Source organism: Hippoglossus hippoglossus, chromosome 10 (genome assembly GCF_009819705.1).
Source record: "Hippoglossus hippoglossus isolate fHipHip1 chromosome 10, fHipHip1.pri, whole genome shotgun sequence".
NCBI classification, from domain to species: domain Eukaryota; kingdom Metazoa; phylum Chordata; class Actinopteri; order Pleuronectiformes; family Pleuronectidae; genus Hippoglossus; species Hippoglossus hippoglossus.
Window position 1 is genome coordinate 4,286,301 of NC_047160.1, and position 72,089 is coordinate 4,358,389.

The following is a 72,089-nucleotide window of genomic DNA, read 5'->3' on the forward strand; positions in this document are numbered from 1 at the left end:
CCAACCTCTGCATTGCCCTAAAACTCCCAGGTTAAGTAAAGCTGTTGTTAGCTTGACTGCCCAAGTGTAAAAGATAACCTGCAGGCCCCCTATTTATTCACCTCCTCATCCTCAGGCCTGTTGCTTGCTGGCTGCGCAAACACATGCAACTATGGATTTGAGGCTGGAGTGAGACCCAGCATGTGCTTCTCACGTTTTGAATCATTGCTCTCTGTAGGCCTGCTGGCTGCACGTGGCTCCTAAGTGGCGATTGGTTGGTCAGTGAGAACCCTGAATCAAATCTCTCTCTTTATCGTTCCTGCCTCAGCTTGCAGCCTGCCTGCTGGTTACCCAACAGGCGGCAAGCAAGACACATTCACTGATAAACTCATCTTAAAAACACACCTGATCAGTTTATTATTAAAGACAAATAGAAAATAATTATAAGAGGAACACAGCAGTGTTCCCATGCGCTGGCAGGAGATGAGTTCAAAGCATGCACCACTGCCAGAAAGCAATGGAAGCTCCTGTATGGATGTACTGTGTGTGCACATTAATTATTGCTGACATCACATGCTGCTGAGAGCTTTAACCTCTGCTGCTTTGAGCAGTGAAACCAACCACCACCAGTTTGATGGAATGCCACCTGCTGCAAGTTTGCTTTGCTCAGTTTCTTTGAGGTAACCTGATGAAATATGCACCATATCAGCATGACATCAACCTAAATATTGAAACTATTGAAGGTTGGTTTTGAAACAACACAGGGTGTCAGGATTGGGTAGAAACCCAAGAGCAACCTGAAGACCTTCACCAAATCTGTTTTGCTATTGATATTTGGAGGTGCAAAGAAAAACAAACAATTTAACGATCAAAAAACACACAGTGAACCTTTTGCTCAACTTCTTCTTTTTCCACTTTTTCTTCTTTGTCTTGTGACTTACTTCCTGTTGACAGCAATCATATCTACTGAGGAAAACCCTATTGTGCACACATTTAGGAGTTCATGTGTAATAATGTCTTCCGTGTGCTAACATGCTTGATTTGAGCATCTCTAGCTCAGAGGTTGTTTTGGTTGTGTGATTGAAAAGAACAGGGTGCTTTTTTATAGCAGGTTTGCTCATGTCCTTCAGATCCAGAGTCTATAATGAAATTGAACAACAAAATCCACCAGAGACTAGGAGGACATTGTTGGCCATGCAGTGATGGACTCCCACAAACTTAACAGTGGTGTTATATCCCAGGTTATAAATGTAGGAATAGTGCAACTTCATCAGACTTGATTACCTTCACAATAATTGCATATTTGTATAATTGGTATAGCAAAACCTCAGGTCAAGATGAGAAACGTACAGTACGGACAACATGGTGCGAACTGTAACACAATTCACAGATCATGGACTACCCTCCACTGCTGAACTTTAGACTACTGGACAACAGACAAGGGACATACGACTTTTATACTTTTCAAAGCATCACAATGGTAATTTATTCCTTTAGTGTTGTCATACAATGTGCTGATGTTTCTTTAACCGTCCACAGCAAAGTTCCACTAATTATAATAATATGGAAACAAAGTGCTGAATCTTTAATCTTGAACTAATCAACTAAATCTTAAGCCATGATAACACAATAAAACACTGAGCCTCTAATAGCTCTAAAGTAAGTACGTATAGCAAAAATAAAGGTGTTTGCCAACTAACTAATAGCTTCTGTCAACTCTCTAACTTCGTACTCTCTTGTTTTAATTTGTCTTGTATTTTGGCACACAACACCATCTCTTTACCTTCAAACAATCCTTTACTTCAACTACAGCGACTGTTTGTGCTGCAGAGGACTGAGTGGATCTCTGCACACACACACACACACAAACACAGATTTTGAAAGAAAAATGTAGCCTGTTACTAAACAGGGTTTTATATAGGTTACATTGTGCTGTTGTGGTGCGGGGGTGGACCCAAAACCTGCGAGTCATTCAAGTGAGAGTCCGTTTTATCGAAAATATTGCAGTTTGTGGAAAAAACTACATTTAAACTATGTAATAAATAAGAAATACTGCATGCAATAGGTTTTTGTGTTTTAGTTTGCACTGCATGCAGCACTCCACACACACACCCTTCTGTTTCTCTCTCTCTCTCTCTCTCTCTCTCTGAATAACCTGCCTACATATAAAGTAACCTAACCTGTCATTTATCACATAATTCTTTGCACACAAAGTGATAGCCTGGCCTGTCCCAGCATATCAGCAGATTTATGATAAATATGCAACTGTGTTTTTTGCCCATGCATGTGTCAGAGTATAGTATTTTACCCTAAGTGATATCCATTGTCCATCCATCCATTATCTATAGCGCGTATCCTCTTGTGAGTCGTGGGAGGAGCTGAAGCCGATTCCAGCTGATGGGCAAGAGGCAGGGTTCACCCTGGAGAGGTCACCAGCCCATCACAGGGCCACATACAGAGACAAACAACAATTCACATTCTCATCCACACCTACAGACAATTTAGAGTCTCCAGTTAACCTAACCCCCCAATCTGTGGGAGGAAGCTGGAGTGTGAATAAATGTTTGACCATCCTCACACATTACATCTGTACACCATTAGAAGAACAGAGCCTGTCTCATTCCACACATACTCTCTTCTCTCAGAAAATCCAAGCAGACACTGAAAGAACATGCAAACTCTACACAGAGAGACCCCAGTCAATAACCTGCCTACATATGGAGTAACTGCACCTACATTGATCACATCTGCCTGGCTCATCCTAGCCAATAAACAGCTTTATCCTGAGTGTGCAACTGTGGCTTTGGCCCATGCCTGTGTCAGTACATGTGTTTATGAGAGTTTATGATACAGAAATGTATTTTGAAGTACAAGTACCTCAAAAATATATTTAAATATATCTGTTTATTCCACGACTGCACAGATTGTAAACAACAGCTCCAACACGGCAACAAATGGAATTGAACAGATGATCAGACAGGTTGTGACCAAGGCAACATTTCATGAATTCATTGTGTTTGTATTAATCCCTCTCCACACAGAAAGCCAACTGTGGCATGTAAGGCAGGTCAGAGTTCAACCAGGAAGTCAGAGTGTGAACTGTAGGGACATATTTGACCATCTGCCTTAGTTTTCTCCTCCTGTTAAGTTTGATTTGTTTGATTGTCTGTCGGCTCGGCATTGTTGTACATTGGAGCTTTTAGCTACAGTCTGTTGTCACATTGAAAGATGGCAGCAGCTGCTGTGGTACACACAATGGTAATATAACTACTGCTACTAACAAAGATGAAGTCCAAGTTATAATCAATTGTTCTTTCCTTCAAAACTTGATCTCTCCATGACCAAACAATTAAGTCATTAAAAGTGAATATGACCGTATACACTACTAGGTTAAGTAAAAAGTTGGAAAAATCTATTTAATTCCAAACTTCTTTAATGTAAAGTCGTGATGAGAATGTGTCCCATGTGTCTCTCTCCCTCCTTCTGTTTCTTCGTTTTGATTCAGTCAGATTTTATGGTCAAGAAATCTCCTACTGGGATTTTAAGTAGGAGCAAAAAGTTAATGGCCAGAGGCGTCTGGTGTGATTTAAGACTGTAACGTAATCATCAGCATTTACATTTAGAGTGGAAACAAAGCTGACCCCAGTCACTTCAGCTGACATTCTCAAACTTTTAATAGCTCTGCCACACTGTAACAACTGTTCACTAATCAGCACCAACAATCACTGAGCTGCGTTGACTTGCTCCCGGTGTCTGCTACATGGACCTGTCTCAATCATGACGAAGCATTTTAACTCCAAACAAAACTGAACACGTCCAACTATGTCTCCGCAATCTTTACAAACATGCGGGTGTCCTGCCGTGGACTTTAAACAGCGCATTGATTTAGCTGTCTTTTTCAATCAGAGCAATCTAAACTCTCTTTGCTAAAGAAAGCGATGAAGACAAACGAGATTGCAATTAAGACAATTACGACTAGCGATTAATACTAATGATTGCTAAGAGAGGGTATTCAGAGCAGTGGTGGCACTGCAGCAGCTGCAGAGGAGGAGTGCTGGGGATGAAATACCACCAGAAAGACAGGAAGCCATTAGAATGTGGGGAGGTGACACAAGACATAAAAACATGATATACATGCTGACACCCTCTCTAACTGACAAAATGACTTCTACCACATGTATTGCTATTTGCTGTTTGTTTGTTCACTGTGTCCTGAATTCTAGCACAGTATTTCATGTGAAACATCAATTTCCCAAATGATCAAAACTTTAAATCTCCCATTTATCGGTTCAGTGAGTAGGATTTTGTTTTATTTCCCAACCAACTGAATACCCCTCATTCTTCCTTTCCAACCATGTAGGTAACTAACAGAGTGTAAATAAAGATGGAGGATGCGTCTCCACCTAAATAAAGCCAAAATATCCCAGATACGGGTGCTGCCAACTTACGATTGTGAAGTGATTTGGAGCAAGAGTCTGCACAGTAGAGATCATGGTATTGAGGTCAGGTCCATGCACACGCTCAGCCAATCACAAGTCAGTCTCAGCTGTCAATCGTGACATTTCACTCTGTTTTATAGCATCAAATAACAAATCATTAGTAACTTCAGGCAACATCATAATGGGCCCTCTCTAGAGCCAGAGTAATTGTCCATACAAGTGGAACACCCTCTCCTGATGCAGATATATAGACTCATTGTAAGCTCATGAAAACACAACAATTTTCAGTTGCAGGGGACTTTTTTAAGATCACCTTAACCCTTGTGTTGTTCCTGGGTCGGTGTGTGTGTGTGTGTGTGTGTGTGTGTGTGTGTGTGTGTGTGTGTGTGTGTGTGTGTGTGTGTGTGTGTGTGTGTGTGTGTGAGAGAGAGTGTGAGTGAGAGAGTGTGAGTGAGTGAGTGAGTGACCATGGCATGATGTCACGTCAGGAGCGTTTCACAAATAACATGGTCCTCGAGGGCGTACGGCCGAGAGGAGGGTCACTGCTCCTCCTCCTCCTCTTCCTCCTCCTTTGCTGCGGCTCAAAGCGGGGTCCCCCGGGGCCCCACGATCCACGCGACGTCCCGCACCGGTGACCTAGCCTCGACGTTCCGCCTGTTCATCACGCCGATGGTAGAGAACATCATCCTGGAGATGACGAATCGGGAGGGTCATCGAAAATACGGCGACGAATGGAAAGGGATGGATGAGACCGACCTGCGCGCCTACGTAGGGCTGCTGATCTTAGCGGGCGTGTACAGGTCCCGGGGCGAGGCCGCCGCCAGCCTGTGGGACGCCGAGAGCGGCCGGGCGCTATTTCGTGCCACGATGCCCCTAAAACTCTTCCACACGTACTCCAGACTGCTGCGCTTCGACGACCGCGAGACGAGACGCACGAGACGAGCCACGGACAAATTGGCGGCCGTGCGAGAGGTCTGGGACGTGTGGGTGCCGCGGCTACCGCACCTCTACAACCCGAAGTGACCATGGACGAGCAACTGGTTCCGTTCAGAGGTTAGTCTTTTTTTCCGTTTTTTTTTATGTTATGTAGATAGCAGCTGCTAGTCCTCGTCCTCATCTCATCTCATCTCCTCCTGTTTTTCTCCCTAGGCCGGTGTCCTTTCCAACAGTACATGCCCAGCAAGCCGGCGAAATACGGGATCAAGTCGTGGGTGGCCTGCGATGCGAAATCAAGCTACGCTTGGAAGATGCAAGTGTACACCGGAAAGCCGAGCGGCGGACGCCCAGAACGGAACCAGGGGTTGCGGGTAGTGCTCGATGTAACGGAGGGACTGCACGGTCGTAACATCACGTGCGACAATTACTTCACCTCCTACGAACTCGCGCGGCAGCTCCTGGAGAGGAAGCTCACCGTGGTCGGCACGGTTCGGAAGAACAAGCCCGAGCTCCCGACTGGGCTGCTTGCGGTCAATCAGCGACCGCGAGGACGGGAAACCGGTCATCGTCCTGGACTACAACCGCAACAAAGGTGGCGTGGACAACCTAGACAAGGTGATCAGAACATACAGCTGCAGGAGGATGACCGCGCGCTGGCCCCTGGTCGTCTTTCACAACATTCTCGACGTCTCTTCCTACAACAACAAGCGGAGGGTGTTCCTAGAGCAGCTGGGAAAGGCTCTCGTGACTCCGTTCATCGCACGAAGGGAGCGCATCCCCCGCACGGAAGCGTCCGCCACGGTTGTGAAGGCTGTAAAAGCCGCCGCCGCCGCCGCACAGAGAGCTCTTGACTACGACGCTCGACCCGAGTGTCCGGCCTCCTCCATAGCGCTAGCAGCAGCCCCGCTCGGGGCGAGTAAGAGGAAGAGGTGTCAGATATGCCCCAGGAAAAATGACTGTAAAACTCACACCGTGTGCCGCGGGTGTAACAAATACATCTGCAAGGGCTGCTCACTTGTCTATTGCCCTACGTGTGCGTCCTAATATGGGGTGGGCTATGTGAGGGGGCCAACAGCGGGGGGAAGTAGGGACAACACAAGGGTTAAAGGTACAGTGTGTAAGATTTAGGTGAAAGGGATCTATTGGCAAAAATTGAATAGAAAATAATCCTAGTGATGTTGTCACTAGTGTGCTTCATCTAAATTGTACTAATTCTTTACCCTAGAATGGGCCCTTTATGTTCCAATACTTTATAATTACATTTGGAGTCCTCTTTATGGAGGCCGCCATGTTTTTTACAGTAGCCAAGACTGGACAAACTAAACAGCCTTTGAGTTTTTATGAAAATTGAAGGTTACCACAGGTTCTCTTTCATGTTTGGAAAGAGAGGGTGAGGTGAGGGATTCAGCTGCAACATGCAACTTCACCACTAGATGTCTCTTAATTCTACACACTGAACCTTTAAGTTATAATATATAGTTATAACCTTCTTGACCTCCTGTGTGATGTGGAAGCTAGACAGATGTCTGAGATGACTTACAATCATCAGCTCTGGTGCAGCTTCAGGGTTCTGCAGACTGAGTCCAGCAGCCGGTTTTCACTTGCCGTGGCTCAATTACTGCAGGTCACTTTTACAGTTTGAGATAGAAAGCAGAAACCAGCATTACCACAGGTCAAGCAAACAACACATTCCAAACAGGCAGGTTTACAACGGACACTGCACTAGTTCAGTAAATGTCAGTAACACAAGTATGCCTATTCAAGCAAACAAAAAGTCCAGTTTTGAATTAACTCCAGAAGAGTTGATTCCAGCACATTTTCATGCTTTACATAGCTCCACACCCCCAGAGTTGAATTGACAACCTCACAATAATGCCAACAATGCCAGAGTTGCTTCTTAAACTCACAAAACATCTGGAAAGTAAGTACTTGATCAGACATATAACACTGCTCTGAGTCACATTTTTTTCTATTAATGGGCAGTGTTAGTTTCACTCCCTACAGTGTTAAGCCAATAACAAGGAGGAATTCCATTAACAAAATCATTTAAAAAGATTGTGAGTAATGAACAGATTTTCATCTGAAACTGTATGAAGTTTGAATATCAATCACTTTATGGAATTTAAGATCAGACATTTTTATTATACATCTTTCCTCACTTTGTAACACTCTGAATGCATGTTGATGGTCATAAAAATTCTCTCTGAATAGCTTGTTTTTCAAGAAAAAAATTTTGATTTTCGGCGGGAATTTGGGTGGAAGTGTGTTATTCGTTTCTTTATTACACCGAAGCAGAAAGCACGTTTTGCTGGAGGGGAGCCCACATGTTGGAGACCATGTGGGTCTCGGGAAGCAAATCACTGGCATATATTCTGGGATTGTCCAGTGATAAAACCTTTCTGGGCAGAGTTTCATAAAGCATTAAAAAGCATTCTTAATACTGACCTGCCCCTGCAATTTAAAACATTATTTTTAGGAAATGTTGATTCCCAAACAAGGCGCCCAGATAAATATATGATTGGCATACTAATAACCGCTTGTAAAAAAGCGCTCACAAGGTGCTGGCTGCTTCCTGGGCCCCCCACGATACAGGAGTGGATAGATATAGTAAATTACATTTATGTTATGGAAAGGATTACTTTTTCCCTTCGTCTTCGGAAAACTGTGTTCATTCAATTATGGAACAAATGGGTGAGATATGTAAAACCTTAAGGCCAGATTTTGTGGAGGTATTGAATGAATGACCCTGTAATGTTGCCTTAATTTAGCAAGCCTCATCGACCTCTATCCCATTCTCTCTCAAGTCACCCCCTAGCATGTTGTTGTTGTTTTGTTTTTTTGTTGTTGTATTTAAAAAAATTTTGTGTGGTTTTTATTCACTTATTTGTTTTTTTCTCTTTTGATCTGTGCTTATTGTCTACATGTACACACTATACCTCTCCCAAAATGTACAAAGTTACCCAATTTTGAAAAAGATTGACAGCAGAAGAAAGAAAATTGCCCATTTGATTTTCAACAGAAAAAAAGACTGGCATGTCTTTGTCCATTGCACTGCAAATAACAAGTTCAGCTTTATATTCTACACCATCAATTTTAACCCAACTAGTTGAGAAAACATCTTAAGACGAGATAATTTCAAGCAATGTATTGTTGACTACATACTCATCTCTAAGGGAAAATGATTTTAATTGCCCTCATTCTGTTTAAAGGAGGTTTCCCAGTGATAGGCATGGCCAGCTGATACTTCATAGCAAGTGACTTTTTTTATAATTTTTTTTTATTTTAAAATAATCTTTAAACAGCTTGAGTTTGGCTTGAAAACTCATAGACCACATATATAATAATGGGCCAATTTACGTATTGAAGATTGGAAATTAATTATTAAATGATGCTTAGGTATTGCATTTCTATGTGAAAAAAATTCCATTATTAAAAGCAACATTAGTAATACAGGAATAATGTCATCAAACAAAAACATGATATTAGATCATCTTTGTGGGGCGTTTATTTGTTCTAAAAGTACATAATCAACACGTAAATCCAGAAAAACAAGTCTTGTTCTGACCAAGCCTTGTGTGAGGTATCCACAAAGCAATTTGATCTCGTACTGAGCCACACCCTTAAGAAGATCATGCGTTATATCATGATTAATAATATTAATAATGACAAGTTATTACAGGTTTGAAAATACCACAATGAATTAGCTGTACAATTTTTTTTACAAACCATGTTGGGACTTTTCTTTTCACCTTATGAACATCCTGACTGGACACTGCTGGAAAATCATTCCTCTTCATCCTCTACTTATTAAAACCAAGAATTGTGTGCACTCCTACATTATCACCAGATCTGTGAGACTGTACCATATACACCTTCTCATTAGAAAATGGATGACTTGGCCCTTGGCTTTCCATTTTTTCACATCACATCAAAACCAAACTTGTACAGATCTTGAATCTGAATATTCATCAAAACACATAATACATTTTTTCTTAAGTTTCTTACAACAAAATAAAGACAACCAATATTGCTGTTTTTGTTGTTGTAAATAAAGGGTGAGTTTTAAAATAACTTCCACCAAAAAAGTCAGTGTAAGTGTCCGGCTCTGATCTACACTTGTTCCTCAGGAAAACACAAATGTCTGGAATTCTGCACATGAACTTTAATGTTTGTAAAATTGACACAGTATCCTTCAAAGGTGCTTGATCATAATACCAGATGTTTGCTTTTGCCTGTTGTCATATCTCACTCCCAGCTTTATTTCTATTTGCTTGGCAACTCCCCTTTTCTTGGTTGGGCAGCATATTTTTCAATTGTTCATATTAATCTCAAAAATAAGATAATCTCCCAGACAAACACAGAATAAACAAATTAAATCTAGTTAAAAACTGTCCCACTGGTGCTTCTTGTTTTCCAATTGTAATCATATAGTATGCATCACTGTAATTGCAGTTACAGCAAATGCTTTCAAACAAACAAAACAACTCCACTTGTTGCCTCATCCGGATCACTTTCTGCTGACTGCACCAAGCCACACAGCTCTGGTGTTGAAGTGAGCCACTTAGCCTCTTTAACGACTTTTAGCTTGAAGAACACATCCCATGTCTGGAGCCGCCTGGAGGACGTCTCCATATCAAATAAGAGAGTTAAGTCTTGTGCCACCCTTGAAATAAAACGCTGCAAATAGCGCTGCATACACCAAGTTAGAGATCTCTTATGTTATATATACAGTCTAATTAATAATTAATGAGCAACCATCAGCCGTTGTCTCAAAGATTTAAGTAGTAAACATATATATAGGCTTGCATGTGAAGTGTTTGTCCACCATAGACTGATACCTAGATAACCTGGACACATTTACTGTTCAATCCTGTATAAGTATATATTCTCCATATATGTTCTATTGTACATTCTGCAGGTAACATCACTTCATAATTGTTTCAGTGAGTTTGACTAAGCTAGTTGCTCTATTGTGTCATCTATTATGTTTCCAACTTAAGAAGTGAAATGCACGGGCAGAGCTTAATTACAGAAAACCTACCATTACATGACAGCAGCTGATGGGAGGGATATGAAAGTGACATATGCACCAGCAGCTTGGCAGTCGAATCATTGTTCTGCTGCTAAAGGTGACACAGCGAACAAGGATTCACACAGTGAGATGGAGTCAGTGTCTCTGAGCAGTCAGAGAGTGACGGACCGCTAGTTACTTTATGATATAAGGTGTTTTCAAGGTTTGAAGGAGCAGGTCTGCAAATGTTACTTGTTTGAGTTCCTCGCAGTGCCACAAAAAATACTGTCACAGTGCCCCTGAGCAAGAAACTCAATCTCCAACTGCCACACTGGAGAGGTGAGAGGTGAATGTGCTATAAAAGCCCATAGAAAGGCTTAGTAACAGCCCAATTCCAACTATAGATCTAACCAGAGCAATAAAAAGGATACAACTAGACATTCTTTCCGCCACAAACTGCAAAGTACAGCTCTAACTAACTTCATAAAGCTCCCTTGAGATAAAAGTTTCTTTCTGTTGTTGTGAAGATGCGTTTGATCTGCCTGAGCAGTACTTTCAGGTTTTTTTACAACAAGAAGGAAGCAGGTAGAAAGCACACCAACCCTTTTGGACCCCACAAAGCAGTAAACACACATACATGTCTTTCCGTCAAACACGCAGACAAGACAAGGTCCTCTTTTCTGCACTTTGTTTCCTCTTCTGTGAAGTCAGTGGTGAACTTTTACCAAGTCATCGTTCTCTCTTTTAAACCACCTCAAGGCTTTCACTTTAATCAGCATCTTGAACTTGGATGAACCTGAAACTCACGTGAAAGTCCCGACTTCTACACAGCGAACAGTTTAGCAGGTCCACCAGATGGGGTAGATATAGAGCGCTGCTGTCAGACAGCTGTGAGTGCTGCTGGTGAGTATCATCTCAGTGGATTCCTCATTCTCTCTATAGAGGTGTAGCTGTCTCCACAAACATGCAATTTTTGTAGTCCATTAATTTTTGGCATTAATGGACTACAATTTGGGAGATAGACTATTTATTAATGGGTCTGTGACTGTAACTGTGCAACAAATTCTAAAAGCCAAAATAAAATGTTTGTCTCCTAAAATGATCATTCATGTTACAATAAGTATTTATATCTATATTCAGATGGTTCCAGCTCCCCTCAAAGAATAAGGGGTATGGATGGATGGATGAGATGTAACTAAGTATAACAATACTGTACTTAAGTAAATTTTTCACAACATATATCAGCAAAGTATTGTATCAGCAGTATTTTCTATTCCACGCCATTTTTACAATGAATTGCATGACATATTAACGTTATTTGTTTATATTTTATATAATAATCATCAATTATGAGAGGGGAACTGACCCAATCAGAGCAGTCAGGTAACATTAGGCCTCCTTCACTGCAAAGTGAACCTACTACTCCACTACTTCTACTATAGTGCACCACTACTTCCATGGCTGTATTTAAAAGAAATATTATATTGTGAAATAAAGGTTGCATGTAGAAACACAGTATGAATGTGTGAGTAAATTGGTGAATGTGTCTATAAAGGCTAGAAAATAGCTGTATAAATGCAGTCCATTTACAGTAATATTATCAAATAGCTGCCATTTGTAACACTATATGATCAGCCAAGTTACGACACAAAGAGCTTAGACCGCATGACCCTGAAAACAACATTATTGCCATAGTCTGTATGTAAATGTACCACATATGTGTAAATCTGTTATAGTTGGAAAGGATCTGTTTGCAGTGGCTGAATAACATTATAACTTAGCAAATGTGTAAATAGCTGTTCAAAATAGCTGTTGTGAATATTTTGACTATGAGCGTGATTTGGATGTTAGTGTGTGTGTGTGTGTCGGTGTGTGTGTGTGGTTGCATAACGATGTCTCTGCTTGTGCAATAGCCTGTGTAATGAGTCCCATCATCTCTTAGTAGAACGTGATTAGGCAGCGAGTGACCATTGGTAATGTGGAGGAAATAAGAGTGACATAAAGTAAAGGTTGAACAGGAGAAACAGCAATATATGCGATGATGACTTAGTGTGTGTGTGTGTGTGTGAGAGAGAGTGCGTGCGTGCGTGCGTGCGTGCGTCAGGGAGTCAGGGAGTCAATAGTGAGGAATCAATCTTGGAGACATGCAGTAAAAAATGTAAATTTTATAATGGTTATTTCTGAATAGCCATTGTCTCAGATTGCCATCACCTCACAGTTTGCATTTGTTGGTAATAGATAATGGATGTTGTTATCCCGCCACTTTTTCCCCCTCAGCCATTAGACCAATTACCACTGCACTTTACGCCACCATTACAGTCATTGTAATTATTACATAGTGGGCGCCAATGACAATTTTATAGTTAATTTTCTGTCCCATTACCATTAGAGTGTCAAGGGTAATTTCTGCAGCATCATCCCATCATGGATGTTTCCTGCATCTGTCTGCTTTGTATAGAGAAATCAAAAGGAAACAAAAGATATTTTGAACATCCGTCACTGTTCACAGACAAGAGCGTGTATCGCTGACACCAGTGGATGAACTTGAGGAGCACTGCGTATTGACTGGTTCATTGACAGTGGAGCAGGAAACTAGTGAAAAGCGGTTGAATGCAATATACAAGGCTCTTTGTTTGTGTGATATGTTTCATCAACAAAAACAAAGTTAGAAAGTGAATGAATAGATTTTTGCATGTATACTTTAATTGTATGAGTTCTTCCAAGGCTTTTGAAAATTAGGAATCTAATCAAATGGCACAACTTAATAATTTATCCGCTTAATTAAATTACTGTTGTTCTTCTGCGGAGTTACCACAGCAGCAGGGCCTGACGTTACAGGCTGTTATGTCTAAACCAGCCTAGATTAGGGAGGCATTCTCACTATATGATGTATATAAGGATAGACTACATTCCAGCACCCCAATAGTGAAGCCAAAACTTCTGTATTGCTCCCTGGTGGCTGGCTGCAGTATAAGTCATAAACCTCATCACTCTGTGTGAGCAGATGGGACATGGGCCAAAGTGATGCGTGTTCAAATGTTCACATTCAAATTAGCAGCTGAGATAATACAACACTAACATTGGTTGAGTGTGTATCAGCAAGACCTTAATATCGCTCCATCCCCCGATCAAACCTGAGCAGACACTGGCTCCAAACATCCAAGATGGCAGCAGTCACGTCGGGGATATTTTGCCTACATTTCTGGATAGTGGGAGAAAGTGACATGTCGTCCATCTTTATTAACAGTCTATGGTTCACAAAAGTGTTAGCAGCAGGCTAGCTCCTCTAAATACATACTAACCCTATACCAATATTACTGTATCGCATTCTGAATATTTATCCTTGTACTCTCCCCTCTCAATTTTGTTTTAATACAATGGTGATGCTACACTGTTTGAACAATACTATCAGGAGCCACACTAAGAGCACTGGCTGTCTTCATGTCGTGTATAATGGACAGATCATGGACAATCTAATCTGAGTCATTTGGGTTTAGTGATGTTTTGGTTTGAGACATAATTTGATGTACATAATGGATTTCTCCAATTATCACCTTCAAAAGTGGCAAACGTGGGGATGATTAACTATGTACACACGCAGCATTGGCATTCATTTGGAGCAGTGTTTCTAGTGGTGTGAAAATCTAAATGCAATATTTACTTTCTTTTCTTCCCCCTACAATCTACTGGGGGGGGGGGGGCATTTTGGTCTACCATGTTCACCAGCTAGTTGCTTAATGTGTGTTTCTGCTGTTTGTTGCTGACAAGGTTGTAGATAATGTTTTTTAACAGAGCTTTTGATTGCATGGAAACAGCTGCCAGTGGAAACAATTGTATTAAGTTGTGTCTAAAATTCATATAGTGAGGTGAAAGATGCTGAAACAGTGTGGAGAGCAGAAAGGGAGTGTTCTCTGTGAGGTTGTCTCCACACCCTCTAACACATCCAGTGAAGAGAATTAAATAGAAGATAAAAGAAAATTACTGCTACTTCTGGCTGGTGCTTACAATTTCAATAATGAATAAATAAAGTAAAAAGGAACATATTGCACACAATATATCACAGCTAAAAACATTAAAGATAAAAAAAACTATTAGACAGGTGGGAGAGCCTTTCCCTGGAAGGAAAAGTAGTTCAGTCTTATCAAGGTGTGCAGACATCCACTGAGAGATGCCAGTCAGACAGGCAGAGATTCGTGCTGCTACCTGTGTTTCAGATTGGAGAAAAGAGAGGATTAGTTGGGTGACAGAGCATCATTTGACATCATTTGAGCTATACTCACTTATTCTGAACAAACATACTCCAACACTGATGCATCCCTTCCCAATTTAGGGTTAACTCATATCCCTCTTTCACACTTTATATTCTCGAGATAAATATTTTTATCACACCAGTAAACATTTTCCTCAAAGATCAGTCAGATAGCTTTCCGATTACTGTCTGGCCAAGTGTCCAACCACAATCATGCACTTCTCTCTACTGCACAGAAATGTCCTTGAGCATGAAGATGCTGTAATCCTCAGGCATTAGAAGACTTTTCATTTAAAGTGAGTACAACTAATTCCCCGTGTAAAGGACTTGAGATAACACGTGCCAGCAATTTGTATTCTGGGTGTGCATGAGGATTATGAGTCATGCTATCATTTAAAATAGCTGAGGGGGCATACAGATCTGCACATCACACACACACACACACGGAGGAGAGATAACATGGTGTAGAACAAGTGTAATAGCGGGGATCGAGGCGTGCTTAAACTATTATTATTTTAGAAAAAGGCTCGTCACATTAAATGGCATCATAATGAGGGGAGAGGGAGAGAGGGGAGGGGTAACTGAATAACACTTTGACTGAAGGAGTAAGAAAATGGGACGAGGTGGAGGGAAACCAGGGTGAGGAAAAGGGAGACACGAGCAGAGTGTGAAAGGAAGAAATGAATAATCCATTTCACTTTGTTTCACAACAAGACAACAACGCAACAACACTGCGCTGTCAGACACAAAGAGAAAACTCCAGCTCAGACTGAATACTGACACATTTTGATCACAAGACATAATTGAAACTTTTCTTCTGGGAAATCATCTGTTTGGTTTATTGTGATAAACATTCTGCACTGTGTCGGTGTTGACCATCTTAAAGCTGAGGTAAACACAATTATCTTGAGGGAAATTCATCTATCTGCTGCAGCCTTCAAACAGCGATCCATCACCCAGCCTGAGTATGAAGCGCTGTCCCTGGTGCTGAGCTCAGCTGTGCTCTGTTTTTGCTCTGTTTTTTCTATCGGCCTCACTTGTGTTACTCTATAACGGCATTTGGGTTCATCCTAATGTGGCACACACTTATTCTGATTTCTATTCATTTTTTAACTTCATAGTGAGAGAGAAAGTCAATTACAAAGTAATTTCTAATGTTGCATTAGCAGACACCAGTTACAAGGTATACAATGGTGTAAGAGTATATTCCCTAGTAAAATAAAGGTATTCTCTGTTGTTGTTTCTTTAAACTTCTCCACACTAGAGCGGATATTTAGCAAAACAAACTTTATCCTCTTAGTTTGGTCCTCTTGTCTTCATGCAAATGCCGTTTTATGTCACCAAAACGGAAACGCTTTCCAGTGCTGATTTTTGGGGGAAGAGCAGGTCGTCCACTAACCAGAAAGTCGGGCGATTCGATGTTCGGTGTCCTTGAACTGAAGCCTAATTTGCCTCTGTGCCGGCAGTGTGTGAGTGATGTGTGATAGAGAAAATGCCACTAATACATGCACTGTACAAATGTTTGTGTGAATGGGTGAATGAAAAAAAAATCTTTGAGCAGTCTTTAAAACTAGAAAAATGTTTTATAAATACTGACCATTTACCGTTCATAATTTCCCTTATGTACAAAACAGATTTTGCTGATCTCTCACATGACAGGTGCTTTTTGTAATCCTGAAATATTAGATGTAGAAATATGCATGCAGTATATGAAATTTAATACAAGTTACAACAATCAAGTTAATTTGAGCAATTGAATCTCTGATTTACAATGATTCTACATAAATGGAACCCCGCTGTTGATGAGCAAAGTTGATTTCTGATTAAATCCCATCTAACCTAATTATCCCCTCTGAAGACAGCACAGCTTCCTGCCTCTTCTTTTCTTTTCTATTGTTAACTCATCATCCACTTTTCCCTTTTATTGCTGCTTTTCTCCTTGAGTTCCCTTTGTATTTTCCTGATTATTTTCCTTTCCCCTCTCCTTCTCTGTAGTTCCTCGCCACTCTCTGCATGAATGGGAGATCACATTAGGTGAGAACAATTTTCCAATCAGTGCGGCAGTTTGATTAATTAGCCAACACTCTCGGTGAGGAGGAAAAAAGGGAATGCTTCACGCCGAGAGATCATCATCCTCCCCTCATCAGTTCTGAGAGGGAGGAGATTTACACGATGCTTTAAAGGAAAGATTAAAGGTCCCACTGTGAACATGATGACAGACCTTTTGATGCATCCATGTCGGCTGCACTTAATCTTCAGCTAATCGCAGGAACGTACCTCATTGTGGATGTTTCTCTTTGTGCAGACACTGATATGAAACAAAAGAGCGTTTTGAGCCGATGTCATCGAGTGTAGCTGCTCTCCTCCCAGTGTGCGGGAACCGGCCGTGACTTTACATCAACCCATGACAACTTAAGTTCCACCCTTTGCCTCGCCAGAAATTTTAATTGACTTAACTCTGTGCCTCTGAGGTAACACTGTAGAGCTCTCCGGAGATTTGTTTCTTTCCCGCGGCCCAAGTTATTTATTATGACAGAGATGTCGCTGCCTGTCTGCCATCTAAGACAACACTGTAAATTACTGACTGATGTCGTTAACATGCCAGAGAAAGATGCAAGAGGTATTTTTTGGGGATTAAAAAAAATCACTGAACACTAAAGAATGGTTCTAAAGTTAGAAGTTCAGTGTGAGAGCAGGGGCATGCACAGTAAAGGATTATGTCTAAAAGGATTCTTGGTCTTACATCACATCTGATTCTTGATTGACTGAGTGAGTGATTGGATTTCAGGCTTCATGAACTAAATTCTTTGTCACATCCATCAAATTCAAAGTGCTGCACATGGCTGGTGAGTTAACTTTACTGGCACACTTGAGGTTTTAACTATTTACACATCTAAATTATTAAGGAGCCATTAAAGTGACATTTAAAAACACAGGAAAATAGTTTAGGACATGTCTACTTTACTGTTTCACAGACAGAAAGATGTAAAACAAGCTCATTTAAGCAACCAAGCAAACAAAGGAAGTGATCTTCAGATTGAGAAATACAAATAGAGAAGCTCTATTTTATTTATCATAACAGAAACTTGCCAACCTGATTGATAACGGACAAACTTCTTAAGGTCAGAGACTGTGTGTGAGTGATTGACAGCTGAGTGGTGCAGTGGACGGCGGAGGGGTGAAAAATATTGGCTCTGAGCTGTTTTGCAACATCACGGTGTCCTGCAAGTTTTAGAAACTCATTCCAGCTCCGTCAGGGACTATATCATCTCAGGTCCCACTCCTCTGACTCGGTGAGTTCCAGCCTGTATATCAACAGCATTGATATGTGGGTATGGTCACACTGGAGAGCCAGGCTCGCTGAGGTAAATCTCATGCTCACCTTGCTCACTGACAGAGTAACATGATTGTCAAATTCAGTGTGCGAGAGTAGGCGAACCTCAATAATTAAAATACAAAATTTTAACTTTAAAAAATATTTATCAGGTTTTCAGGCCAGTCGAGTTTTTCCACATTAACTTACATACAGACATAATCCGTTTCTAGACAAGACCTCCGGAAAGAGCACATTACATCCTCAGATTTACCCAAAAGCTCTCAAATCTTTCCAAATTGACATTATTACTTCTAGAAAAAAAAGAGAAGAAGTTCTTTTTAGTAAACAAACAGTATGGAGAATGCTGCAATTATCCCTTAAATTAAAATCTTGTATATGTTAATAGATAACCATTTTGTAAAATGGTTTCCTCTAAGTGTCAATAATTTCCTCACAAACTCAGTTTGGAATCAGTTAGGAAAAACTAGTTCTTAGTCGTTTCCCTTTCTTTTGTCTTCACTGTGTGTGAGTGTCCCAATTCAGGGGCGGCATCAGAGGTGCTACTAGACTGTCTCATTTCGAAGGCTCATTCATATGGGTCCTTTCATCCCTGAGCACTGAAGGCTCCAATGAGAGGATTGTCACGGGCCAACCTATCCCAGGATTCATTGTGCTTCGGTGACAAGAGTTAATGGTTACAGCGAGCGACAAAAACTGAGATTTTTCAGACCCACACTTCAAACCGAGGGACTACGAGAATTTCCAAGAATGCCTTGAAAAACACTGGCAAGCTGGGAGAGATACACCAACTTGTAGTATTTTCTCCATTGATAAGGATTTAAAAATTACGATTATAATAGTAATATCCTAGTTTAATAATGTTTCACTGTATTATGATCATGCTAGCTATTTTTTTTTTGCATGATAATTCCGTATTTTCACATAATTTCGTGTCGCACCCTTTGAAGATACACGATGCACTTAATCAAACCCGTGTAGCCTGAAGCTGTTTGCTTTTGATTCATACATGAAATAATGCAGAGCATCCAAGCTTTTCAATTTTAAATGTCTTTGATTCACCTGCATTAGCATAGATGTTATTTGGATATTATAGGTTTGTCACCAGCAAAACTTTTTGTCGGGTCTGTTTACATCGATGACTACTAATGACGTGTCAGGCTTTCACGATCACTACTGATGACAAAACAGCTTCTTGAAGTGCTGTCCCAATTTGTAGGGGAATATTTCAACTACTACCACTTGTGACTCTGTTTCCAGGTGCAAGATAACCCTTGGAAACAAGGGGTAGGGAAATGGGATAGGGCCTAAATCTCAATTGAGCCGCTAGTAGTAAACATGTTAAAAAACCAAAGGGCATTGAAACTTTCTTGTTGTGTCCAACTGCAGCTCTGTTGCTCGGTGACAGCAGTAAAATCGGGACAGATTATGGAAATCCCCCGTCGACCAGGTTTGGCCTTTGCAGTCTAGGTTGCACCTTTTAAGAGGACGCCGACTATGGGGCGCTGAATTGGGACAGAGCTACTGTGTGCCTTTGGGTGTTTCCAGGGCAACAGATCTGTTTACTTAATGTTCAGTCTGTGTGTGTGTTTGTGATTGTTTGAAGATTAGATGTAAAATGGTTCTGTTTGTTACCACTTGAGTTGCGCTCCTGCTGGCTCCAGCTCTCATGTGCCCAGTGGACGGCAAAGGCTTAACAAAATAGTGACTGTTCGCCACCCACACACTTTCACACATTCAGTATATACATAATCAAAAAGTTTCACTTCATCGGACAGACGTCTCACACACACACAACCATACTGATACTACTACACACAAACATACTGTTATTGTGATGGAGTTTGAAGTGAGTCTAAGTTATGAAAGTGCCTGAGGTAAAAATAAACACACAATTAAACTGATGGAGTGTCAGAAGCAGCGTTTATCAAACTGCCGAGCTACAGAGTCGTCTTTCCCCAATATGCATTTAATGGTGATGGGACAGCACTGCGAGAAAACTGCCACCAGCATTAGAGGACACTTTGTGACAAGGGACTGTCAGTTCAGTGCTCGTACTGCAGACATGTGATTTATTTATTTAACACTTTATGTAAGAAGAAGAAGATCAAAAACGATTTTGCATTAATGCTTGAGTGGAAGTCGAGGACGTGAGGACTTGCGGGGAGAAGATTCACTGCTGGGACCAAGTCCTTCATTTCAGAGCTGCACTTGGCACAATTTTCAATGTAAAACTTAACTGAGTGAAACAGCCTAAATCACAAACACCCCTCCTGTTGTTATTAAAATAACCGAGGAGAACTTTATTTTCTCACCCACAGGAAATGGAAGATAGAAGAAGAATTGTTCATTTCAACAGGGACCTAAGTGTGTGTTCCAGTTGCTTTTTGGGTGTGAGTGTGTGTGCTGTCCCTCATGATGGGAGATGGAGAACTGTGCTAACAGTAATGTGGAGCTGCGAGGGAAGATGATGATGATGGTTCGAGTTCCTTGCGGAGATCTGTGAATGTGGCAACATTGATCATAAAAAGTCAGATAGGGCAAGAAATAATGCGAAAGGTTCAACTCTGACATTTTATAACTTTTTAAACGGAAATAGGTAACTTGAAGTTCAACAGTTGCTTTTGTTCTGGTTCTGCTGAATTTTCATACCTCTAAGCTGGCAACAGCCGGAGCCGGAGGCTTAAAGATTACGTGTTCTGGGTTGTCTTTCTGTCCAATTATTATGAATATGATGTCTCACAAATACCATGAGGGAATTCCTTCATATTTGGAAAAAAAACTTTAGTTGTATGGGATGTACCAGGGAAGCCTGGAAATAATTTAATTAAATCTGGCACAAAACCTTCACTTAGGATCAAGGATGACCTGTTTAGAATTTAGTGATCGAAGGTCAAAGTCACGATGACCTCACAAGACATGATAGTGGCCTTGTGGACAAATATCTCAGGAACATATTGAGGGGCTCCCAAAAAATTTGGTGCAAACATTTGCTTGGACCAAAAATCGACACATTAATTGTGACAAAACTTCACAAATGCTATGAGAATCAAAAACAATTAAGTATTAAAATTTGATATCACAAAGGTCGAAGGTCAACTTCAAATCATAATGTTTTTAACTGCAAAACCATTATTCAATGCCATAATGCCCAAGAGAGATTTTGAACATGTTTCCTGGTTGTTGTCCGTTTGTGAGTCCAACAATATTAACAGAGCTCAATGTTCAATCAGTGGAGTACTGTGTAGCGATTAAACTTAAAGAGCAACCTAACATCACCTGAATATTTTGTATTTGTCTCCCCCTAGTGGTTTAACCTTTAACATTGCTGTATGTATGATGTAAGAGTGTAATCTCACACGTATCAGTTCACTGTGGCATCGGTTTTGGTTGTGGCTACAGAGACGCTGATTTTGAAAAGTGCAACATGAATGTAGATACTTAATGGTAAAAGTAATGGAAACTAGATGATGATGCTGAATTCTGATGACATCGGTCCCCTCTCTTGTCTCTTTGATGCATAACAGACAGTTTAGTGATTTCACATTACAGGATTTCTCCACATCAGGGGTCAAAGTTTAATTTCCCACTGGCATTAGAGCCCACGTCTGCTGCAGCTTCAATGTCTGCTCACTGAAGATGGATGACTCCATCCCTAAGAGAAGTTGACAGTATAAAAACATCATTAAGGGATTCTTAATGCTGTTAAGAATCCCTTAATGTTGTTTTCATCTGTTGCTGTTTGTACCTCCTACATCTGTTTTATCCATGTTGGTGTCCCTGCAGTTTCTCTTTCTCTTTCCTCTTTAGTAAGATATTTAGTTTTTCTCTCTGCCTGCCTCTGATCTCTCTCTGTGTCTGTATCTGTCTCACTAAGTAAACTTTCACTAATTTTTGAAACTTTCTGGCCTTGGTGCTTGGCTGATTGCAGCTATACAGCCACTCTCCAGTAGGCTTTATTGCATTTGCATGACATCTTCACAATTGTTTGTTTTTTTACGGTCCCTCAAGTAAAATCAATTAATACACACAAAAATGCAAGAAAAAAAAAAAAATCTTTTCCTTTATTTTTACATATAAGAAAACAACAGGAAATAACTTAAATAGTGAATTAAAGGTTTCAATTGACTGCTGGTGATACCACATCCCATCTGAGCCTATACATATAAGTTATATTGTTAAAGATACTTCCCTCTGTCCTTTGTAAAATTTGCATCAGCCCTTTCATCTTAGAAAAGTTCTTCTGTTTTGACAGATTGGAAAGAGCTGAAGGCTCAGACCTGCATCTTAAATTAGTTTCCTCTGACATCTACCATGAGGGAGAAAGAGGAGGGGAAAGTGGGAGGTTGAAGAGATGGTTTCCCTGTCTGACTTCTGCTTCTGGGTTAGAGAGAGAGAAAGAAAGGAGAGCTATGGAGTAGATAGAAATGATGAGAATGATCAACGGTTGAGCACATTTTGATGAAGAGAAATCAAGGAGGAATTTAGGGATGAAGACAGAAAAGGACATGAATGAACTGATAGAATAAAGTCTAAACTAACCAAAATATGTTTCTGCAAGTCAACAGAAGTTGCCAGACATAGTCTTTGACTGTGTTCGTCAGGCAGCCCAGTTGTCAAATAAACTGCATGATCATTGCAAAGGGATCATCAACAACCTTTGTAAGTAAATGTTAGACTCAAAGGATTCCTTCCTCATAGTCAAGGAAAATGTATAATATAATATGTTATATTTAGGCCTGGGGTGTAATTTCTGGGACTCCAGGGTGGCTGTCTCCCTGTGCTAGTTCCAACCATGCAGGATCCACTCACACCACCCAGGGGCGGTCTGCTGATTTACACATCCAATGGACTCGACTGCTGAGTCATGATGCTGGTGTGGGGCGTCTTGGTGAGTAACAATCCCAATGGAGGCGCCCAATGGGAGCCATTGTTCAGGTTTATTTGATTTATTGATTGATTTTTTGAAGGGAGGGGGGCTACAAGTTATAATGGGAGGGGGGGCTACAAGTTATAATGGGCAATACAAGCCAGTTTTATGCTTTCCTGGTTCTCTCACAGATCACGAAATACAAAGACAACTCCATCCCTTTGTGTCTGCAACTCTACAACAGCTAGAGCAAAAGGAATTGGAGAGGCCAGGGTGCTCACATTTATCAGCCACAGTGATAAGAAAGCATAGTTGTTACCAAATGCTCCAAGGAATGCACCAACGGGGGGAATCAGAGTTTGGCTCTACAGAGCACAGGCAATGAAACGCCTGCAGTTTAAATTACCTGCCGACAAGTGGGCTACTGAAAAGGCCAGACTGAGAGAGAGCAAGAGGTGTGACTCCTGATCAGTGTGAGATGATATGAATGTGTATTAACCTAGGTTCAATTTAAATATCAAGCTAATCAATGAACCTCGGGAACCTCTCAGCTGTAAAACTGCCTTTTCAACAGGAGAGAGGACAGGGAGAGTTAGTGGCAGCTTTTCATAACGTAAGAGACTTATCGTGGCGGGCAGTTACTGCATAACTCAAGTGTCTTTTCACATTAATATCATTATTTAATGATGACAAAGCCATTATTCTCTGATATTTTAATCGCTTTGCAATGGCATTTTCAAGTATTACAATTTAATAGATTCTCATTTGAGAGAAAGAGGACAAGGCAATTGGAAGTAAAAGTAAGATTTTCGCAGAGTCACATCCCTTGAAGGGGTACTTGGTGGAGACATACACAAAACATTTCAAAACTATAGACTGTGTATGAAGGTGGACGACTTGTCTCCACTTCCTTCCCTCCCATGGTAGGTCCAGCCAATAAACATGCTCGACCAATTGTTAGTCAGTCTCATCTGTCAATCATGACATTTCATCCCATTCTTTTAGCATTACATAACTAAATACTAAAGTTAAAATCAGTTTTGAGGGACAACACAAGACAGTGTACATGATCGGGTGAGACCAAAATGTGATGTACCGAGACGAAGCGATAAGGATCGGGGAGAGGGGGAAAAGAAAGAGTAAAGTATCCCAGAAGGCCCCAGTTGCCCAATGTGTGCAACCATCCGAGCACCAACACCAAAATGTTGAAATGAAGAAAATAAAGAAGACAATAGTGAACAAGGACCTACGTGAACAAAGGACGGTGTGATGACAGACAGTAAAAGGAAAAGGTGGAAGAAAGCACTTTAACAAAAGGTGAGAGGGAGAAAGAGTTTACATTAAACTTGCAGTAGTTGTCATAGAGCCGAAGTCAGGAGAATGCCAAGGATAAAATCCTGGGAGCCATGACATGACGGAGATTAACAATGTGGAAATACATGATAAAGGTACAAAGATACAGCCACTTAAAATTCAGAGCCACACAGCAAGTTTTGGCCTTCTACAAAAGGAGATTTTCAAAATAATCCAACAATTGTGCTGAAACATTTTACGTTCAAATATAGTAACCAGAATTTTGACATTATTTTATTTTGATAAGTGAAGTTTTGCTTCTATTTCTCTTATAGTTTTGGGCTTATTAATGTCGTTTAGTGCCGTGAGTAGGAGAATCTTCAACATTGAATTCTGCTGCTGACGTCCAGGGTATAGTACTACAAGAGTCTGCAGAAAGAGGTAATATGTGAATGAAGAATGGATGACTGTGAAGAGGGAAGAAAGGTAACATTTTATTATTATATTTGTTTGTCTGTTTGGTGCTGTTTTTTTTCTGTGTTGTTTTTTTTCATGTGTGTCTTTTCAACTATTACATTATTGCATCTACTTAATTGTTTTCCGCTTTTGTTTTTTTTAAATGTTGAAAACCAACAAACAAAAGCAATACTCAGTCCTTTGTGTTGAGCTGTTGGTAGGATACGTTGTTAAGATGCACAACAGCAAGCTTGCTTCAATAATATTTGAGCTGAAGTCTATGAAGTCAACTCTACAAACCCACACAGTGGATTGTGAGGAGATTTTCAAGGAGAGGCGTTGCTATTTTTGGATGAACTTGAGAATTTTAGATTGTGTGGGTTAATTGTTTTTTTCAGAATGTGACTAAGCCAAGACTTTTTGTTCAATTCAAGACGAACATTGTACTAAGGCATCAGGATTACTATTGTGATTGCTATTACCAATGTGCAATGCAGATTTATGGTATAAATAATAGTCTAAAGTATAACGGTCAAAACATCCTATGACCCTGGGGTCCACTACTGTCCTAAGATTATGAGAAAGATAAACCTAAAGCCAGGAGGGCAAAACTCTTTACTATGAAAATGTACAGTGGAACAAGCTAACTCTGAGAGGCACACGTCTGATGACATGTCCCTAACTTCCACTGGTGATCGCTACCATATGCTGGTCATCATTGACATTTGAGACTGGTTGTCATTTTATCATCAAGTAGTGAAAGTGTCTCTAGTAAACCTGGCTGTTAAGAATGGACTGTTTTCTACTTCAGTATTATTCCTTGACATGAGTGATTTCTCTTCAAACAGTTTTGTAGTATATTGTCACTTTTTTACAATTAGCGGTGGACGTTGTGTACAGAGCATTTTGAACAGTCTATAGTGCAGAGTCAAATTAGAGCCTTGATAGTCACTTTTTCATAACTGATTTTGCTTTATCATTGTTCATGTGTCTTGCCTATATACAAGTTTGAATGATTTACATAACTGCTTGTTTTTTTTACATTGCATGTCGGCTATTTTAGAGGTCTGTTAAGCAATCGACTCAATCTTTAGACCAGGGATGCCAGGGTGAAATTGGACAGGGGGCCAGATTTTTTTCAAGTGAGACCTCAAGGGGCCGGATTACACTTTCGGACTGAAAAGGCCAAACACTGAATCAACACATGGATAGGTAGGCTATTTGAAATTATTCATGAAGGCCTACACATCAATAAGAAATTGCATTGGCACCAAAATAGCCTCACAATGAGGCCTACAATTACATAGCCTAAAGCAGGAGACAGTTACCCTCTAAAAACGTAACATTTTCCTATACATGCAAGTAGCCTACATTTATAAATTAGAAATGCAACAAAATAGACTAGGTGCCAACAAAACACATTTCCTATAAATAACACAAGTGTAAACTGTTAATTACTTTTATTATATTTATTGAAGGCTTGCACATGAAAACACATCAATGCATAATTAGGCCAATTAAAAGAAGGCCAGGCCAAGTAGGCCTAAACGAGTCACAGAAAGTAAGCGCCAGAATAAAGTAGTCCAACAATAGGCCATGTGATTGAATATCCAGTAGGAATTAGTAAAACAAAAAGGTTCTTGAAAAAATAGCCAAATATGAGCTATCTAAAAACATTAAATCGGCTCAACAACAGATGAGGCACATTAACTTTGCCAGTCATTATAGGTACAACGAAATTGAGACACTCCTCTTTCAGAAACGGTGCAGTAAAAAATAACTAAGAGTTGAAGAAGATATTGTAACGTCCCCGCTTCACAGACGACACGGAACTTCTTCTTATATTTGTAACTTTATTAAAGTTAACATGAACATGTCCACTTCTTATTCCTATCTCTTCACTCCTAACATCAACACTTGTCTTCTCCCTCCACTTCCTCATTCACCCCTGACCCGCCAACAAACCAGCCAATGAGAGCCTGTCATCCCACACAACCCCACAGCCATTGGTCAAGAACTGTCACATGCCCCACCCCGACCTGTTCACTGACCCTCAGGACATCTCAGTACTTATTCAACACAGTGTACTTAGCTGAACATGATGATGCTAGCTCGTTTAGCTTTTGAGTCCGAAGTTGCCCTGTGTACTCGCCGTATTTCTCGGCGTGGGTCTCGTAGTGTCGTTTGATGTTGTACTCCTTTGCTACAGCCACTTGTTGAGAACAAATAAGACACACGGGTTTGCCTCCTACTTCCCAAAAGAAATACTTTTCTTTCCATCTATCCTGAAAGATGCGACCTTCAGTGTCGACCTTCCTCTTTTTTGATAACGACATCTCGATCAGAACTACCGGCGCTGCTGCAGCTGAGGCGGGCAGCAGCAACAGACCAACTGACGGATTCCACCGAAAATTTAAAAAAATAAAATAAAAAAAATTAGATAAAAAATAAAATAAAAAAAATATATTCTCCCCTTATCACCCGCGGGCCGGATGTGACGTAAAGTCGGGCCGGGTCCGGCCCGCGGGCCGTAACCCTGGCATCCCTGCTTTAGACCCTAGTTCAAAACTTCAAAATAAAACACTGTAATTCAGGTGGATAAAAAGCATTACTGCATTTGTTTGCTAATATTCAACTCGGTCCACAGACTGAGGTAACACTGCCCCTCCCCCACTGACTGCTCTGCACTTTGACCAATAGCGAAACGGATAAGATAAGTGAGATATGTGTTCCATGTACAGACGTTAGTAGATAGATATAGTTCAGAGGACCTTGGTGATCTATACAAGGGATATTTACCATCTTTTTTCTATTTAAAAAAAAACTAATTTCCACATCACACCTGTGTAAGTTGTCTATTGGACCACAAATCATTCTCAACAGGCACACGCCTTAAACTCAAATTTTAAGTGATGACCAGAAGAACATTACACTGAATGGATGGACAGGTGACAAATGAATAGGAAAACCAAGTTAACGTGTCTTAGTGTTGGGCTACCAGAACAGCTTCAATACACCTTGGCACTGACTACTGGGGGAATGGAACACATTTCTCCTAAGAGGTTCTCCCTATCAAACCAGTCAATGACCCCTTGTGCCCTATGAATTGGGGCATTATCCTCTTGGAAGAGACCACTACCATCAGGAGAAAGGATAAAGATCAACTTTGTATGTGACCCTTTTCTTTAAGGGGACAAGTGGAATCAAATCTTGGTGGAAAAAAATTGACCCTAAGCATAACAGAGCCACCAGAGCCCCTCACTGTCAGAGTTGACACATTACATTCTTTAACCATTCTCTTGGTGAACCCCACTCATACACTCACCCACCTGTGAAGAATATGATGAAGGATGACTCACTTTCTTTCACAACTACCATAAGTGGTGTCTGCAAAACTGAACTCTCAAATGTGTCTTCATCTCTGTAATGAGGGGTTTACACGCTGCAACACTACTATAATAATCCTCTCTATGTGATTGTCCTGGAACTGTTCTTGTTATCTATCACACCCTGAGTTGATATTCTCAGTCAACTGAGAAGGTGACTCACTCTTCTTTACTCTCTTACATATCACATTAATGCACAAGCACTAACCATCAAATGTGAGCCGATGACGACAATTTCTAACCCTATCTACTGACGTCTTTCCAACATTTGCTGATCTGGCCATCTTGATTTTTTTACACTGCACATGTCTTGTGTTTATCAACAGATTCTGTTTGTGAACATGCAGAATCTATGGGCGAGAAATACGATTTTGGGGCCTTTGGGTTTTGTTTCAAATTTGACCAATCATGTTTGAGCAGGCTTTGGTTGCCCGCTTGCAAACTGCGCATGGGGAGTAATAAAGGTGGCGCACATTGACTGAAATGCCTCGTATATCAGCTTTTTAATTAATCTGCATTCATATTCAGATAGAAACAATGTTGCCTGGACCTAAAGTACCTACAAAAAGTATCACTGTGTTTTGTATGGAGAAACATTTGCGCATGTGATAAAATAAAGTAATATAACTCGAAAAAGCAGAAAAAATGATTTTCAGACAATAGCTGATAGGCGCCGGGTGCTAACATGACTACCGGGTGCATAGTATGAGTTAAATACTTTTTATATAATGATTATTTTGGGAATAAATAAATTATTCAATGTGTAAGTAGCCTTTCTTTGGATAATTGGAATCGCTGACACCCAAGAAATCCACTTTGTCCAGCCACCACTGGTGAGCACAGAGAAACGTTGCTGTTTCCACAAGTGCATTATAAAACAGCCTCTCGCTCAACTCTGAACATCCTGTACATTATTCTGCACAGTGAAGCTCAACCATCTAAGTGGAGGGGGACTTAAACAGATTCAACACATAATGGGAATGAGAATTATGTTCACTAAAGGCCGCTGTTTACTAGACATTACAGTAATAGATTCAGTAAGAGATTTATGAATGGATAGACACAGTGTACACATGTGATTACGTGAAGAAAGTGCTCAAACTTAACATTGCACATGCCAGTAGCAAAAAGTATGTACTGTATACACTGTGTACCACAGAAAATGAATAAATATATAACTATGACAGTAGGGGTGTTTTTCCACCATGAGCCTCCAGAACAGCTTCTGTGATCATCATAATAGATTCTGTGTGTGGAGGTTTACCTGTTGGATGAACAGCAGTTTTTCAGGATTTTCACATTTGGTTCTATGATAATGGTGGTTCAGGGCGCTGTATAAAAGAAATCTTAGAGAGGTGTTCAGAGTTGAGATCTGGTAACTGCGAGTGCTATAGAATTACTTTTTATATACTGCAAACCATTCAGTGACCCCTGGAGGCGGTGTGGAAGCATCCGCAGACGAGAACACAAGTAGAAGTATAAGTCATATCAGTATTTGCCAAACACATAAAAAAATTTGTTTTGCAAAAAATCTGCTTTAGTGTGGACAGGGCATTTAATAGAGAGAGACTTACTTTAAAGGTCACGGTCAGGTACATGTAGAGTAACAAAATGAAAAAAAAGTCCAACCATGAAAGGCGGAAATCAATCAAGAGAACATGTAGCGCTTAAAATCAAAGAGTCTGACTCCCTCTGGGCCTGGCAGCACTAATCTCCCTGCTGCTGGACAATGTTCCCATCAGTACACAACATGTTTGGCAATAAATCCTATTTCAGCTTCCTTGTTGTTGATACAGCTGCGTTATACACAGCTTCAAAACACACACATATTCTACATCCATCATCTTCAGCAAGTCTTGTCTTGTCCCACAATCACAAACGTTTTTCTCCCAACAACTGCAATAGGAGACTAATTAACATTTGAGAGAGCGCTCCATCTGCTCGGTGAGAGAGAATCATCACAAAGGATGTATTACAGAGAAAGTGTCCCGAGGCACTCCATATGCTCCTGCTGCTTAGTGTGGATACTTGGAAGGCATACAGCTAGTTTGAGAATTGTTACTGTGCAATAAGAGGGGAATTTAAAGATATTTTCATTTTATTAATAGAAATTGTGCAGCGTCATGCCAACAGCTAAAGAAACTGCTAAAGAGCTGGCTGCAGCAGAGAGGGTTTTCTTGCTCCCCGCGGTGTCGCAGATGAGTCACGCTTTATGGAGTTTGAAGCCTCACAAGATAAGAAATAACTTTTCTTTTAGGGGGTTGATGAGGTAAATTCTTATATTTTAGGTTTCTTTTTTCTATTTTGTATTACCCTGATTAAAGGGTTCACATCAAAATGAGGAAACTCTAGCACAAACTGCAGAGCATTGGAGCAAATGTAGGTCTGGGTTTCACTGACCAAAAAGGTCTCTTGAGGTCTCCTGCCACTGATCCACACAGCCCCTCAATATTTGAGAAAATGTAGTCTGTGCTCAGCCAACCGCAGCCGCTGAGCTGTTCTGCCAAGAAACATTTTCACACCTTACATATTTGCTTAGTGACAGTCTAATAGGCTTCCCTGTGGGCAAGACCCTAACTTTAATTGGTTGCACTCGACCTGTGGCCATCCCAAGGCTTTGAAAATAGGTTTTATATCAGGCTGTTACATGCAACATGTTTTATTAGAAGCGATGTGATTGGCTGGACTGACGGACTCAGCCCTTCGCCTAACAACAATAATACATTCATTAGCTTGTTGGATAATTTCTGGTATTTGACAAAATAGTTTCTTAATCTTCTTGTTTTTGTGTAGTTAGGTTGTCAAGGGATTGTAAACATTCAAACTTTTGAAACCGAATCAGTATTTAATACATATTTATTTGACACAGCGCTCTTTATCCTGTTCACACAAATATGGATATTTTCTTTTCCCTCTGTATTCATGCCTCTTGTCCAAACACAAACAGTAAGTCACTAAAAGAGAGATTTTTATAAACACCTTCCAAAGAACAGATTTTGTTTCTGTGTATCCATGTGAACATAGGGAAGCTATGAAATCACAGGTTACTTCATGCATGCCCACAGTTGAATGCATGAGCATGTGCCAGAAACAACAACAATGGCGATTATATGCATATTTCCCTACATTCGGTTAGCACTGCTCGTTGTAACTACAGGTTTGCAGCTGAATTCAACATCACTGCACCACATTACCTGCACTCACAGACGTCTCCCTCACTCAATATTACTTGGATCACGTTCTTCTCTGGTATTTGATGGATTGTCGAGGGGTACATTTCTGTTAAAAACAACATCCACAGTAGTGTAGACAAGGCCTAAAACTGAAAGTTATTATCCGTGTGTATGTAGCACAGAGAAACATAGGGGGAACTGGTTGAAAATACACACATCAGATTAGTAATATCTACCAATAGTTTAGGCTTTGCTGATAATATACAGCTAAACAATGGTGATCTCAGTTTTGACACTGATTCTTTTGCTACCAGCAGTCCCATAATATGACTCAAGTAAAATGTTCTTTAGTACTTGAGGGTAAACATTACATAACCATGTTCACATTGTTCTTGTTGAGCAATAGACTCAAACATTTTTGCTTTAAAATCAAATGTAATAATTTGTCTCCCAAGGTTGTTATCACCAGAGCTGAGCAACAGCAGAGACTTAACATCAGGGATTGGCAGGAGTGATAGGTGGGATCATTTGAACGATCCTGGTGACGCAGAAACAGTTTGACTGAGGTCAACACGTTTGTGGCTTTTAGTGATTTTGGCTTTCTTCCTTTTCTCTAAAGTGGAGGACAAACTGCCATAAAATGATCCATTTCATTGCAATAAAACCCTTTACTGACAGGGTATATGGGGCGGGGGGGACATATTTACAAGACAGAGGAAAACTTTCTTGAGCATCAAAAAACTTGGCTGAAACAATTGCAGCTTGAGATAGGAAGATGACATATAGTGTTCTTCCAGTAAATTTTCAATGGACTTTAGTGGCAGTAAATTCCTAGAACAAATCTAATGACTAATAACTTTGTCGGCCTGGTAAATTTTTCTTGGACAAACCAAATTATTCACTTGCGTACTTTTGGAAAAAATGTTAACAGTACAACTCTCCTCTCTCTTTGCTCTACTAAAAAGTCTCAAATGGACTTAAATAAGAATCAAGTCTTCTGACACCCATATAATATACAACAAGACTCGTCTTTGAGCTAACTGCTAACATTAGCATGCTGGTGTGCTCACAATGACAATACTAAAATTATAATTTTTACCACTTGTACAATTAGTACAGCAAGTTAGCATGCTAACTTTTGCTACTTAGCAGTAAACATATGTACGTTTGCTATTTGGCCATTAACCAATCTGTTCAACTACTTTTGACCTGATGATGGCGCTAGATGAAAAAAACAGGGGATCAGGAAAGTTGAGACAGTTTATCATGACGGTGATATAATGTCTGTCTTCAGCATAACGTCACCCCTGAGTGTCTCTCCCTAGAAATTCAAAAAATGCCTTGAGAACACAGAGCTGGGAAGCCAGGCTGAGACAGGCCCGCCAACCCAAGTCACACCTTATAAATTAAATTTATGTTAATGCTCTAAAAACCTTTTAACTGTTGACACCTTTTTTTGTCACTTCACTCCCATGCACATTTTAATCTGAATTTACAGTGCAATAAGAGGGACAGTAATATCAGAAAGTAGTGACAAGTATTAGCTTTAGTACACAGGAGTAGACCTACCCCTACATCACTGCTGAGAATAAAAGAACCATCAGAGACTTCGGATCGACTCTGGTGGAGTGATGCTTTGTGCAAAATATTTGTAGAAATTCCTTTCCCATTTTTAGACATTTAGCAGTTTCTGCAGGATATTTGTTACATGTCAGCACCATCCTGTGAAAACTATGTATTTTCAAATTCTAGAGAAACAAGAATGATTAAATGTTTTTTAATGGGTTGAGAACATTTCTTCTGATTACGTCTAAAGCTACATTAACAGCTTGAAATGTCTTTGTAATACTTCACAATACATTGTCACCATGCTGAAAACAGGACCATTTTTCTTTGCTTATGAAGGGCTGATGGTTTTCAGAGGGTTTTGACAGGGCAGAGAAAACAGTATTTACACAACGTGTTTTATTCCTGAATAAGAATTTAATCAAGACAAATCAGTGATTTCCCTTTTTAATTATTTTAATAAATGATGGAACGCTTGTATTGAAGGCAAACACTTTTAATTCATTACAGTGTTTGAGGGCGCAGGCAAATTAATATACGAGAGCATCAGGTTAATGATTCAGCAGTTTGTAGCTACATGATTAATTACAGGTGCACACAAACTCATCAACACACACACACACACAGATCCATTTGTTAACAATCAGCAGCAGACGGGTGTGACAAATAATACATAAAACCTCTGAGGTTTATGCTCACAGACTCATTGTTATGCACAGTGGTGAAATGTTCCATCTCTCACACTCGCACGTACAAATTAATATTCTTCAACAGGTTAGAATATAAATTAAGCCTAATTCCATTCACATTTCACTGCATGTCTGCAGCCATGTATTGTGTTTTCCTGTATCACAACGGTAATGAGAGATTTTGGATGCAAATTGTGTGTGTGTGTGTGTGAGCAGGGGAGGAGACACTGAGCTGGGAGAGAGTAGTGGAAGAGAAGTGGACAGAGTGATAGCTTTGATAGTTTCCGTTTCCAACAACTGGACAAATAAAGTGCTCAATGCATGATGGGAGTTCCCCCAGAAGTCTAGGCCTATAGCAGCATGACTAAGGGATGGTTCAGGATTCAACTGATCCACAACTAACTATAGGCTTTATCAAAAAGGAACGTTTTAAGTCTAACCTTAAATGTAGAGATGGTGTCTGCCTCCAGAAACCCAGAGTGGGAGCTGGTTCCACAGGAGAGGAGCCTGGTAGCTGAAGGCTCTATCTCCTATTCTACTCTTACAGATTCTTGGAACCACAAGAGAGCCTGTGTTTTTGGAGCAAAGTGGTGTATTTGGATAATATGGGGTCATGAGCTCTTTGATACATAATGGGCTTGATTATTAAGAGCTTTGTATGATCAGGACAACATCCTTTGGCACCACTGTGTTCTGCACTAGCACCATCATGGTTAATGTTTGGTTGGATTTATTCTTAGTTAGGGACTCACTAAAATGTCATTGTAATCATTTCAAATGGTTGTCATTGTGACAAGAAACCATTGTTGATTACTGATAAGAATTGGGAGGATGTGAACAGGAGTCTCCTGTGTCTTTAGTATGATGTTTTGTTGACCCATAAGAACTCAAAAATACATATTCACACAAAATAGCAGTCAGTTGAACCCTTTTAACATTTCTGTTCTATGTTCTGTTGCCTTCCTCTGTGAAATAGTTTACTCTCATGGGAGCATGAGGGAAAACAGAAACATGGAGCTTGACAGCAGAAGGCTAGTTTCTTTTTAAAAACCCTGATTTGTGAAACCAGAGGGCAAAGTGGTGCAACCAACCATTTATTCTTTTCCACCAGAAACTCATGTTGGATGCACAACCAATGCTCCTTTATGGCTGGATGGTTACTCAGCTGGCCATTCATCCTCTGCCCCATGCATTCTCCCTCTTGTCTGTCTTCCCAGAAGTCCTCATGTCAACACAGTAATAAATAAAGCGAGGGTGATTGGATTGTAACCATAAGTGGCACCATCGGACAAAGCAACCTCTGCTGCACAAATCCATCCAGGATAGATGACAAGATATGCAACAAGGAATGAGCCCCGGAAACAAGTAAATGTGTTATGGATCCAAATGCAAAAAAGCCATGCCTGGTAATTTACATTTGGCAAGGGCATGACAAATCCAATTTCAGTGCACACTGGAGTTAAGTTTTAATGTCAGGTATTAAAGTGACTCAAGTAGATCAGTGGTGTACATGTTGCACACTTGAGTAAAGACACAGTCTGAATGATAATTTTCTGTCTTTGCTGCAAAATACTTAGACGTTGCTACACTGTTACATCAGTTTCTTAGCACTAAATTGGATTTATTTGTATTTATCTGCAACAAAATAAGAAAATAAGTACATTTGAAAAAGGGTTAGCTTCCAACTACTGCAGCACAAGCACAGTTCACACTATTACACCCATTATCGAGTTATCATTTAATTCAGACCCTTTGAAATGTCAACTTTTAAAACAAAATTTAAATTCACAACAAGCAGATTTTTATTTGATTCTGCACCAAATTGCAAATACTAATAAATATCAGTCCCCTAAAAATGCCAGATTTTTTTCATTAAGATTATATATTAAGGAAAAATTAGAAAAACGTTTTATCTAACAATGATAGAAAAAAATGAAAAAAGCATTCCTGGATCTGCCATTTGATCTGAACCCACACCAAAATGTGTTGGGTTCTTCACTGACCCATTGCACATCCTGTTACCAAGTTTCCTGATAATCCCTCGGAGGGGAAAAAATGACCTCCTTGGTGGCGGTCATTAGCTTAGCAGCTGGATTTACATTGATAAATTTTGCTAAAGCAAACACAGCGAGAGTAGATTATCAACTTTACCATATCCCTACAATCCCTAGTGTTGTTAAAAACATTTTCATACTCCCCATTTTATATTTGCTTACCTGCAAAATACATAGACATGACCCATCCCATCATGTTTCATGGAAACCTGATGAGTTGTTTTTGCTTAATCCTGCTGACAAACACGCAAATACCAACCAAGAAAAATAAACACAGACAGGGGTGAACACATAACCAATTATAATAAAAATTATAAATAAAACAAACTTTGTAACCAGTCTCATCCTTTGTTATTGAAGGTCCAGTGCATGACAACTTTGACAATTATCGTTAGGACTGAAAATTACAGCTAATTTTACTAATTAACTCCATTCTAGATGGCAGAAAATGAATAAAGAAAAGCATATACATCGGATCAGTGCTTTTGTAATACATATCTCCGACTCACGCAGTATATGAGAACACTGGCTGAGGTTGCTTGATACTGTACCCCCACACTGAAACTGTAGAGTAGGCCCACTCTGTGTGAAGACAACTGAGAATGTGCGGTGTACAGACTACCTGCAGGTAATGGAAAAGTTGGCTTCAAGCAGTTGTCAGACAGTGTGTGTTCATGTGTTTTGAGAGAGGGCTGATGAGAGGGGTTGGGATGTAGCAGTGTGTTGCACACTCTTGCTAGCTTTTCCAGGATTACCAACCCTAGCTTTAAACACCAGTTGTGTACAGAGCAGCTTTCATGAACCATACACTGAGTCATTGTTAACAATTTACTTAAAAAAGTGTAGATAAATAATCATCAACTATTTTACTATTACTGACAACTTTATTGATCCTAAAGAGGGCAATTAATTTGCAGCTTACCCCGATCACACTATCAACATCCAATATGATACGTGTCAAAAAGCACAGGTCAAGAAACAAACAGGTCGTTGAAGGACATCAAGATAAAGATTAAGAAGGTTAAATAAATAGCAATACAAATGCACTAATTAGATAATAAATAGGTATTTGTTAGATGTGATATCATGTAAAAAGCACAGTCATAAAAGATGTCATTTAAAATTACTGCTGTCTGAGTTTAGTAGCCTGATAGCAGAAGGAATGAAAGATCAGTTCTCCTCGGAGGTACAGTACATGATAACTGCGGTCTGAAGGCATCACGTGAACTCCTGAAGAGGAGATAAGAGGACAGTGTCATCAGAAAACTGAATAAGAAACCTTCTGTCATGACTCTGAGCTGATCTGTGCTTTTGTTGAACACATATGTCGTTATGGACGTTTTCCTTGCGTTTAGATTCGTGTTCATTCTGAGTTCTGTGTTTTCAGTTTTTTTAGAATTTTTTCCTTTTTGTGTCTGTCGCTTTACTTCCTGCTTTTGTCCTGTTCCCCGCCCCTGTGATTGTCTGCACCTGTCCCTCATGTGTTTCCCCTGTGTTCAATCATCCCTGCCTCCCCTGTGTATATAAGTCTCTGTGCTTCCCTTTGTCTTTGTCAGTTCACCTCTTTCACTCGTCATCGTCTTTCACTGTCATGTTTCCAGTGTTTCTAATGTTTTTTCTGCTCTATTGACTGTTCTTGTGATTACACTTTTATGATTCCTGTTGTGTTTATCATGTAAAGCATCTTGTAAACCTTATTTTGGAAAGGTGCTATATAAATACAGTTTATTATTTTTATTATTATTTCAGTTTAGCCTTTTGCAGTCTCTTCTGGTTTCAAGTTTTATTTTGATTCTGTTAACCTAGTTTATTGAACTCTATTGTGTATCTTGTTCTTTTGTAGTTTTATTTTTGCCTTATTAAAGGACACCTTTAGTTATTTTACACATCTCCTGAGCTACCAAGGTATCTGGGACTGGTAGGTTCTGTCCAGAATAGGCCTCAGCGATAGTGTAAACAATCCAATGGGACAAACACTGTTTCGAGAGATATGAGACTGTAGGCAGGCCAGCTTCCTCCTGAAGCAGAGCTGGATCAGATTGAAAAGTGCTGATCTCAACCACCTGATTTACCGTCTGAGGGTTTATGTCTTTAGGCAAAAACGAGGGGTTTGGCCAGAGAGACACACCTGAGTCACCTGCCTTCCTTCTTAAACAATCGTCACTTACAGACAGAGCATGCAACTCACTCACCCTCTTGGCAGAGCATATAGCCAGAAGGAAAGCTGCTTTGTGAGATAGAACTTAAGGCTGGATTGCCCTATGGGTTCATAGGGAGACCCCAACCTGATTTTGGAGGCCAGGTCATCTGACGCAGCACTTCATCACTCTCCTTCTTGGTCAAATATCCCTTACATAGCCTGGAGGTGTGTTTGGGGTCATTGTCCTGTTGAAATACAGATGCTGGTCCCACTAAGCGCAAACCAGCAGGGATGGCATGTCGCTGCAGAATGCTGTGGTAGCCATGCTGGTTAAGTTCACCTTTTCTGCGTCTTACAAAGACATGGCGGTTGGAACCAAAGAATCTCAAATTTGGACTCATCAGACCAAAGTACAGATTTCCACTGGTTTATGTCCATTCCTTGTGTTTCTTGGCCCAAGCAAGTCTCTTCTTCTTGTTGTTCTTCCTCAGTAGTGGCTTCTTTGCAGCAATTTGACCATGAAGGCCTGATTCGTGCAGTCTCCTCTGAACAGTTGATGTTGAGATGTGTCTGCTACTTGAACTCTGCGAAGCATTTATGTGGGCTCTAATCTGAGGTGCTGTTAATTTGCGGTTTCTGAGGCTGGTAACTCTAATGAACTTATCCTTGGCAGCAGAGGTAACTCTTGGTCTTCCTGTCCTGGGGCGGTCTTCATGAGAGCCAGTTTCATCATAGCGTTTGATGGTTTTCGCGACTGAACTTGAGGATACATTCAAAGTTCTTGAAATTTTCCGGATTGACTGACCTTCCTGTCTTAAAGTAATGATGGATTGTCATTTCTCTTTACTTTGTTGAGTGGTTCTTGCCATAATATGGATTAGAACTGTAGTCGAATAGGCCTATTCACTGTATAGAACTGTGCACCAACCCTGCCTCTGCACAACACAACTGATGGTCTCAAACACATTAAGAAGGCAAGAAATTCCACAAACTAACTCTTGACAAGGCAAACCTGTTAATTGAAAACCATTCCAGGTGACTACCTCATGAAGCTGATTGAAAGAATGCCAAGAGTGTGCAAAGCTGTCATCAAAGCAAAAGGTGGCTACTTTGAAAAATCTAAAATATAAAACATATTCTGGTTTGTTTAACACTTTTTTGTTTACCACATATGGAATATGTGTTCCTTCATAGTTTTGATGTGTTCAATATTCATTCTCAATGTAGAAAAAAATTAAGAAAAACCATTGAATGAGAAGGTGTGTCCCAACTTTTGACTGGTACTGTATAGTATATGTGCATAATCTGCTTGAAGTTTTTTATATCTTTTAAGATTAAAGGGTGCTTATGTCGTGCAAGCACAAATAAAGCTGTTTTAGATTTTTGAATGATGAAGTGGATCAATATTCTGGTTTAATTTTTAACCACTTCACATCAGCATTGTCATTTTCCCATCTCAAAAATGTTTGTACGCATGGGTCAGAGTAAGGGTGGAAGTGCACACATTCTCCTGTCAAAATTGTTTTTATAAATCCCAACGTTTGCGTGACAAGTTGTGTACGCATCTGCAAGACAATTTCATTACACAATTTAATACAATGTCAAGACTATGAATGAGTGAACCTTTGGGTATAGTTTTAAACCAACAGCAGGAGTCTACCTGCTTGAGTGTCGACTCATAATTGAAAAGTTCCAAGTTCCAATGATGGAGAATAACCTTGCAGTAAAGATCTATGGCAGAAATCACTCAAAAGTGTAAGCGCTTCTATCAAACAAACTTTCTGTAAAATGTGAGGTTTGAACTCCAAGCCTCGGGCTACCAGAGGAAATGTGGATCAATAATTCAGCCCAGTGCAGACACTGTACAATATTGACATTTTGTGCTGTGGGGCAGTAGAAGTCTTTCTAACTGGCCCTTTAACTGTGCAGCAGGAAGATTCTTCTGTTGGAACAGAAAATGATTTGGTAGCTTCAACTTTGTGTGCTCTATTTAGCAGTAATTGAATTGTGTGTGAGCATAGCACAATCCAGTTCTGTCATGTGTAAACTGTAACCCAAATATGGAATATGTGTGTGTGTTTTATTTTTTGCCCCTGACCATTATGCATAAATTACTTTAATTGTGTTCTGCATGTTCATTTATCTCAAAGAAACATGTTTAAATGGACACCAATATTCCAATAACTGAAGGATACCACATGTTCTCTTTCATGTTTGGAAGGGGAAGGTGAGGTGAGGGGTGTTTAACTGCAACATGCACCTTCACCACTAGATGTCACTAAATTATACACACTGAACCTTTTAAAAGAAAGATCTCTTTATCTATACACATGCATATATGCCTTTACACATGTACATTGCCGTGGACCGGTTGTGTGTTGTGGTTGTCTGTTGTTCACACTAATAATATGGATTTAAAACCCTGTTCGACCTTTCTACTGCACATTTGTCTTCATTTCAAAGTAGATTTGTTTGTAACTTTGGGTCACTTTGTCTATCCCACATATTACGTTGTTCCATTCTGTACCACATCATAATATACATTTACTGTATCTCATATTTTCAAGGGTAATTATATTTGTATCTCTCATTATTTCTTTGATGTTAAAAACTACATTCAGATTTATGGTTGTAGTTGTGCACACGAAAGCTTGTAACATCCGCTATGGCCAGTATGGACAGCATTTTAAACCACTGTACATGTAGTAATAAACCGCCTCGCTGTGATTCTTAAATGTGAGTAAAGTGTTACCGCTTTCAGTTTGTATCTCAGTGAGAGGATCAGATGACTCCAGCTGCTTCCTAACAGATGCTTCTTCTACTGTAACATATGAAGGTCTTCAGTGCTGCGGCTGCTCACTGTAAAAAAAAAAAAGATGTCTGGTTGTAGACACAGCTGGACGTGCTGTATAAACATTAGTATGTAGAGGGTCGGAGTGAGTGGGTGTGAATTTGCATTGGCATAATGCTTTTCCTAGCTCCTTATCCTGACCAAAAATAAATGCCTAACCCTTCCCTCAACCCAATTTTGACCCTGACCCTAAAACCAACTCTTAACCCTTGAATAGCTCTGACCAAAAGTGGGTCAGAGGGTGAGTACCGGCCAAAATGTCTTCACTTTCCCAAAATGGCCTCACTCTGTAGGTTGTAGCTAAATCTACAGAAAGTTCTACAGAAAGTGTGAGGTCCTCAGAAAGATGTCTGTACAAGCACGCACACTCATTGTTGCAGGCTGCTGCTGCTGCTGAGTAGATTATATTAACATAAAGTACATGTGGCCAACTGTATGTGAGATCATGTGAGATGTTAGATAGAAAAAATAAATGAGAGAGAAAGTAAAGCAGAAGTATATGAAAGGTAGAGATGTGCAGGCTGAATAGTAAAATAGATACAGAAGAAGCAAGACTGATAAAGAGGAAGAAAGGAGAGAGAGAGAGAGAGAGGTCAGACTGCAATGCTGCAGAACGTACTCTAGTTTTTGTAGCTGCACCTGCTATTCTGGACACATTAGTAATTCTCTACTGCCTCCCTGTGGTGAAATAAGGTATTACAGACTACCCTCACTCCTCTCTCGAGCACACAATCACTGGTGGGAAGTAACTTCAGTACACTTGAGTATAATCAGTAGTGGGATGCAATGAAGTACATTTACTTTGTTACTGTTACTTTTAGGTACCTCTCACTTTTACTTTGTAACATATCAGCAAATATCTGTACTTTCTTCTCCAATACATTTTAAAATACATTGCATTACATGTTCACATTGTTTTTTAAAAATCCTTTTAAAAGTAACCATTAACGAGAGGGGAATTGGTTCACTGATCCAATCAGAGCGAGAAGGAAACATTAGACCCGCCTCCTGCAGGAGCAGCTGAGATGGATTCAGAAGAGGCTGACACTTGCGCCATAATGATGTAGTGGACCATTGCATTAGGTAAAAGGCTAAACTCAGCAAATACATTTACTTTTATTACTTTAGGTTTATTTTAAAAGCAAGTACTTTAACCAAAGTATAAACTTTAACAAGGTAATTTTACTTTTACTTGAGTACATGTCTGTCTATTTAATTGTACTTTTGCTTCAGGTAAATGTCTGAGTATAATGTTTTCTACCTGTCCCCCACTTCAGTTCAGATATAAAAATACTGACAGCTACAGACACCAGTTACTTCACTTTAACATCATTGTGTATGACAAGCATTTACTAGATGCAACCATTGTTTCCCAGCCTTTCTGGCACATAACCATAAACCACTTTGTTAAACTATTACATAGAAGCTATATTGTTTAAGCTTGTTACTGAAAACAAATGGTATTTTTCCTCCATCAATTTTGTATCAAATGTAACACACAAATCTGTCATATGATCCAGTTTCACAACATCATTCTTCAACTGAACTGTTGAATTATTATGTGATGAGGTGACATGCAGCTACATAATGAGAGAAGTCATCATGTTAGTATTTCTGAATGCCTGAGTGGTGTTTTTAGGATTCTGCAGCCCCATAGCTATGTTCACCATGGTGTTTCTTCATTTGCATCGCACACCAGTTCTTCAGCTCATTCAAATACCTCAGCCCACACAACTATAAGGTGAGTGTTTGTTTGTGTGTGCATATGTCAGACACATCCCTCAGACCAAGCCAGTCCTCATATTGTTTGTGTTCTTATGCAGGTGAAAGACGAGGGAGTGGTAGCTGAGGAAGCACAGAGGTACTGTACTGTACTTGCCCTAACAAATGTCACAACATGAATAAATATAATAGTTTAACTTATCTCAAACAATATCCACATTGCAATATTGCATCAAAAACCTCAGGGTAAATAAAAAAAAACACAAGTGAGTATTGAGAAACATGGTTTTGTTTTTTCTGCACTCAGTTCTCTTTTTGTATTGTGTAACTACAGGTCTACCTTCACAGAGTGCTTCATCTTGAATCACCTGCCTGTGCCATGCTGCATGAGATGCAGACAGCGGCCTGACCAACAGATCCAGGCCAGTGGCGGGAAGCATGTCAAATGATTGACTGCATTTCACCAATACAGAGGAATTCATCTTAGAGCTTTACAGTCATGATTTCTGTGACTCCTGATTATAAATAGCGGAGATGGCTCAAGAGAAGAAAGCTGCACACGTGAAAGCTAGCTAGCTATCTCCGTTTGTGAAAAAAAACTCATTTATTGCACATGAATTGTAAGATGCTGCTAATGCCAAAGAGGAGCTTTCTGTTTTTCTCGAGATTTTGATGCTAGAGCATACCGCCTGCCAAGGGAATCATTTGTTGCCTAATTAATAATGCACTGTTTGAAGACAGGTCTTGTCTTTTTGTGTAGCAACAAGAGCTAAATAGCTTTAATTATTTAATAAGACGAGAGAACAAATGTTCACAACATCGTATTACCCCAATCCTTGCTCCTCTCCATTGGCTCCCTGTCCATTTTAGAATCGATAAGATTTTACTTTTTATTAGTGTGTACGAACTTTTAAGTTTTCATGTGACAAAGCTCTATATTTATTCAATAAATTTGAACACTACCTTTTTTCTGACCACCTAAACATGGTTGTCTGGCCTCCTTGTCACATTGCATCCTTCTGATTTGTTATTTATCTTATATTTACTTTTCTTGCTTTGCTGTCAAAGCACTTTGTAAACGAAAAGTGCCATATAAATAAAGTTTATAATCATTATTTGTATCAGTATTTCAGGCATTTTGTAACCATAGGTGTACAATTTTTAAGCTGTATATTGTCATGGTTAGGTGATATTTTCATTGTTGTTCAAGGTAAAAAAAAAATGCTGTATCATTAATGAACGAATGTTTGGAACAGGTAAACATTTTTCATTATTTAATGCCGATGGAGGGATGGATAAAGTGTTTGAGTCCACAAAACATTTTGAGTTTCAGGGGTAAACAGCTGTATTGGATTTGGCTGCCATGCTGATGAACTATCACACTAGTTCCTTTTAGTGTGATGGTTTACTCATTTATATTGTGTTTGCACTACTCAGTACTGTTAGTATAACTTTTATTTTTATGTTGTTCATTGTGGAAATGTACCCTTTGAAATGCTGACTTTTATATATTTTTTTTACTTTTATACCCAATTAATGTGTGATGCCAGTGCAAGTATTTATAATAAAAAGCAATATTTTGTAAATATATTATATTAATATTTGTTTATTATTATATGTTATATATAATATCATAAACTAAACAGCAAAATCCCTGAAACGGATATACATCCCTGAGAAGCTATAAAAAAAGCACCTGTATAGTCAAACAAGGATATAATGGCAGGTGTGTTAATAACCAACTATATACACTTTTCCATTTCTGGATCATAGACATCATCCTTATGGGGCTTGTGGGCCTGAGACCAGGGCAGCCAGTCTGTCCCTTGTAGCATTCCCAGAGCTCTCATTATATGCTAGGGCAGGGGTCAGCAACCTTTACTATCAAAAGAGTCATTTTTCCCCCTCTTCCACCAAATAAAATTTGTCTGAAGCCGCAAAACATATTTGGTAACACTCCTTATAAAGTTTTGTATATAGTAATACTCAGTGTTGTGCCAGTTCACACTTAAAATGAACTAGTTCAAAGTTCAGTTCCTGCAGATGAAAATGAAGTAGTTCACATTCATAGTTCATTTTTGACTGGGAGGATTTAGGTGACGTACGGTCATGTGTTTGGTTATGAATCCATGGTGTCGGATCATGTCTGCGTGTCGCTCCTCATTTTAACACTGAGTCCTGGCTGTGAGCGGCACATCTCGTGTTGTACTGAACATGTGGACGATTCATTTTCATGATGTTTAAATGCAGCCTCATAAACTCTGGAGCGAATCAAACAAACACTAAGTGACTTCATGTGCTGATCAGGTCCTGATAACTAGTGACGAGTGTTTATTAGTTCAAGTGAGAGCAGAGTGGAGGAGGACACAGAAACTCCAGCTCGGTACAAACCAACTGCAGCTTCTGCTCTGATCACTGAGCAGCTGTGACAAGAGAAACTCTGTGTTTCTGTTTCCACTGTTCTTCAACAGGGTCACTGACCGGCTGCTTCACGTGAACGAGCTCTGATCTCACTGCATGTGTCGCTGTGAGCGAGCCCTGGGGCCTGTGTGTGAGCGCTGTCTGGGAAAATACACACGCACACACACACACTTTCTCTCGCCTCTGTTATTTCACATGATGGCCTGATATGATGATGATTTAAAAAATTACGTTCATATGAAAACTGATTCCTTCAGTTCCTCATTCACGAAAAATATGAACGCATTCATTGAACGCAACACTGTATAGGGAGCCACTGCACAGGGGCTGAAGAGCCACATGCGGCTCCGGAGCTGCGGGTTGCCGACCCCTGTGCTAGGGGATAACGTGGAGGTTGGGGGTTAAGAATATCCTGTGTAATTACGTCATCTGGCTCCAGCATATCTCCATTATCCATACACACATTGTGTATCAGGCACAGGACGCAATGACCAGTAACCTACAAGGCACTAAAAAGGGTAGACCTCCATCTAGTTTTCATCATTCCAAAAGCCCTTTCGATTATGCTGCGCCCCCTTGAATGATAATTGAAGCGCCACTGAATTTGTCCATTAACTGGCTTTTTGTACCTTGTGATGAGACAAATTGGTGTGTCCAAACAGGGACAGCCACCATCATCCAAAAGGATGTAACCTGTGTGAGGGTACTGTCTGTAAACGCTGCTGTTATTCATGATGCAAGTGTCATGGAGTGACCCCGGGGAACCAATAACTCCACTGGAGTCACATTGTCTGCATGTTTATGGAATAAAATATTGAATGCAGGGCTCCCTGATAGCCGGACAAATCCTTGCCCAACTGCATCCAGCTCTCCTGTCTGTGGGTGGCAGTAGATTTTGGCACATTGAAGACCTTGGATACAACCTGATAGCACAGTCCATGAGCCAGTAACCATATATCAGGACTTCCAGCTGATTACCCCAGCCATGGTCCTGTTCCCTTGAGGAGGTGAAAGTCCTGCTTCAGCTCTGCCTCTACGTTGAACCACAAACGCAGGTTGGGCATGTTGTGGTTTAGTTTTGAGTACGATGTTGGAAGACCAGTCTGGAAAGGAAATAAGTTCACATCATTGTTCTCAATTGGAAGTATTTTCTGTAGTATCAGGTGTATGTGTGGGTAGGAACCTTTGACATGTTAATGATGCAAGGGGAACAATAAAGACTCAGCTGGCGGAAGTCAACCTGCAATGTGGTCTGTCATGTTCCTGTGTCAAGTCTCAGCTTAGACTCTATAGAGACAGTAAAACAGGAGCCACACAGAAGGAGCACAACGAGAGGCTGCGGACGACGCTGTCATGTCTACAGGAAGCAGGAGTGACACTAAACGACAAGTGTGAGTTCTCTAAAAGCAGGATAAAGTTCCTGGGGCAGGTCATAGAGGCATCGGGGGTCAGTGCAGACCTGGATAAGATTAGTGCAGTGAAAGCCATGACAGAGCCCAGAAATGTTAGTAAGGTGAGATGTTTTCTGGGGATGACATATCACCTTGGGAAATTCCTACCTCACCTGTCAGAAAAAAAACATCTTCTCAGAGATTTACTGAAAAAGTCAAACATGTGGATCTGGGGTTCACAACAGCAACATGCCTTTGATAGCATCAAAGAGGAACTGACGACACCTCCAGCACCGGCACTGTATGATCCAAACGCTGATTCATCTTCATATGGTATGGGCGCTGTGCTTCTCCAGCGACGAGCAGGTACAGAATGGAAACCGGTGGCGGGCGCTTTGAAGCGCTCAGCTGCACTGAACAGAGATACGCCCAGATTGAGAAGGAGGCATTGGCCTCAACTTGGGCCTGCGAGAGGTTTGCAGAGTTCCTCAACGGGAAAAGTTTCCACATTGAGTCGGATCACAAGCCTTTGGTTCCTCTGCTGGGCCCTAAGAGTTTAGATGTGCTCCTGCCACGCATACAGCGACTTTGCATGCAACTAATGAGCTTCTCAACTGCTGATGTGCTTTCCAGAGCTCCTGTCAGCAACACGACTGAGGGGCTGCATGAGGATTAGATCAACCGGTATGTGGACGCTGTTATAGCTAGTCTGCCAGCTACAGAGAAGAGGCTGGAAGAAATTCAGACCATGGTCCACTGTGGGGGCAGATCTGTTTCAGACAGAAAACAAACATTATTTTGTCATTGTGGACTATTTTTCCAGATACTTTGAAGTGGCCAAACTAACATCCACTACATCAGAAGCAGTGATTGAACACTTTAAGTCCATCTTTGCACGTCATGGAATACCAGAAGTGGTGCGCTCGGACAATGGACCACAGTTTGCATCTGAGCCATTCAGGAAGTTTGCACAGGATTGGAGCTTTGGTCATGTGACATCCAGCCCTGATTTGCCTCAGAGAAACTGGGAGGCTGAGTGGGCTGTGAGGACAATTAAAGGTCTCCTCAAGAAATCTAGTGATCCATACCTTGCGCTCATGGCATACCGTGCTGCTCCCCTGGCAAATGGATACAGTCTCACAGAGCTTCTCATGGGGAGGAAAATAAGGACGCCTACTCCTGTCATACCATCCCAGCTCATCCCTGCATATGCAGATATGACAAACTTGAAAATGACAGAGCAAAGATACAGACAAAAACGGAGACAGAACTATGATCGCAGACACAGAGCACATGACATGCCGTTCCTTCATCCAGGTGATCACGTGTGGGTCAAGGATATGCTTGAAAAGGGCACAGTGGTGTCCACAGCATTAGTCATTGACCCGAAATCAACAGAATCACTAACAGTTTAACGTTACCAGCTAGTTTAGAATGTTGTGTATCTCGGTTAGATACAACAAAACGTGTTTGCAGTCTTTCCTACTCACCATAAACCGATCCACCAGCAGTCCCAGGAGTCGAAGACTTCTTCTTTTTCTAACATTTCTTAGATATGCAGTACACAATCGCTAAAGAATGACTATAGCACCTGCAACAGAGATCACTACAGCTGAAGACGGCATGTTGGAAATGTCCGGCAAAACTTTCTCCTTCTTCACTTTTGAAGAGTGAGTGATGATTTTACCTCTAATGTATGCTTTAGATGCTTCCCAAACAGAGGATATTTTGTCTATGCAGCCAGTGTTAATTTCAAAAAAAGATTTAAGATCCTCTGATAATGAGTTGCTAAGTGACTTATTTTGCAGTAACATCGTATTGAGCTTCAAACAGCCTTTTTTTTACCTTATCTGAATAAAATATGCCAAAACCTTCCTTTTAATTTGGTTCCCACATCCATTTATGTTCCATGATATTATATTCATGTACCTGTTAGCCATCATTTTCAAACCTGTAAGTACCCTATGATTGCAACTGTAACTTGCCCATAATGGCAGTAATTTTACCCAAACAATTGTTCTATAAGTTACCCAGAACGTTATCAGGTCTACTCAAATATACTGTCTTAGTATTAAAAAAAAAGTGGAAAAATCAAATGTAAACATACCGAACAATAACTCGAGCAAAGCAACACAGAACATGACGTTGCTAAGCAACCCCCTACCATCCCAACAAAACTACACTGACTTGGTCCGTGAGGCGCGTTGACGGTTTACTGGTGTCAACACAACCATTTTGGCCCTAAACAAACCCATCACAAAAAGTTAAATTACTTCCATCGATCCACACGCACTTTGTTACATTTTCAATATAAAGTCCAATTGTCCTCTATTTAACATCTTGCATAAACTTCTCTGCCTCCTTGCTGTCGGAATGTTTTCTTTTGTCCTTTCCATGTATAGATGAGTGTTGCGGGTTACGCCAGCCTGTGCCTCATATCCAGCTTGTGCAGACGTCTCTTTACCGGCATAAAAGCCTTTCTTTTCTCCACTAGGTCTCTCGTCAGATCCTCGTAGAAAGACAGCTTACAGCCCTCCTATTCGATTTCACGTTTCTCCTTGGCTTCCTGTAGCACCTTGTCTCTGGAGAAAGCACATCATTATGGTCCTAGGCGGCTCATTCGGGTTCGGCATTGGGGCGAGAGAATGATGGGCACGTTCAATAAAAAATTCACTGCCATTCAGACCAAGTCCTTGAGAGAGAATCCTCATCCAGATTCTGCATCACTCTGCCGGTCTCCTCCTTGCCGTCTTTCAGTCCCAACATTCTGACATTACTTCTGTTTCTGTTTTCGAGGTCCTCCACACGTGTCTCCACGGTGTTTCCAATCTCTTGTCACACTTCACCATGCCTTTCTCCATCCGAGCGTTTACATCTTAACATATTCTTATCGTCATTCCTTCCAGTGTAAAATTTAGGATCGTCCGATATGAGTTTGTTCAGCTCACGTGTCGTATTCGGGGGAAACTCTCAAGCGGTGAGCTGCTTCTCGCAGCTAGCTTGCCTCATGTTTCCGCACCATTGAAAAAAAGTTTGCTCTATTACTGCTTGATATTTCACCGTGAAACGGCAAATTGTCGGTCGGTTACTGACAATAGTACTTTACTTTAGTAGAGGAGACTAATTTTATGACCAGAGGCGAAGTGTATGTTTCCAAATTGACATAATTAGCTGTTGGTTGTACGGAGCTCTCGTAGTGTGCTGCCATCTTCTTCAGCGGCCCCACGTGACTCATAAACAAAGGTTAAACATTTGACCATAAAGAAAACAGTAAATAGCTCCAAAAACTGTATTTGCGCAAGTTTTTTGCCAGCATAGTTTATTTTTGTGAAATGCAACATGATCCTTCATGTTCAATTTAAAAATGACGAGAATGCTCCTTCAAAATTAAGCATTTTAAATCATACCAATGAGATGTAAATGGACCCAAACCACATATTTCTGCTGGACGTGTTACCGGCGCCAGACCTAAGGGAAATCTGGACCGGCAGCAAGGGTTAGGGAGCGCTGCGTAACCAATAGATACATATATATAGTCTCTGTGGATTGAAGAAGGGAGGAGACTAAGTTTAGCGTCTTGCTCAGGCTGAACTCATTTATTAAGAGCTGCGCATGCGCGGAGTCTGTGCTTACGGTCTCCCTTCAGGATCCACCGCTGTACCAACAGCACCATCTACTGACGTGGAGTATAATTGTCATGTGAAAACTGCTAGAATAGTTCAGTTGTTTTACAAAAAATAGGGGGGTATCTGTTAAAATAAAAACTAAATGCATAGCATTTCCAACCTATTACAGACGCTGTGCTATGTTCAGGCCTTGGTTTGATTGACTTCCAGTCGGAATTTGTGATTGGTCCAGGAACACCAGCAGAAGCTTCATCAGGTTGCTGTAAAACATGGAAGATCTAGTGTTACTTGAAAATCATACCATCATGTTCTAGCAGTCCAACCATGTTCAGCTGCTCTTGCTTGTTCCTCAACAGGGATGAGCGAGTACACCATTATCAGTCTCTGTTCAACCAACTAATTTATCCGTATCAGTACTTTGACTTAAACCAGAAGTGGGTGGGACTTAAACCGGAAGTTGGTATTTTAAGTCTAACATGGATATGGGTTGATCAGAAGTTGCTACATTTATTGTTTATTAGAAAACTATTTACAGAACAGCCTTGGAATTGGTCTTAAGACACCGATCCATCTTGTCAGTTTGACAGTGCTGGTCACATTTACCGCAAATACAGCAAATAAAGGTTGACTTTAAGGTACTGTGTCCTGGTTGCAAGTTTCCCTTCCTCTTCAAGTCCTTGTCTAAGACTCAGGTACAGATGACAATTTAGATTGTTTCACAGTCTAACCTACCATCTGAGCCCCTTCCTGAACCGCTGCACAGTTCCAAGGGCTGGTATCCCTGTGTTCGCAAGAAGAAAACAATGTAACTTGTGGAATTCTCGAAAGCAGGCACAGGTGAACATTGCACTTTGAACATCTGAACACAGTCTGGGCCTTGCAGTTTGGGAGTTTGCAGCGTTGCCGCCCACTTTCAACCACTGGCCAGTGACCCACAGCATCTGAACGGACTTCCAGTGTTGGAATAGCCTTAGCTGGACCTCGATGTTTCTTCTTTTCGAATTCCCTTTCAACATCAGATGAGGGCCGCCCCCTCTTCTTCCTACAAGAGTTGAAGAACTGGAGGCCGGTCTCTCTGTGTGCACAGATTACAAAATCCTGTCAAAAGCTCTGGCCCTCAGACTGAGGGAGGTAATGGCGTCCGTCATCCACCCTGACCAGACTTACTGTGTGCCCGGCAGGCTCATAAGTGACAATGTCACTTTGATTCGAGATGTTTTGGACCTCTCCAGTTCATTGGCAATAGAGACTGGTCTTATTTCCATAGACCAGGAAAAGGCTTTTGACCGGGTTGAACACCAGTACTTATGGCAGACTCTGGCTGCTTTTGGGTTCAACCCAGGCTTTATAGCCATGATCCGGGTTTTCTATACAGACATTGCGAGTGTTCTGAAAATAAATGGTGGGCTGAGTGCTCCTTTTAACATCGAGAGAAGGGTGAGGCAGGGCTGCTCTCTCTCTGGTATGTTGTATTCTCTGGCCATCGAGCCTCTGCTCCATAAGCTAAGAAAGGTTTTAAAAGGTGTGTGTTTCCCCCAGTGCAGTGTATCTTTTAAATTATCAGTGCATGCAGATGATCTCATCGTCCTTGTAAATACACAAAAAGACATTGATATTTTATCTGACACTGTAAATAACTTTGGTTTTATATCTTCTGCAAAGGTGAACTGGGGGAAGAGCGAGGCTTTGATGGTTGGAGAGAAGCTGGGGAATCGGCTCAGGCTACCTTGAGGTCTGGTGTGGAAGAAAGGAGGACTCAAATACCTTGGAGTCTTCCTGGGAGATGAGACGCAAATTGGAAAGAATTGGGACAATGTCCTACAGAAGGTTAATTGTCGATTGTTAAAATGGAAGTGGCTGTTGCCAAAAATGTCGCACAGAGGCCGAACACTAATTGCAAATAACCTGGTCTCATCTACCCTGTGGCACCGGCTGGCCTGTGTCGATCCTCCATCTTCTCTCCTGGCAGAGGTACAACAGGTTTTAATAGATTTCTTTTGGGGCAGGATGCACTGGATCCCACAGAGTGTCCTTTTCCTTCCTAAGGAGGAGGGGGGGCAGGGCCTGGTCCATCTGGCCAGCAGGGGCGCTGCCTTCCGCCTCCAGTTCATCCAGAGATTGCCGACTGGGCCAAGGGACACTCTGTGGAGACCTATATCCCGGTGCATCCTGCAACATTTCAACAGCTGGGTCTGGATTTTAGCCTGTTTTTAATGAACGATACCAAGATAATCTCACCATCTCTTCCTGGTTTTTACAAACGTGTTTTTAAAGTCTGGAACCTTTTAAAAAAAGAGCGAAGGCAACAGGGGGACTCCCTGCACTGGCTGCTGCAGTAGCCTGTCCTGTACGGGACCATTTTAGATCACCCCCGCTGGGCACAAGTCACCCTGTCCAGAGTGCTGCAGGCTGTGGGGGTCTCCACGCTCGACTAGAAGACCCCACAGGGCTGGCCAACAAACTGGGGATTAAATCAGAAAGAATAATGGAGAGGGTACTTGACCACTGGAGGCGAAGACTGGCAGGTCAGGACATCTTTCCCCGCCACTTTCCTGGCACTGGACATAAAAGACTTTTCTGGACCTCTGGTGAGCCACACCGGCCACAAGGGCGGTTAAAGTTACTCCGTCTAACGTTCCCCCGTTTATTAGAGATGAGACTTTGATCAGAGAACTGTCGAGACACGGAAAGATAGTGTCTCAATTAAAGAAAGTGTCTTCAGGATGCAAGTCTCCTCTGTTAAAACACGTGGTGTCACACAGAAGGCATCTATTTATGATTCTAAATAACAGGACTGAGGACCTGAACTTGGTGTTCAAACTCAGGGTGGAAGAGTTTGATTATGTGATTTTTGTAACATCAAACAACACGAAGTGCTTCAGCTGTGGGAAGGAAGGACACCAAGCTAAAGCATGTCCACATAAAAATAAAACAGCTGACACTCAGGAAAAACAGGAGGGGACAGGGGGGGTCCAGCAGGAAGGTCAGGCAGGGACAGGAGGGGACAAGTGGAGTCCAACAGGAGAGTCAGGTGAGTGAGGAAGGACAGGAGGAGACAGGGGGGGGGTCCAATAGGAAGGTCAGGAGGGACAGGAGGGGACAAGTGAGTGAGGAAGGACAGGAGGAGAAAGGGGGGGTCCAGAAGGAAGGGCAGGTGAGTGAGGAAGGACAGGAGGGGACAAGTGGGGTCCAGCAGGAAGGTCAGGTGAGTGAGGGGGGACAGGAGGGGACAAGTGGGGTCCAGCAGGAAGGGCAGGTAAGTGATGAAGGACAGGAGGGGACAGGCGGGGTCCAACAGGAAGGTCAGGTGAGTGAGGGGGAACAGGAGGAGACAGGCGGGGTCCAACAGGTAGGTCAAGTGAGTGAGGGGGAACAGGAGGAGACAGGCGGGGTCCAACAGGTAGGTCAAGTAAGTGACATTGATATGGAGGGAGATGAGGAGGTGCTTAAAGTTCCTCATCTGAAAAGAAAAACCAGGAGCAACAGTGGAAGCTCAAAGGCAAAAAAAGGAACAGTGAAGAAAGGAGGGAGAGGAGCAGCAGAGTCTGAGTCCAACATGGAGACCGTCTCTGCTGACAGTGAATCCTCCGACTTCAGGACAGGAAGCCAAAAGAGCACAAGAAGCCACAGATAAAAGTGTTTCTCCAGAAAGCAAAGAACATGAAAGGATTAAAAATAGAAGACTATTTCTCTGATAAGGAGCAGCTCTCTAACTCTGCCCGGCTGCACATGAGCAGCAAAGGCAGAGGAGGCTTCACTGACCAGGAAATAATAGACTAAAGAAGATTGTTCAAAGAATTAGACAAGAGAAAAACAATGATGGTGATGATGAATAAAGTTTTACATCCTGATTACCAATCAGTCCTGTTTTTATGTGTTTTCTTATATTTTACAACATGAGTCTTTTAAACATTAGTTCTTTAAATTTAAATGGAGCCAGAGAAGCCATGAAGAGGTCGTGTTTCCAGCAAATGAAGCTTAAAAGAACTGACGTTATGTTTTTACAAGAAACTCATAGTGACTCAAAAAATGAGAATGACTGGAAAAGAGAGTGGGGGGGGGGGGGGGCAGGTGGTCCTGAGCCACCTAAACACAACCAGTGGGGGGTGGGCATCATCTTCTCTAAGAGCTTCACACCAGAGTCTTTGGAAGTGGAGGAGGTGGTGGAGGGCAGACTACTGGTGGTGAGGGCAAAGATTGAGCATTTTTTATTTGTTTTTATGGATGTTTATGCTCCGGTCTCAGGACCCGACAGAGTCTGTTTTTTAAAGGTTTTAGACACGGTTTTAAGCAAAGTTAAAAATTATGATTTTTTTATTTTTAGGAGGAGATTTTAAATTGTACAGAAAATGATGTTTTAGACAGGAACCACCTAGAGCCCCACAGTGTTCGCAGCGTGCACTGAGGCAGCTGCTGGAGGCTCATGACCTATGTGATGTTTGGAGAAGAATGAATGGAAATAAAAGACAGTACACCTGGACTCATTGCAGAGGGAATCTAATTTCCATGGTGAGATTAGACCGGTTTTATTGTTTTAAACATAATTTTAACATCTTACAAAAAATGCAGCATACTGCCTGTTGGTTTTACGGATCACGCGCTGGTTTTTTGCAATGTTTTTATCTCTAAATTAAAGTCCAAAAGTGCATACTGGCATTTTAACACGTCTCTTTTATGCGATGCACATTTTAAGGATGTTTTTAAGTTTTTTTGGAGCGGTTTTAAAGAAAGGAAAAATTATTTTATTTCTTTAAAACTGTGGTGGGACTGTGGGAAGGTGGAGATAAAGCAGCTCTGTCAACAGTATACTCTCAATGTTACAAGAGACATTACCAGATCTATGGAGGATCTAGAGACTGAAATTGTGGAATTGCTGAATTTAATAGATTCCATTGGAAATCAAGATCATATTAAAGATCTCAAGTCTAAAAAATCTGCTCTTACAGACCTACTGGGCACTAAGGCTCAGGGGGCGCTGGTCAGGTCACGGTTCCAGACGGCAGCGCTGATGGATGCACCATCTAAATCTTCTTTGGACTGGAGAAAAAGAACGGACAAAGCAGACTCATCCAGACTCTGCGATCTCCTGGAGGAAAAGAACTCAGAGACAGCAAGGAGATCCGGAGGAGAGCCGTGAGTTTTTACACTGAACTGTACCAAAGTGAATACACTGAAAACAATACTATATACGAATCCTTCTGTGGAGAGCTGCCAAAAGTCCCACAAGATGTGAACACTGGGTTGGATGGCCCCCTATCAATGCAAGAAGTCTACACGGCCCTGCAGAGCATGGATGGGGGAAAGGCCCCTGGTATCGACGGGATTCCTCTAGAGTTCTTCAAAGATTTCTGGAATGAGATGGGGGAAGATCTTTTATCTGTTTTTAACGAAAGTTTTAGAGACCTGATGCTGCCGATAAGCTGCAGGAGGGCGGTAATAACTCTCCTTAATTTGAGATATTTTGGACATCTCTAGTTCATTGGCATAAAAACTGGTCTCATTTCTCTAGACCAGGAAAAGGCTTTTGACCGGGTTGAGCACCTTTACCTCTGGAAGACTCTGGAGAGGTTTGGCCTCAGCCCATGTCTCATAGCTATGATCAAGGTTTTGTATCAGGACATTGAGAGTGTACTGAAGATGAATGGAGGCCTGAGTGCACCTTTTAAAGTGCACAGGGGGTGAGACAGGGCTGCTCGCTCTCAGGGATGTTATATGCACTTTCTATTGAACCCATGCTAAACAAAATAAGAGCTAACATTGAAGGTGTGATTTTAAATGATTTTTAAAAAAGCCACATTTTATCAGCATATGCAGACGACATCATCGTCATTGTAAAAAAACAGAAAGATGTTAAAGAACTCGAAAAAATTGTCATTGATTTTAAAACCATGTCAGCTGCCAGAGTAAACTGGGAAAAAAGTGAAGCGCTGGCAGTTGGAAGTTGGGAGGGGGGTCTACCCAGTCTGCCGGGGGGGGGGGTGGGTTAATGTGGAAAAGAGACGGCCTCAAATACCTGGGAGTATATATTGGCAATGAGACCATAGTTCAGAAGAACTGGGAGGGGGTGGCTGAAAACATACAAGGGAGACTCAACAAATGGAAATGGCTGAAGCCACAATTATCCTACAGAGGCAGAACATTAATAATTAATAACCTGGTAGCTTCTGCTCTGTGGCAACGGCTCGCCTGCATGGAACCACCAAAAGGATTATGACAAAAACTACAAAGCATTTTAACAGACTTCTTTTGGGACAGATTACACTGGGTGCCCCAGTGTGTATTGTTTTTACCAAGGGAGGGGGGGCAAGGGCTGGTTCACATACAAAGCAGAATAGCCACTTTTAGAATACAGTTCATCCAGAAATATCTCGCAGGTCCACAGGATGTTGTTTGGAAACAAGTGACAAGCAGCATCCTGAGGGAGAACTGGTCTGGGTTTAGACATGGCACTGTTCTTAATGGATTTTAAGCTTCTAAAACTGTATGGATTATCTCCCTTTTTAAGACATGGAACCTTTTTAAATGGAAAAGGCTGGAACCTGCAAACTCTCTGCACTGGCTACTGGAAGAGCCGCTAATCAATGGAGCCAGGCTGGATGTCCAGAGCAGCTCAACACCAGGCCTCACCAGCATGCTGTGCACCACCGGAGCTGTAACTCTGGGGAAAATAGTCGATGCAGCAGGTCCTGGTCTAACCGACATCCCGGCTGTGGCTTCTCTCATCAGACAGAGGTCCATGCGACAGGGAGAAAACATTTTAAAATTATGGATTAAGAGACTCACAGACGAGGAGGTAAAGATGCTACAGGAGTACAGTGCTGGAACAGAAACCCCTGACGACAGCGACCCTTTTCCAGAGTTGGGTTTTACTCCAAATCTGGACGGGCTCACAGGACCTTTTTTAAATAAAACGGACTGGAAACAGGTAGACCTGTACACAGCCAAAGGGAGAGCCATGTATGAATGTTGTGTTTTAACCGTGAACAAAAGCAAACTGGATGTGAGGACTGACACGGTGTGGAGGAGAAGACTGGATGTGGACAGCAAGGTCAAACCAGTGTGGAGGGTTTTATACAAACCACCTTTGAAGAAAAGGACTGGTGACCTGCAATGGAGGATTTTACACGGTGCCATCGCGGTTAACAATTTTATTTCTATCATCCACCCAACAGTCACATGCAATTATCCATTTTGTGGTGGAAGCAGAAACTGTTTTTCATGCTTGTTATGATTGTAAAAGACTCTGTTACCTTTTTAATACACTTCAGAATGTTTTTAAACAGTTTGATGAGCCATGGAGTAAGAGTGCCTTCATCCTAGGAGTTGGATATAAAAAATCCAACGCTTGCAAGTGGAAATTATTAAACTGGACAATAGGAGAAGCCAAACTGTCCATCTACAGCAGCAGGAAAAACAGAGTAGAGGACAGGACAGGGCAAGAAGCACTTCCTGTTTTTATCTCGTTGCTGAAGGCCAGAGTCTGGGTAGATTTTAGGTTTTTTAAAGAAATGAAGAACATGGATGGTTTCATCAAACAGTGGTGTTTTAATGACGTAATATGTTCTGTGATTGATGATGTTTTAATATTTAACATTATTTTCTAGGTAGGTGTTGATATTGCTCTGAACTGAACTGTACAGATCCAATTATTGTCATGGAAACATTGACAGTAGTTTTGTATGAATTTTGAAAATAAAGGTTTTAAAAATCAAAAAATCTCTCTCTTTCTCTCCCCTCCCCTTTCTGTTCTTTCTCCTGCAGGGCAGGGGGTGTGGCTGCAGTAGACAAGGCACACCTGTTTCCACTCAGCTCATTAACTTGTCTATAAAAGCCTGGTGTTCACTCCACTGCTCTGCCAGATTATTCTGTCTCCTTCTGTGGTGCAGTGGTTTTTCTGAAGTGTCGTACCTGTGTTTTTCTCTGTCTGCTCAGCTAATCCTATGTGCCTTGTTGGTCGCCTGCATTTGTATCTTCAGCACAGTTTTTTTCTGCTCCTTTTGCTTTTTGTTGAGGAATAAACAGTAGTGATGGCGAGATGAAGCTTTGAAGCTTTGAAGCTTTCCATCCAATTGGTTCACTCGTGGGCCAAAGCTTCATGGTGCTTCATTTGCTCTACTGTGCCATCAAGTGGACAATAAATGTAAAACAGGCAGAGTGATTATAATGACACCATGGCTTTGGTGTGTGATGCTTTGACTAGAATTGAATGAATGATGTTTGTGATGCCAATACATAAATTATGAACTTATTAATATGGTGTCTGTCTTTATGATACAATGGTGGGGTCAAAAGGGAAAGTGGAAACAAATTGGGGAGAGGGTTGTGATTTGAATGTGCTTGTGTTACTTGGTTTGTGACTGTCTTATGTTACTGGGACAACATGTAACAAGTAAAATAGGGACAACCTTTTATTCATTTTTATAACAACTTTTCCACAGTGCTGGGCCTCAGGCGGTTTCTTTTTTTTTAGATGATTTCACCTGCTTTAGAAAATACCCTTTTACAGGGCACAGATGAAGCTGGGGTGCAGAGAAAAGCAACAGCAAGTTTACACAAGTTGGGATATACATTTTTCTGTCCCTCCCAATACTCTAGGGGGTTCTCCAATCTTCCAATGTTTGGTTCACCCAGGTACGCTTGGACCTCCACTGTTACGTCCGCAGTGACATTTTGGGTCCTTGTCTGCAAGACTGTTGTGTCCAAACGATGCCACAGTTTGCTACCTAAAACAGACAAACAGGTTGTAAGTGACTAAATACAATAACACAATTAGAATTTATCCATTACCTTGAGTCACAGGCTGAGAAGCTTCTGATGATGAGGAGGAGGAAGACGCTCTGTTTCGTATAACAGCAGCACATTCCGAAGTGAGCCTCTTTTCGGCATTTTCTGCTTTATTGGGGCTAAAGAAGCCTATCTTTTTAAACCTGGGATCGAGCAGTGTCGCCAGTGACATGATGCTCATTGATTGCAAAGTGTATAGCTTCTCCCTTAACTGTCTCCTCAGACTCTCAGCCATTGCTGTGCTCTCTGGAGTTTGGACAATTCCCATTTCCTCCTCCTCCAGTGTGTGGTGTAGCATTGATAAAAGGGGAATGGCTTTTGATCCAGACACTCTCTTCTCCTCTGACAGCTCAACTGTGGCAGCATTAAATGGGGACAGCACTTTTAGACATTCTGTGATAATTTCATACTGTTCTGATGAGAGTGGGGCAACGTCAGTGCGTAGGCCTGCCAAAGCTGCTCCTACAGGTTCCCTGAGGTCATAAACACGTTGGAGCATATGGTATGTGCTGTTCCAGCGTGTATCCACCTCTTGAATTAGCTTCAATGCCAGCCGGCCCATTTGCTCCTGCACCCGTGTCAGCCTCTCCTATAAAATTAGACAACAAAAAGTGATTCATTCAAGTGTCACTGCAGCAGCAACTTAAACAAAACAGCGTCATTTAGAATATTGCAATGAAATAAAGGAATTCACCTTTGCAGTGGTGCTGCTTTTGAAATAGCCCACTATCTTCCTAGAGTTTGCCCGGATGTCAGACCACAGTGTTTTGGTGAAGAGCCTTTTTTTATGAGTAAATTTAATGTATGCGCCACACAATTTGTGTGACGCAAACGAAGCTCCCTGGCACAAGCACCCATATTTCCTGCGCCAATAGTCACAAGGCAAGTAACTTTGTGTGTAATACCCCACTGTGACGTAAGTGCTGCTTTTACTGTTGCCAAATTTTCAGCAGTATGTGCCTCAGGGAAATGCAGCACCCCTAAAACAACAGAATGCAAAGAGTTGCTTGCATCTATAAAATGGCATGTCACAGCTAGATACGCATCAGTGTTGATAGAGGTCCACATATCTGATGTTAAACTAACTGCAGATGCCTTCGACGCTTTGGCTTTCTCCTTGGATTCCTTATATCTGTCCTCCACCATAGCTTTCAAAGCCTAAAGGAAAGAAGAGAACACTCTTGGAATGGCAAATATGGGGAAAAATGCTTCATGTGCTCACATGCGCACCTGCCTTGTGGGGAGAACATGGGTAGGGTTGAAAGCTTTAACAAGCTTTCTGAACCCCTTCACAATAGTGAAGGGCTGGGAATCCTCAATCACCATATTGACCAAGGCCTCATCCACATCATTCTTCTCTCCTGATGACAAAAAAAATGCAATATTCAATTACAGATGTCATTAATTAATCACATTTAAAATATAAATTAATGTTGTCTAATACAAACGTACCATGTGTTGTGCAATAGTAGGTAGACTGGATGTTGGCTAATTTTCAATAATCATAAAATATGATTATTAAAATAATAAAAAATATTTAATTAAAATAATTAATTAAAAATGATAAAGTTATCAATTAAGAATAATGAAATAATAAAAGTTGTAATTATAATTTATCAGACGGGGCACCACCCTGGTATCAGGGACCAACAATCAGTCTCATAGTCTGAAAAGTTCAATTAGAAATCTCAATATTTGCCATTAATGATTATATAATGAACAGTGAAGGTTTTAAGTTCGAGCACAGGCAGTCATAATCCAGCTGTATTCACATACATATGCACAAAGAATCACAAAAATACCGGTACTTTAATTACAAATGGGATTTATTTAAGATAATGACATCAACGTCAATCAATGACTATTATCACAGCAAAACCCACTATATCAAAGATAAAACACCATAAGCATCTATCACAATCATAACACGTATGTAATACCTCCAATGTGTATATCTGGAGGTGTGTGTGTGGATGTGTACGACGAAGATGGAGACAAGATGGCGTCTGAAGCCGTGCAAGTGGTGTTGTGTTGCGAAATCTAAAATGGCGTACGAAGTCGTACACGAGGTGTTACTAAATACAAAATGGCGGTGCAACCATGTGGTTTGACCAAAAGGAAATGGAGAACAAAGGGTACTTTGATCTATCTCGTGGTTCAAAGCACCAAATGGCGTCGAGATGCGACCGCACTATCTAGATTCTAGAATGTATATAAGACGTGATGTGTGTGGATGCAGTTCGGACGTGTGTGCAGGCGGGTTTAGGGGAGAAGAGAGAGAGAGAGGAAAGAAGATATGCAATAAGTGATCAGAGGAGATCTCAAACACCGCCAGAGACAACTTTGCGGGGACTCTACCACTCGGTACCCAAGCGGACGAACTAAGATCCGCCCCGCTGTGTACCGATCTTTTAATGGGTCAGAATTTCCGCAAAATCGGTCTGACGGTAACACAATGCAGTGACGTGGCCGGAAAGGCCGAATACGTCACGACGCGCTGGCACAATGTGGACAAAAGTGGACACGGCGGTCCCAAACAAATATACGCTCAAATAATAACACACTAATGATGAAACTAGTCTCTGCCCAGACATAAGCCTCTTACTTGTCGATGTTTCCGCGGTTGGTTCGTGCGCGAGCGGCGCGTTCCGGGAAGAAGAGTGGATTGGGTTCGTGGCCGTTGGAAACAGTGATCAGCTGCTTCGTGTGATGGCAGCGGGAAAGGAGCTGCGGGCCGGAAAGTGGAGAGAATCGGTCTCCGTGGCGAAAAGTCTCAATGCCTTGGCGAATATTATCTTGCTCTTCTGCAGGGATGAATAGCGGCGGAGCAGCTATGGTTGTGTGCCCAGAGGAACGTCTGGGGATAACTCGGCCGGCGAGTATAAGACTTTGGCTGCGGTCCTTTCAGAATAAAGTTCAAGTAGAAAAACAAAAGAAGTTGAATGAACTTAAAGTAAAAAAATAAAACTACAAACGTTTGGTGGTTGCTCCCTTAAGTGTCTGGATCATCTGGAGGAACCGGGAGAGGTTCTGGTCCTATCTTCAGTGAACGGGAAATAAGCAATGATTTGGGGGAGCTCTCTGTATTTAATACCTGAGAGGTGTCCGGCCTCCCTGCTGGGGGGGCCGGGGGGGTCTATTGGCTCTCAGCCAATAGAAGGCCCGAGTTTGACCTCGGGCGGCGGTCAAAAAAAGATGGATGCTCTGACGAAACTCCGGGGTTTTGTCTCCTGACAGAGAGCAACTCTAGGCAGGCTTTGAAAAGCCCATACAGGCCTCGTTTATGGCCCTTTGTCTGAGCTCGATCCCCAACATCCCCCCTTTGGTCTGGAGAGTGGGGCATTGGCCACAGTTTCCAGGGCAAACCCTAGGGTCGAGAGTCCAGTTATAATCCACGGAAAGGTAATCCCTGAGTGAGGTTGGAGCAGTTAATGTTAGTTCATTTCATGAGGCATAATCTGGGCAGAGAAACTATAAATGTCTGGGCATACAGAGGCAAAACAAAATGTCTGGGCAGACAGAGGCATAACCTGGGCAGAGAGAGACTATATAATATTTCTAAATACGGCACATAATTTCACTTTCACATGATGCGATCGGCAGTCATTGTCACATATCCATGAATTGATGTGAGCGTGAAATGAAAAGAAAGGGAAAGAGGAGCAGCAGGAAAAAATTGTTAGTAAGCTGTGTCTTAGGAAAAAGTAGACACTGTCGCAGCCGTTCTCGGTGGAACGAGGAAAAGTGAATCCTATTTTGCCTGAAGTTTCTGAATATATTTATACATCAGATGAGCCACCAATGACGTGATGATCCAACCACTAAGGAGCAGCCCAAGAGCGACCAGGCTAATGGGATGTTCTGCATACGTTGGTGACCGACTAGGGTGTTTACCAAATTTGGTGGTAAGTCCAGTTGGTTTGACACTGAACTTTACCTCCTTTGTCCCCTCAGCTATGAGCTGTTGTTGGATGGTTGTATCAATCGTAAGATTGTGACCTCTAAAGGCATCCAGGATCTCAATCTCCGCATCGTGTCTGTCGGAGTTGAGATGATGGAGGACAATATCACCAATATGTATAGTGGCTCCTTGGGGAACCATTACAAACATCGTCTGGTTGATCAGGCTTAGTTTAGTGGATGTATCATGACGGTCATAGGCCATTATGGCTTCAGTGGCGGGTGTATTAACCAACCATTTGTTACCGGCTCGCTCTACTCTAGTTGGTGTTTCCTCATTTGTGGTGGACATGCGGCCTTGGCACTTTTGTTCTGGGGTGTCGGATCGCAGACCACAGAGGTAATTTGTGGCATCCCTGATAAAAGCGGTGCTGGGACAAATCCAATGGATGTCCTTTGTTTTTGTGCATAAACTTAAATTTGGGATGAGATAGAGCGAGGGGTTTTCGTCATGGTAGGCGAGTAGTGGTGGTGTTTTAAGGTGAATATGTGTGTTATCCTGCCAAAACCCAACATTTAGAATGGACTTTAGACGGTACACGTTCTGTTGTTCAATAACCGGTAGATTTATGATAAATCCTATTTCTAAGTTCTGCGGATCTACCGATATTGGGATTGCACTGCCAAGATTGAATGCCAAGTGTACCTGGGAGGACTGCACAACCGTAGTGGTAGCGGACTTTAGGATGTTCTCAACGAGTTCTAAGGAAACCAAGTAGGTGGGGATCCTACCGGCGCTCAGACTGTTAACCGATGAGCTAACTTCTCTCATGAGGTCCTGCATTAAGTCTTTCACTACCTGAACATACGTTATGTCATCTCTCACGATTACTGACAGAGTATTTAAGGCATACAAGGTATGGTTTAGGAGAGTAGAGTGGAGGTTCACAGCAAGTACCGTGCCTGGAGTGTTGTGCCCAGGTCCTGTAACTGCTCTTGTTGGAGGTTAAGTCTCTGTTGGATTTCCGGCATTTCCTCGTCTAGCTCACTCATGTGTCTGTGGAGTGCACCGAGACTGATTGAGTTAGCTACTGATAGGCCAATAGAGAAAAGGGACCCGATAGCTGATGCTGCAGCGACTAGGGCCCCAAGGAACCTTTTTGGTCTCCTTTGGTTACTGAGATCTTTCTCAGTGACCAGCAACTTTTGCAGTTGCTCGAGAATATGCACAGTGGTCTGCTTTGCATGTTCCACTGTGTCCTGTGGATTACACTTAAACTCCCCTCCGTCAACCGTGGGGGTTTATGGACGTGCTTTCGGTACACATCCCAGGGGTCCAGTCGTACGTAGACCCTTTGGGTGTAGAGTCCGCAACGGGTGATGAGTCCAGGTGTGTTCTGAAGAACAATGCCGGTTGGTGGGCCTTGTTCAATCACTTGAACAGGTCGAACCATTTGTGGACTGAGGAACATGCCAAGGATCCAAAGGAGTCATCCTGAAACAAACAAACCTTAGTTACTATGGGGCGTGGAATGAAAAGGATATCTAGTGCATGCTGACGGTATGAATTGACGCATGCGGCTATTGATGGTGTGAGTGGTTCTACTGGTCTCCCTGTTGGAGTTGGGATTGCTCCCCTCTATCAGGTGTGGGGGCGGCATCCGCTCCTGAGATTGGGGAAGGTTCATACGGTTTGATCTGGTTTGCGTGTACCCATTTGTATGTGGGTGTTCTTCTCTCTTTCGGGATCCTGATTCGGTATGCTACCGGTGAGAGTTTTCCCACGATCTCGAAGGGACCTATCCAGCTGGGGAGGAATTTCTTGGAAACCCCCACTGGTCGTATGAACTTGAAGTAGAACACCTTGTCCTTCACTTGGTATTCACGGTGGGACGTTTTCCTATCATAGTAAGCTTTCGAAGCCTCCACACTGGCTTCCAGGTTTTCCTGTGCCAAGGCAAATGTTGCCTTGAGGTGGTCACGCAGCTCTGCCACATATTGGTGAGCAGTGTATGTGGTCATAACACTGAGGTCTTCAGCCTGGTACAACAGGTGCAGGGGGAGAGTCATTTGCCTTCCTGTCATCATTTCAAAGGGTGTGACCCCTGTGGAGCGGTGCGGGGTGGACCTGATCGCCATTAACACTAGGGGAAGTTTTATGTCCCAGTCCTTGCCATTACTTCCCACGTACTTCTTTAGCATGTGGATAATGGTCCGGTTGGCACGTTCAACTTGGCCCGATGATTGGGGGTGATGAGAGATGTGGAATCTGACTTTGACTCCCAGGACATCGCATAGGGAGGTCATGACGTTTGAGGTGAAACGGGTTCCACGGTCTGAGTCAATGGAGAGTGGTAGGCCCCAGCGACTGAACACATGATTCAACAGTAGGACTGCTGTGGTGACGGCCGTGTCATTGGGCGCTGGGAGGCATTCCACCCATTTAGTGAAGGCGCAGGTAACCGTGAGAAGGTACTTGTTACCTCGTGAGGATTTTGGGACTGATCCAATCCAGTCGATCTGGAGGTGGGACCATGGAAATGTTACCCCCCTTCCTTGAAGTGGGGCTCGACTCAGTGGTCGTGAAGGTTGGAACTGACAACAGGTGAGACACCCTCGTACATATGACTGGGTGTCGGTTGCCATTGATGGCCAGTACACGACTTGCTGGAGTGTACCTAACTTGGCTTTGTAACCTCTATGGCCTCCGACAGGGGAATCGTGAGCATGAGCTAACATTACCCCACCTATGGTCGGTAGGGACGACCCACCGGTTTGGTTCTTGGCCATTGCGGGCGTAGATGAGTAAGTCTTTCTCCAGCCTTAAATGAGGTAATGCCAGTCGGAATGCTCTTGTCTCTCTGGATTCACCAGTTGAGGGTTGTGCGTCTTGCTGAGGAGGGTTCGTGATTATCTGCCGGATGGCGCTGATAACGGAGTCCTGCTCCTGCATAGCAACCAAGTCTGCATCTCCAGGTGTACGGCCTAGGTGCAGGATCTGGTCGCAGGCTTGGGGGTTCTCTTGCCTCTCTTGCTTGTCGTCGGGTGATGGCGTTCACTACACAGGTTTGGGGACTTTGGGGTCCCTCGCTCTGTAGCTCCCAGGGCGTGCCTTGTTCTGCGCCTAGCTTGGCTAGGTGGTCCGCTTCGTCATTTCCGTCTTTTTCCTGCCCAGCGAGACACTGGGAGTGACCCTTGACCTTCTTCCAGTAGACCGTCAGTCCTTTGTCTGTTACCAGTTGATCGCAAGTTAGGAAAAGTGCAGGAGTGTTTGACCTCTTTATTTCTGGCATTTTTCATTCCCTTTTCCTTCCATAATGGAAAATGGGAGATGAAGCTGTGCCGGGCGTAGTTGGAGGCTGTGCAGATCACCAACTGTGTTATAGCCAGCTTAACGGCTTGTTGCAGAGCAATGAGTATAGCGGCAATATCTGCGTACTGACTCGTCTTGGGCCCTAGTTGGTAGTGGTCTGGTTTGCTGCAGTTATAGCCGACCCAGGCGATACCCACTCCGGCCCGGAGTTGAGTCTCGTGGTGGAATGAGCAGCCATCAACATAGACCTTGGGGAGATCTTGGCAGACGTTCTCCTCATAGTATCGGTGGTGGGAAGGCAGCGATGGAGTGGTTGTTAGGAGAGATATGGGAGGTGGCTGTTCGTCCTCATTGCAATGGTGACAGTCAGCCAGGCCTTTACCCAGGGCCATCTTATTGTTTTGGGCGTACTTCACCTCAATGTCATAGCCTTGCAGTGCCATCATCCAAGCGGCTATGCGGCTGTTTGTGACTCGTCCTTCCCTCAGCCTTTGGCTGTTTAGGAAGGCTACAGGTTGGTGGCATGTCTCTATGATGACTCTCTGTCCTCCAATGTAGCTGCGGAAGTGTTCTACGGCCCAGACTGTGGCCAGGAGGGCTCTCTCGCAGTCGGAGAATTTTATCTACACACTACTAAGGGGTCGATTGGCGTAGGCAACAACACGTTTGTCGGTGTCTTACTTCTGTGCCAGGGCCGCACTGAGACAGTGAGATGAGAAACTTGCTTCAAGATGAAATTCTTTGTCTTTGTCTGGGTAGGCCAGACAGGATGCCGAACAGAGTTTTGCTTTCATCTGACGGAAAGATTGTTCTTCCCACTTGAAGGGCTTGTCTTTGCAAAGGAGTTCGGTGAGAGGTCTGGCTATCTCTGCGTAGTCCTCGATGAACTGGCGGGAGTAGTTACAGACCCCGAGGAAGCTCTTGAGTTCTGTCAAGCGACTTGGAGCCTTGATATCCTGGATGGCTTGTATCCGCCCCGCTTGGGGTTCAATGCCATCAGCGCCGACTGTCAGACCCATGTATTTCACCTTGGTGCGACACCACTGGCCTTTGGTGAGGGCCAACTTGGCTCCTGCGGTGGACAGTTGAGTGAGCACATGTCGGATCTCAGTGAGTTGTTCCTCAAAGGTTAGGCTCCTCATGAGGACGTCGTCCACATAAATGAGGTTTCCGCGGGCTGCGGCATCGCTCATGGCCTTATGGAGGAAGATGTTAAACTCCGATGGGGAGTTTGAGTACCCAAACGGGCATCGGTTCCAGGTATACTGGCTGCTGCCGAAAGAGAAAGCCAGTTTGTACTGGTCGGCTGGGTCCACCTTCATAGTCCAGAATCCGTTTGCCACGTCCACGGTGGAGAAGAAAGTGGCTCCCTTTACCTTGGCCAGTTCTTGATCCAGGTGAATCATGGGCCAGCAGGAAAGGGGGACTTGTTTATTCAGGGGACGATAATCAATGGTGAGGCGCCACTTCCCGGTTGGTTTTATCACCGGCCAAATGGGTGAATTGTAAGTCGATTTACATTCCCTGATTATCCGTTTCTCTAGCAGGGTGTCGAGGATGTCTTGAATGGACTCATATGCTGCTAATGGAATTCTGTACTGTCGTACAAAGGTCGGTAGCGCGTTTGGGTCCGTGGGGATGCGCACAGTGTGGAGGTCAGTGACCCCACAGTCCGTGGAATCCTTCGAAAAGATTTGTTGGAAGTCGAGAAACAATTTTCTAAGCATTTCTCTCTGTTCTTCTGATGTCAGAGCGTCTGCCTTTTCGAGCTGTTGCTGGATCCCAGCCTCAAAACCGGGATATAGTTCCTCTGGTTGCGAGTCCCCTGAGATATCCTGTCCTGGGCGAGTTGTCAGAGCATACACCATCATGTCACCTTCGGTTGTCAGAGAGGCTCCGCAAATGGCTTCACTTTGCAATGCCTCATGACGCAGGACAGCGATCATGTTGGTCGGAGACGTGTAAAGGACTTGGTCTACGTCATCATCCTTGACTAGAGATGGGGGAAGCTCCCCAATGACCGGTATGGTCAGTTCGAAGTCATGGAAGGAGCTGTCAACATTCCTAGCGCTTGGTGTGCTTTCACCTGGACGGGACATTGCGTGGGATTCTTGACAAGCACGTATGTTGTTCGATGGTTCACCTCCAGCATCGGCGTGCCACAGATTTCCAGGTTGAGTTCCCGGAAGGAGGGCAATGGCTGGAAGAATGCTTGTGGGCCAGGTATCCTCTGTCCCTTGAGGATTTTGAGCTGGATGGGAGACCCCGCGGTTCGTGGAGGAATGATCACGTCAATCTCACTGGCGACCTGGCATGCCTGAGGGATGGTTTGTCCGGAGAGCATCTGGGCCGGTTCAGAAGACCGAGAGTATCTCTCTACACTGACCTGGGACCACAAGACTTGGTTGATGGTGTCCAACTGTGTTCCGAGTCGGACGAGAAGATCCGCTCCCACCAAGAATGAGGAGTGGAGTTGGGGAACCACGCTCACGAAATGCCTGATCTGTCTTTTTCCGATCTGTATAAAGATGGCGCATATTCCGATCGCTTTGAGGGGAGTTTGTGGTAACTTTGCTGAGAGAAGACGGTGTCTGCGTCGCACGAAGAGGGGGGGGAAGTTCGAGTTTGCACAAATCAGTGTATAGGTCCATACTGACTGCGGATTTTTCCGACCAGAGAGCTACCAGGGCATTTGAGGTTAGGACACTGTTCAGAGAGATCCCTTCGGTGATGCGGGGACTGTACAATGAAAGGTTCTCATTGTTCAACGAACACAGGGATGAACCATGATTTTTAAACATGTTCTCCGAGTCCTGTAGTGGGGCTGGTCCACTTGCTGTGGTCCAGGTGGGATCCGAGTTGGAGTCGGTCTCGGGGAGAGGCATGTACATCGGTGAAATTCTGCTGGGTGTCTGGATGATAGCGACTTGTCCGTCTAAGGTGGGAAGACTAGCACCAGGCTCGAGAGGTTTGGGGTTTTTGACTTGAGCCCAAATGCGTCCCTGGTGGCAGTCGATGAGCGGAGCCAGCCGGTCCAGCAAGTCCTGACCGATGAGCAGTGGTTCTGTATCGATGGAACAAATGTAAATGGGATGGGCCAGACTCATCTCTTGGAAGGTGATATCGATCCAGGCACGTTTAGTGATGGGGGACTGGTCCTGCGTGTAGCTGTTGATCAGAATCAGAAGTATTTATTGCCAAGTAGGTTTACACCTACCTGGAATTTGCCTTGGTATATAGGTGCATACAAGGAACATAAAACATAAAAACACAATAAGTACTACACACATGGAAAAAACAAATATAAAATATAAAATAAAAAGATATATATATATATATATATATATATATATATAGAAAAAAATAAAGTAAAATGCAAAACGCCTCAGGGTCCTAGAGGCAAACAGGTCCTGTATAGATGGCAGATTGCAGCCAATCACCTTCTCAGCAGAACGGATGATACGCTGCAGTCTGCCTTCGGCAGTGGCAGCAGCGTACCAGATGGTGATGGAGGAGGTGAGGATGGACTCGATGATGCAGGTGTAGAAGTGCACCATCATTGTCTTTGGCAGGTTGAACTTCTTCAGCTGCCGCAGGAAGTACATCCTCTGTTGAGCTCTTTTGGTGAGGGAGCTGATGTTCCGCTCCCACTTGAGGTCCTGGGAGATGATGGTGCCCAGGAAGCGGAAGGACTCCGCAGTGTCGACTGGGGAGTCTCTCAGGGTGATGGGGGTGGGTGGGGCTGGGTTCCTTCTAAAGTCTACAACCATCTCCACTGTTTTCAGAGCATTGAGCTCCAGGTTGTTCTGACCACACCAGGTCACCAGATGGTCAATCTCCCACCTGTAGGCGGACTCGTCCCCACCAGAGATGAGCCCAATGAGGGTGGTGTCGTCCGCGAACTTAAGGAGTTTGACGGACTGATGACTGGAGGTGCAGCTGTTGGTATACAGGGAGAAGAGTAGAGGGGAAAGAACACAGCCTTGAGGGGAGCCGGTGCTTATGGTCCTGGAATCAGAGACATGCTTCCCCAGCCTCACGTGTTGCCTCCTGTCAGACAGGAAGTCTGTGATCCACCTGCAGGTGGAGTCAGGCACACTCAGCTGGGAGAGCTTGTCCCGTAGCAGAGCCGGAATGATGGTGTTGAAGGCAGAGCTGAAGTCCACAAACAGGATCCTGGCGTAGCTTCCTGAGGAGTCCAGGTGCTGGAGGATGAAGTGAAGGGCCATGTTTACTGCATCGTCTACAGACCTGTTGGCTCTGTAGGCAAACTGCAGGGGGTCCAGGAGAGGGTCAGTGATGGCTTTGAGGTGGAACAGCACAAGGCGCTCAAATGCCTTCATCACCACAGAGGTCAGGGCGACGGGTCTGTAATCATTGAGTCCAGTGATCTTAGTTTTTTTGGGGACAGGGATGATGGTGGAGGTCTTGAAGCAGGCTGGTACGTGGCATGTCTCCAGTGAGGTGTTAAAAATGGCTGTGAACACCGGAGACAGCTGATCAGCACAGTGTTTCAGGATTGATGGAGAGACAGAGTCTGGCCCGGCTGCTTTGCGGGGGTTCTGTCTCCTGAAGAGTCTGTTGACGTCCCTCTCCAGGATGGAGAGAGTCGTCACTGTGGTAGGGGAGGAGGGAGGGGGCTCTGAGGTGGGCAGTTGTGGAAAGGCGCAGGCCTTTGCTATGGTGGGGGAGGTGCAGTTGATGGGCTGGAGAGTGGTGTCACGGGGGATGGTGTCAGGACTGTCCCATTGTCTTTCAAAGCGACAGTAAAACCCATTCAAGTCGTTGGCCAGGCGTTGGTCGTTAGTGGAGTGGGGGGCTCTAGGCTTACAATTTGTAATCTGCCTAAGCCCTTTCCAGGCAGAGTCATTGGCTGAGAACTGGTGTTGGAGTTTCTCAGAGTACAGACGTTTGGCTTCTCTCACCTCCTTGCTAAACCTGTATTTCGACTCTATAAACCTGTCTCTGTCCCCACTCCTGAACGCTTCTTCCTTCTCCAACCTTAACTTTTTGAGTTTGGCTGTGAACCAGGGTTTGTCATTGTTGTAACACACCCTGGAGCGTGATGGGACACAGCTGTCCTCGCAGAAGCTGATATAAGAAGTCACAGCCTCTGTGTACTCGTCCAGACTGTTTGTAGCAGTCCTGAAAACCTCCCAATCTGTACAGTCCAAGCACGCCTGAAGATCCTCCACAGCTTCACTGGTCCACTGCTTTGAAGTCCTCACAACAGGTTTGCAGAGTTTTAGTTTCTGCCTGTATGCAGGAATCAAATGGACCATGACGTGGTCCGAGAGTCCCAGTGCAGCCCGGGGGACGGCGTGATAGGCACTGCTTACTGTGGTGTAACAGTGATCCAGAATGTTCTCCTCTCTGGTCGGACATTTAATAAATTGTTTATATTTGGGGAGTTTGCGGGTGAGATTTCCTTTGTTAAAGTCGCAGAGGACAATAACTAAGGAGTCCGGGTTAGTCCGTTCCACACACAGTATCTGGTCGGCGAGCATGCGTTGTGCCTCTTGCACGTTGGCCTGCGGTGGAATGTAAACACCGACCAGAATGAATGAAACGAACTCACGGGGGGAGTAGAAGGGTTTGCATTTGATAAAAAAATATTCCAGATCAGGAGAACAGTGCTGTTGAATCACTGTCACATCATTGCACCAGCCGCAGTTAGTATAGAAGCAGATTCCTCCACCTTTCGTCTTGCCGTAGTGTTCCGTGTGGCGGTCTGCTCTGAAAAGTTGGAAGCCAGCCAACTGCAGCGCAGAGTCCGGGATCAAACCACACAGCCACGTCTCCGTGAAGCACAGGACGGAAGATGAGGAGAAGTCTCTGTTCCTACCAACTAATAGCTGGAGTTCGTCCAGCTTGTTGCACAGTGAACGCACGTTGGAGAGGAATATACCTGGTAGCAGTGTGCGAAGTCCCCGCCGGCGGAGACGCACAAGCGAACCGGCACGTTTACCTCTCCTCCGTCGCTTCACTGTATGTACGAAGGTGAGGGCGCCTTTGACCAGAATATCCAAAATTTTGACAGATGAGGCAATAAAAGTCGGAAATAAATTCTCAGGAGTTATGACCCTGATGTTCATGAGCATTTCTCTGGTGAAAGAGCTCCCGGTTCTTAGGCAAAACACTGAATTAACTAACAAGACAAAACATTGCGCACCAACACACCGAGGCAGCCGTCCGCGGCGCCATTATCCTATTCAACCAGGTTTCAATCCGCAGGGGTTTTCCAAGGGAGAGCATGGTTCTTTCGACTTGGGAAAAGGTGTTGGAGCACATCAGGCTGATTTCGGAGCCTGAATCAAGTAGGGCCAGGAGGCTGAAGCAGCCTCCTATCACCACTGAGGTGTAAATGCGCTGTGCGTTGCCTTTACGCACGAGGTCGCCCAAGAAGGTTAAGAAAGGAGCGGTGTCTGTGGTGAAAATCTCTGGGGGGGGTTCTGGTAATGCCTGAACCTTCCCACCCGACAAGGTAAACTCTGGAGATGGGGGCG

At 42.5% G+C, this 72,089-nt stretch overlaps 2 long non-coding RNA genes across 2 annotated transcripts; one reads left to right on the forward strand and one right to left on the reverse strand.

The window, feature by feature from the left end:
* The first annotated feature begins 3,097 nt into the window (after positions 1–3,097).
* On the forward strand, positions 3,098–27,659 carry LOC117769256. The gene is made up of 4 exons (XR_004615183.1): positions 3,098–3,108; positions 21,476–21,483; positions 26,080–26,285; positions 27,649–27,659. It is a non-coding gene; the product is annotated as an uncharacterized LOC117769256 (long non-coding RNA).
* A 10,526-nt stretch (positions 27,660–38,185) lies between these two features.
* Positions 38,186–49,836, reverse strand: LOC117769665. The gene is made up of 3 exons (XR_004615265.1): positions 49,825–49,836; positions 40,007–40,010; positions 38,186–38,355 (listed from the first exon to the last, which is right to left on the reverse strand). It is a non-coding gene; the product is annotated as an uncharacterized LOC117769665 (long non-coding RNA).
* Between the last annotated feature and the right edge of the window lie 22,253 nt (positions 49,837–72,089).